The 72,089-nt window shown below is 44.3% G+C and overlaps 1 protein-coding gene and 1 pseudogene across 5 annotated transcripts; one reads left to right on the top strand and one right to left on the bottom strand.

Annotated features, from left to right (window-relative positions):
• The first annotated feature begins 13,572 nt into the window (after positions 1-13,572).
• On the top strand, positions 13,573-59,247 carry GLT6D1 (glycosyltransferase 6 domain containing 1). Of its 4 annotated transcripts, none has more exons than XM_081847741.1 (8): positions 13,573-13,717; positions 36,941-37,030; positions 38,206-38,292; positions 42,237-42,269; positions 44,095-44,166; positions 46,128-46,187; positions 55,743-55,880; positions 56,982-59,247. In XM_081847741.1, exons 3-8 carry the CDS (start codon positions 38,207-38,209, stop codon positions 57,673-57,675), a joined length of 1,083 nt encoding a protein of 360 aa, XP_081703867.1. In that variant the 5' UTR covers positions 13,573-13,717; positions 36,941-37,030; position 38,206; the 3' UTR covers positions 57,676-59,247. The 4 variants fall into 4 exon arrangements, with proteins under 4 accessions (XP_081703867.1, XP_081703866.1, XP_081703865.1 ...); XM_081847740.1 differs by lacking the exon at positions 13,573-13,717 and adding an exon at positions 15,053-15,205; XM_081847739.1 differs by lacking the exon at positions 13,573-13,717 and adding an exon at positions 21,957-22,309.
• Positions 39,242-39,600, bottom strand: LOC309333847 (ubiquitin-conjugating enzyme E2 variant 2 pseudogene; annotated as a pseudogene). Its single transcript has one exon. The product of its transcript is annotated as a ubiquitin-conjugating enzyme E2 variant 2 pseudogene (transcript).
• Positions 59,248-72,089: the final 12,842 nt, after the last annotated feature.

Raw genomic sequence — 72,089 nt, 5'->3', positions numbered from 1 at the left:
CCCTTTCTCACTTCAACAAGGCTTCTCCCTTCTCTGGAGATTGTGCAGACATCATCCTGGAAACAAACCTGAAACCCCTTTTTTAACAAATAAGGCACAGATAACAAACAGTGATGCACCCCTGGGACGACGCAAAACTCCATCTGTTCCTGCAAAACAGAAATATAGGCATTAGCAACATTGGTTATTTTTCCCTTTTGTCCATTTGCGAACTTAACAGTCTGTCCCTCTGGAACTGCCTTGCAATTCCACATCTCGACTGCAGGGGTCTCTGGAACCATGTTGCGGTTAGCTGCTGAGTCTATAACAAAGCAAAGCTCCGAGTTTTCCACACAGCTGTTTTCAAACAAAGCCATGCTAGCAGTTACTTGATAAGACTCTTCCTGTTGTTTACCACGTCCACCGGACTCAATCCCACGCCTGCCTTCCTTTGCAGGCTGGTTGCCATGGAAACCCGCCTGGTTCCCATGGGAAGTGACCTTGCCACCATCCTGCCTCGCCTGTGTGCTCCGGTGGGGGCAACTGCCACGCAGATGTTGAACTCCAGTGGAAAAACACTGCCTGGGGCTCCTTTCTGCCGGCCTGGCCTTCCGTCTTCCAGAACAGCTCCTCTTGCCAGCCTCGCCCCCTCTGAAGCTCCTCTCCGCTCCAGCACTCCCAGTGGAAAGTTTTTTAAACTTGCCTTTGGAATTCTCCGCCCCTCCGATCTGCTCACCAGCACTCCTTGAGGCTGGAACCGGGGCTGCTGCCTTCTTGGGGCTTTCCATCGCTTCTCCAGGGCCCTGGCCTCCTGCTGAAGTTTCACACAAACTTAACAGCACATCCCAGGCAGCCCTCGCTGACTTTATGCCCTCCAAGTAGGGTTTCAGCGATGCGTGTACGCATGCTTTCAGCATATCAAGCTCTCTTTGCATTCTCTGCTGGCCATCTGCAGGCAACGCAGCCTCACAGCCTGCAACGTCTGTCAGGGGTAGTGGCTCTTTCTGGCTTACATCCCAAAGCCCAGTAACCAAGAACCAACCTCTCACTCTTCTGCTCCAGGTTGCCCAACTTTTTAAAGTGAGCTTTTCAAGCAGTATGTCCTCAAGGACCTGGCTCTCTGCCATTCGCTTCCGTTCTCCCAAGGGGCCCCAAAGCTGTACTCACTCAGCACCAGCTCCTCCGGCTCTCCCTTCCGTGGAGAAACGATTTCCAGCTGCTGTTAGCTCTCAGCTCTCAGCAACTCTCTTGCCTCTTAGAAGCAGGCAAATCTTTACAGCACGCAGCCTCCGCGTCAGGCCCCCGCCTCCGGCCAGCTTCCCTGCCTCAGAACGCAGACTTCAAAGCATTCCGGCAGCTCCAGCGACAGCTTTACGAGCGGTTAATTGGTCTCCACCCATAACCTGTGCGAAAATTTATTGATTGGGGCGTGACCTTGCTGATATCTTTACGATCCCAATCAGCCACTTACAGCGGTCCGGTGCGCTTCCGCTGCGCAGTAACTCCTGCTGTCTCTTCAGTCACGCCTAGCAGAGTAGACACAGCGGTAAAGCTGTCACTTGCTCCAGACAAACATACACAGTACAGGTTTGTCTATTTACAGTTGTTTATTGCGACATTTCTCAGCAAAATAGTCCAGGGCTTCTTTCAGCCATTACAGCCGTTACAAGCTGCGTCCGTCTCCCTCAAAGACACAGAGGAAAGAGAAAGAACAGAGAACAAGCTCCTCCCAGCTTCGAATCGCTGACGTCAGAAAGTGACGCACACCTCAGAACACTTAACCAGTTAAGTTCTGAACTCTAACAAAGAAAACTCATTAGGCAACAGTCAAAAATGTTTTTTGCCATTATCTTAAGTGTGGTGGCTCCCACACTTCAGAATTCTCTGCTTATTGCCAGCAGGTACGGCAACCTTGCTGTACTCTTTCTGGCACCTGCTAAAAGCATGCTTTTTGGCAGGCCTGTCCAGTCATGTAAAATCTTTATGGGCGTTTGAATCCTGTTTTAGTTCATTGTTGATTTTAATTCACTTTTTTATTGTTTGAAGCTATTGTTTTTAACTGATAATTTTACATATCCACAAGGATATGTTTACCCCGGTGTGGCTCCCCTTTATCATATATATAGCACAACAAGATAATGACCTATCCTGCCCCCCACCCACAGCATACAAATTGTTAAGTTGTGGGTGAACATATCAGACGACACAGCGATTCTTCAAACAGCTCTTGTTTATTCACAGGCCAGGACAAAACTGAACTGAAGGGTTCAGTCAGCCTGCTTATATAGAGCTCCAGTACAACGTAACTGTAACAACTTTCTGTAACTATCCAATCACTGAACGTCACTTTCGATCCCTTATTTGCATATGTGGACCTGAATAAAAACTATCTACAGTATCCCCTGCTGGCCCAGGGTGAGAACTTCAGTACATAACACAAATCAATATGCTAAACTGACCCAACAACCCCCTGCCCCGACACATACAAACAAACTATTCTGCAACCAAGCAAATGCAACCAACCAACCCTCCAATCTCTTGCAATGCCAATAAAAATACATAATTATATAAAAAAGGACCTGCCCGTGAGATGCTGACACAAAATCCCTGCACAAACCCTATGCAATAGAACAAAAGATCATTATCTTCCCAGTCTCTCTCCCTCCCCCTCTTTCTCCCCAATGTCTATGACAATAGTGTATCATACCAAATGTAAACAAACTGTGAAAAATTAAATAGAAAGTTTAGTCGCCATATGTACTTTTCCTTGTTTATTTGTTTGTTTCTAAATTAAATTTTAATTAAAAATTCAGTAAAATGGCTACATGCAAATTCAATAAAACAGAGTAGACAGCACAAAGCAGTACATAGTGTAACAACAGCAGCTCCAAAAAACCAGCCACAATGTGTTGATTGAAACTTGAGAAAATAGAATAGTTTTTTAACCACCTGCCTACATTATATGATGCTGGTACAAGGCAAATATCATTTTACACAGTCTTAGAACATTGGCAGTCCATGCAGGTTCTCCACATACAGGATTGTGAGGCTGGTGGGAGAACATTACTTTCTTCTTCCTTTATGTATGAAAAAAGGGAGACCATAAATCACAAGATCTAAAACAGAGATACAAACACACACACACACACACACAAAAACCAACAACAGCAGCAACAACCCCCCTGCAAACAAAAACTCCCAAACAACACCCCGTCCCAGTCAGTTTGTTAGTCCTCATCCAAATCATGACTTGATCCAGGAACCAGTTAGGGACACACATGGCCTCTCCTGAATCAGATGTTATAAAGAAATCCTCTGAGGTCCTTCTTTGTGTGTCCCCTCCCATGAGTGGTCTGCAGAGCGACAACATGAGAATGGGCCCTTTCTGTAGTGGCTCCCCACTTGTAGGATGCTCTCCCCAGAGAGGCCTGCCTGGCACCTTCATTGCATATCTTTAGTTGCCAGGTGAAAACATTCCTATTATCCCATGCCTTTGGCTAATGAAACAATTTTTTGCCTTTTAAGCTTGTTGTTGTTTAGTCGTGTCCGACTCTTCGTGACCCCATGGACCAGAGCATGCCAGGCACTCCTGTCTTCCACTGCCTCCTGCAGTTTGGTCAAACTCATGCTGGTAGCTTCGAGAACACTGTCCAACCATTTCATCCTCTGTCGTCCCCTTCTCCTTGTGCCCAACATCAGGGTCTTTTCCAGGGAGTCTTCTCTTCTCGTGAGGTGGCCAAAGTAGGGGGTATTGTTTTTTCCTCCCCTTAAGCTTACTTAGGGGCGCGGGTGGCGCTGTGGGTTAAACCACAGAGCCTAGGACTTGCTGATCAGAAAGTTGACGGTTCGAATCCCCGTGACGGGGTGAGCTCCCGTTGCTCGGTCCCTGCTCCTGCCAACCTAGCAGTTCGAAAGCACGCCAAAGTGCAAGTAGATAAATAGGTACCACTCCAGCAGGAAGGTAAACAGCGTTTCCGTGCGCTGCTCTGGTTTGCCAGAAGCGGCTTAGTCAAGCTGGCCACATGACCCAGAAGCTGTACGCCGGCTCCCTCGGCCAGTAAAGTGAGATGAGTGCCGCAACCCCAGAGTCAGTCACGACTGGACGTAATGGTTAGGGGTCCCTTTACGTTTAACCATCCAGGGGTCCTTTACCTTTACCTTTAAGCTTACTTACTTATTAAATTTCTACACATTCTATACAAATTTCAGCTGTTCTTTATAAGGCTGGACTTCTATCCTTGTTACCCTTCTATGGACCAGCTCCCCCCCCCCCAAATAAAATAATATCTGGTGCCTCCAGATGTGAGTGGACATCCGTCAGCGCCAACAGCCAACACAGAGAAGGGTTCCAGGATTGTCTTTCAGGCATTGTTTTGGGAAAGCCAGTTCTTGACACACACTCTTGATTTGTTGATTCCCTTCTCTGCACCCCCCCCCCCATGTTTCTTTTTTAAAATTCAATTTTAAGAACAATGGACAAGTTACAGAAACAAGGAAATGTAAGAAGCAACAAATTTAAAAATGGCAGAGCTCTGACAACTGACAATAGGGAAACCTTGGATACATCCTTGGTGTGATTGACTGACAATAAATAATACATGCCAAGAGGAAAAGGATGGGAGGGCTGTGATTGCAAAGGGTTCCATTGCCTAAACCAAAACAATTACAAGCTTTTATAAAAAAAAAAAAAAGATAGAGAACTGCAGCCCACTTATCCATTGTCCAAACTTGGAAATACCTACAAGGCCTACATATTGGCCCCAAAACATTTGGAAACTGGCTATAGCCGAAAAGTCAACACAAAATATCCAGGGTGGCACCCAGAGAAAACCTGGGCACCTTTTTCACATCTTGGTATATGATTTCATACACGAATGGCAAGCACGATTATCATCAGTTGCACAGCAAACATGGTTCTCCTGTTTAAATATGAAGGCTGCATTATTCCTCTGCATCAGGACGGACATAAAAGACTGAAGTTGGGCTTCATTCATTCACTTCCAAGCTGCAAGGCAAAACAAAAACAAAAAAAACGAAAGAACTAGCAAATATAAAGATCTCCAACTGACTTATCCTTGATCTCCTTAGAGAGAAAAATGGTAGGAAATAAATGCAATAAATAAATAAAACTAAAATTGGGCTGCTTTAGGGTTGTTCTTTCCTCCTTACCGCGTAGGTCATTTCCTATCTCCTGTAGACTCTTTGTACTTACACAAGCCTTTATGTTTACATCCGCTTGCTGCTGATACCTCCATCTTGTGCTTGTGGTGGGGTGTTGCCCTGACTGCATTACATAGGATTTCAGAAAACAGATGGCAAACGAAAGCTACCCTGGTCTGACCAGCCATGAACGCAGATGACCATTAGCTTGATTTATTGCATTTATATCACACATTTTTCTCTAAGGAGTTCAAGGTGGAACACATGATTCTCCCCCTCCTCATTTAATCCCCACAAGAACCCTGGGAGGTAGGTTAGGCTGAGAGGAAGCGGTTGGCTCAAAGCCACCCAGTGAGCTTCATGGTCAAGTGGGAATTTGAACCCTGGTCTCCAAGGTCCTAGTCTGACACTCTAACCACAAATTGGTTTGTACCTCCTTCCTCTTCACGTGACATTTTGGGAACTGACAGGCAGGGGAAGCTGCTGCATAATATCAAAAACTGTCTAGGTCAACTAAAATACAGTGGTACCCTGGTCTACGAACTTAATCCGTTCCAGAAGTCTGTTCTTAAACCAAAACCATTCTTAAACTGAGGCGCACTTTCCCTAATGAGGCCTCCCGCCGCTGGTGCCCTTCCCCTGTTCGGATTCCGTTCTTAGACCAAGGTAAAGTTCTCAAACCAGGACACTATTTCCGGTTTTGCGGAGTTTGTAAACCAAATCGTTCTTAAGCTGGACTGTTCTTAAACCGAGGTACCACAGTACGAGGAAACCCAAGATGGTACAGTTAATTAGAAGGAAAATGTTATCTCTTTCATAAAAGATTTCTGGAGCGTTTTTGCAAAAGGAGTGTGAAAGGAGATCGCTGCAAAGGGGATGGTCTACGCTGTGTTGCCAAAGAATGTTCGGGAGAACCAATTGCAGATTCAGGGGTGATGCTTTCACTACTTTCAGTCCGGCTGCTTTTCGCTTCAGAGATATTTACAATGTGGCCTAGAAAAAATCAGTAAATTGTGGGAGCAAAACAACAAGAGCACAGCATTACAAAAGAGCAGCAATGCAAAAGAACAATAAAACCTCCTTCACACAACAAAGATGGAAGCAGGGTGGAGCAGGGAGAGAAAAACAGATGTTTTTTGTGGTGCAAAAACCATTAAGCACTCTGCGGAGCAGCTGAAGTGAAATCTGAGTCTTTCTGGAAGGCTCATTTAAGGCACAAGAATAACAGCACTGATACTTTCAGTATCAATCCATAATATGCCTTTAATTCAGTTTGTCTCTCATGACTGCAAAGGTGACTGGGGCAGGAAATGTGGGCAGAGGGAGCAGCCAAATCCAACACTATCTGGAGCAGCAGTCAGCAAACTTTAAACAGGGGGCCGGTCCACTATCCCTCAGACCTTGTGGGGGGCCGGACTTTTCTTTCTTTCTTTCTTTCTTTCTTTCTTTTTTTTGAGGGGGGGGGATGAACGAATTCCTATGCCCCACAAATAACCCAAAGTTGCATTTTAAATAAAAGGACACATTGTGTTTAGAATAATCTTGTGCGTAATATAAAAAATACAAAGTGAGACATTAAGGAAATCCAAAAGGAAAATATGAAGAACAGAGGATCTGATGAACGGATTATTAAAAACGTGTGACGCAGACGGTGGAAGTCTTTTATTATTATTTTTTATAAATATTTATTAGAGTTTTTAAATACAAATGCACCAATAATAAACAATCTTACTTCTATCACACCGTAGTTTCATCACTTCTTTGAACTCCCTCACGTCTCCCGCTCCCATTTACATCGTTAAAAGGTTTTTCCAAGCAAATTATCAACTTGTTTACGATCTTATATTCTCTCATTTAAGTATAATCTAGCAATTCTCCATAAAATTTATGTTTTCTTTAATCTCACTTATCATCAAATTCAAAATCTAATTTAGTGGTGGCCAATTTTTTATAATCTAGCATCCTTCTTAACATTCAACCAAATTACAATGTTTTTGTAAATACATCTTAAATTTCTTCCAGTCTTCCTCAATCCTCTCTTCTCCCAGGTCTCGGATTCTGCCAGTCATCTCGGCCAGTTGCATATAGTCCATCAGCTGCATCTGCTACTCTTCCAGTGTGGGTAGATCTTGAGTTTTCCAGTTTTTTGCGATGAGTATCCTTGCTGCCGTTGTTGCATACATAAAAAATGTTCGGTCCTTCTTTAGCACCTTCTGGCCGACAATACCCAAAAGGAAGGCCTCTGGTTTCTTAGTGAAGGTATACTTAAATACCTTTTTCAGCTCATTATATATCATTTCCCAGAAGGCCTTCACCTTAGGGCATGTCCACCAGAGGTGAAAGAATGTTCCTTCATTTTCTTTACATTTCCAACATTTATTATCAGACGAATGGTATATTTTGGCAAGTTTAACTGGGGTCATGTACCATCTATATATCATTTTCATTACATTTTCCTTCAGAGCATTACATGCAGTGAAGTTCAGCCCAGTGGTCCATAACCTTTCCCAATCCTCGAACATAATGTTATGCCCAATGTCCTGTGCCCACTTTATCATAGCCGATTTAACCATTTCGTCTTGTGTATTCCATTTTAACAGCAAGTTATACATTCTAGATAGTACCTTAGTCTTTGGTTCTAACAATTCTGTTTCTAACTTCGATTTCTCCACCTGGAACCCTAACTTTTTGTCATTTTTAAAAACTTCTTTAATCTGAGCATAATGTAACCAGTCTCGCACTTTGTCCTTCATTTTCTCCAAACTCTGCAATTTCCAATTGTCTCCATCTTTTTCTAATATTTCCCAATATTTTGGCCATTTGGCCTCCATATTGGGTCTTTTTCGGGCCTTAGCTTCCAGAGGTGAAAGCCACCTTGGAGTTTTATTTTCCAATAAGTCTTTGTATTTTGTCCAGACATTAAACACTGCTTTCCTGACAATATGGTTCTTAAAGGCCTTATTGATCTTAACCTTGTCATACCATAAGTATGCATGCCAACCAAAAGCATTGTTAAAACCTTCCAGGTCCAGTACGTCAGTGTCTTCGAGAAGTAGCCAGTCTTTTAGCCAGCAGAAAGCTGCGGCTTCATAGTACAACTTTAAGTCTGGCAGGGCAAAGCCCCCTCTTTCTTTCGCGTCTGTTAATATCTTAAACTTAATTCTGGGCTTTTTGCCCTGCCAGACAAATCTAGATATATCTTTCTGCCACTTCCGGAAGCACTCCCAGACGGTGGAAGTCTTTTAAAAACAACACTTTTTAAGGTAGATAAGGACAAGATGAAATTATACAACTGAATATAAATATGGATGAGAAAGGGCTATGTATAGTGAATACTTACCTACAGTACTTTTAAAATCTTTCACCTATGATCCTTTTCTTTTACTTCTTTATTTTTTATTTATTATTTTTTTATTTTTTCTGATATCTTATATTTCATTTCACTCCTTTATTGTGAATAGCTTTTTATAGAGGTATAAATAACTGTAAATATGAAAAGAGGCAAAGTATTCTCTATTTTTTTTTCCTTGGTTATATGTATTTTCTTTTTCCTTTGTACAGTATTTTCTTTTGTTTTCTAATTTGTCCTTAATAAAAATTATTTGTTAAATAAAAGAAAAGGCTTTTTTAAAAAGGACACATTCTACTCATGTAAAAACACGCTGATTCCTATGCTGATGTCCGCGGGCCGGATTTAGAAAGCGATTGGGCCGGATCCGGCCCCCGGGGCCTTAGTTTGCCCACCCATGATCTGGAGTGTATGGACTAAGTTTTGAATCAGCCTGTTTTCTTATTTGTTTCTGTACTGTTCCACTGCATCGCTACTTAAGAGTTGCAATTTTAAAGTGTTAGTCCCAACTTTATGAAAAAATAAAAATAAAAGGTTCCCCCCCCCCCCCACAACACACACACACACCTGAGTGTGACTTCCAGCTATTCTTGGCTACATAAACCATCATTGCAATGAGTGAGGCAGGTGCTTTGCAAACCGTGTATGACGGGTGGAAACCAGGAAGCGAAAAGGTTTTTAGAATTTTGACTGATGGCAGCTTGTGGCATCTCCAGGAACTGTGGCTAAACTGAGCACTGATCCATGGGAAAGACCAACCGTACAGGCTACTACTGGTGAGTCTATAGCTTTAAAGGGCAGCAATATTTATTTTCTAGGGTGCCTCGGGGATTCCATTCTTTTCCTACAACATGACTCAGGGCTTATCCACGCTTCCTTGTCATGTCTGACTGTTTTGCTGCAGGAGAAAACTGGTATTGAATGTGCAGTTGGAACAAAGGGCAATTTGGAGTTTTGCCCTGATTCACATTTCCTCTTATCTATCGCTAAAGCATAGGAGCCAACTCCTAGGGGCTGAGGTCCCTCCCCCGCCCAATAAAATATTTGAGGTTTGGCACACACACCCCAAGTTGATGGGCATTGCTATTCAAATGGTGTGAGCACGCTACATCAAGTGATCAATTAAGTGGGGCAGGGATTACCTAGGCCCCCCAATATTTTATTCAAGTTGGCACCCCTGTGCCGAAGAGCAGGTTTTCCCTTGGAAAGGACCAAGGCAAGGGGACCACACAAGCAGAAGTGTGGACGAGCCCAGAAATGTGGGGAAAGTTCAGCTGTATGTTAACGGGTCATGTGATCTCATACATTAATGATGTGCTGGGAAACAATTTAATGTATGGGATCACAGTGAGGACAAGTGGATTGTTCACTTGAACCATGAAGGGTGTGAGTCAACTTGAAGGTGCTACCCTCCTCTGATAAGGTAAAGGTAAAGGGACCCCTGACCATTAGGTCCAGTCATGGCCGACTCTGGGGTTGCGGCGCTCATCTCGCTTTATTGGCGGAGGGAGCCGGTGTATACCGGTACTTTCCAGGTCATGTGGCCAGGATGACTACGCCACTTCTGGCGAACCAGAGCAGTGCACGGAAACACCGTTTACCTTCCCGCCGGAACGGTAGCTATTTATCTACTTGCACTTTGACGTGCTTTCGAACTGCTAGGTTGGCAGGAGCAGGGACCAAGCAATGGGAGCTCAGCCCGTCATTGCAGGGATTCGAACCGCTGACCTTCTGATCAGCAAGTCCAAGGCTCTGTGGTTTAACCCACAGCGCCACCCGCGTCCCACACCCTCCTCTGATACTCATTCTCTAAAAGCCCTGCTGATTCTTTTGTGCGACTTTATGTTTTCTGAAAAGGCATAGCTTCTCTATAAATTACCAAAAGAGAACAAACATTGGGAATGTGGTCCAGAGCAAACAGGGTCATTTTTCAAAGACTGAAGCAGGGTTTAGCACATGGGTAGGCAAACTAATTGGGCCGGATCTGGCCCAATCGCCTTCTCAATCTGGCCCGCGGATGGTCCGGCAATCAGTGTATTTTTACATGAGTAGAATGTGTCCTTTTATTTAAAATGCATCTCTGGGTTGTTTGTGGGGCATAGGAATTCGTTCATTTATTATTTTTTTTCAAAATATAGTCCGGACCCCCCTCAAGGTCTGAGGGAAAGTGGATTGACCCCCTGCTCAAAAAGGTTTGCTGACCCCAGGTTTAGTGTCTGCCCCTGCTTTGGCACACCCAAACCTGAAACTTCTCTTTCATATTCACCAGCCTGCTCTTTTATAAGCATAAGTGCCATGCTGCTTCATGAGCAGACATGCTTCAAAGTGATTAATAGGTAAAGCATACATATGTACACTTGGAACATTAGGAAATTACAGTAGGAGGTTGAAAGGCAATAGAACAAACTTTGAAATAGGCCATCAAGAGGAAAATATAGGATGAACACGTCAGCAACCTCTGTATAGCACAATGGACTTCAGCCTTGGTAAGTGATAGAGGCAGCTTCATGGAAGCTGTTGGAGACCCACCTGGCCCCTTGCAAGAGGTAATACAATTGCAGCCTTTGGGGTGGGGTTTCTTTTACTTTTGAGAAAAGGCAAATAAGAAGCGACATGACTGAAGTTTATAAAATTTTGCATGGCATAGAGGAAGTGGAGATGGGGACGTTTGGGAGATTCAGGACATCCCTTGGTGGACCACTTAATGATTTTTCAGTTTTAGCTATTGTAATGTGCATTGCTAGATTCTGTATGAACTTTAATTGCACTTTAATTGCTTCTTTTATTTCACACACTGTATTTTATTGCCTCACAGTTTGCATTCCACAGAATTTAAACAGCAATACAATAAAATACAATCAAAGAATTAAATAAACAATTAAAATTCAATAGAAAGAGTGAATGTGGACAATGCCATGTACCTCCTGAATGAAGCTTGTAGACCAGTGGCGGTCCACAGAACAGAGTTTGTGAACTTGTGCTCTGTCCAGCGCCTGAATGAATAAACAATTTTTTCAGTCTCTTGGTTTGTAGGCCCAGTTTATATAACTTCTGATCAGACTAGGAACAGTGCCTTGGATAGTTCTTGGAGCACACACTAAGCTGGTCAGAAAGATGCAGTGAGTTGCCATTTTAAATTTCCCACATTGCCCCCCAGAGCATGTGACAAAGGAGGGATACCTAAGAGAGCTTCTGACACCCCCCTAAACTAACATTTACCCTGTTAGTTAGACACTTTCATGACTTAGCATGTAGCCAAGAACAATTCCTTTCTCTCTCTCTCTCTCTCTCTCTGTCAGCAAGCATCCAGAAAAACCACAAAACTGGTGCCACATTCATGACGCTAATTGGAATATTGATTTAATGCTCCAAATCTCACGCAAATCTCATTTATCTTTCGTCAGGTGCTTTTTTGCCCTGGGGACAGTTTCATAATAACTGAAACAAAACAAAACAAAAAAACACAACTGCAAATATGACAAATGAGCTCGAATGGAAAAATCAATCCAAAGCAAAAAGATACACACACTTCCCATACTACCAGTTAGGGTGTGTCCAGCCCTGCTTGTTGATTTCCCACTCAACCAGCTCAGGAGCTGAGCCAAAAAATGTAAATGTAAGATATGTACTGGACAGGTAGTTGGACACAGCAGCCTTCTTTATCCTTGAACATCTCGGTTATCTAAGGCCAAAAGAAGAGGCTTGCCAGAACCATCTAGTGTGAGTGCAAGAGCATTGTCCCTGCTGGTGATTCCCAGTGACTCAAATTCAAATAGCCAAACATTGGATGAGCATAATTATGGAAAAATCTGGGCTCCTATAGAACTGGTATCAACTTCTGCATATTTCAGGCAAAACATTCTCAAAGCAGTATATCAGTGGTTCGGAACCCCAGTGCACCTTGGAGGAATATCTCAGAACTGTTGGAGAAATTGTGGGAGCAGAGGAACCCGTGCGCACCTCTGATGGAAGTGCCCTATAGCAACTATTTCAGGAGCTCAAACGAACAGGTAGATCTCAACCATCAGTCACTTCTCTTGAATAAGTTTGAAGGCAGCAACGAAGGCATTCAATCCAAAGATTTGTTAATATTTATTATGGCAGTAAGGGATGCAGGTGGTGCTGTGGGTTAAACCACAGAGCCTAAGACTTGCTGATCAGAAGGTCACGGTTCGAATCCCTGTGATGGGGTGAGCTCCCATTGCTCGGTCACAGCTCCTGCTAACCTAGCAGTTCGAAAGCACGTCAAAGTGCAAGTAGATAAATAGGTACCGCTCCAGCAGGAAGGTAAACAGCATTTCCGTGTGCTGCTCTGGTTTGCCAGAAGCGGCTTAGTCCTGCTGGCCACATGACCCGGAAGCTGTACGCCGGCTCCCTCGGCCAATAAAGCGAGATGAGCACCGCAACCCCAGAGTCGGTCACGACTGGACCTAATGGTCAGGGGTCCCTTTACCTTTATGATGGCAGTAGCATGTCTGCCCATTGTGCTTCTGGACCTGGAACATAGCAGTGGGTAACAGACTGACCTCTCACCTACAGGGTCCTAAGAGTCAAGGTGTCAAAGGTGTTTCCCAACCCAAAGTGTGCACATGACAGATAGTTAAGTATTTATAGTCAAAGTTGACGTCTGAAGGACAGTGGACCGGCCCCCTGCTGAAAATATTTGCTGACCCCTGCCCTATGGCCTGTGCACATACACCTACATGGAAATACCCAGCCCTTCACTTGCCTGGCCTGCCTCCTCCTCCTCCTCTTCCAACCCATTCTGTGCTCCACCCTCCAGCTTTGGGAGGAAATTACAAGGGTTTATCAATTTATATTGGTCTGGTGATTAACTCTGGCAATATTTATTTTTTGTCATACGTGCTGATTAATCTTACTTGTACACTTACGCACTAATGTTTCTCTTATCTTGTGCTTCCCCACCCCTCTTTTAGATAATGAAATATTTTGAAAAGAAAATAAGAAAGGGAAAGGGAAAAGAGGGTGCCTTCTATAGGTCCACAGCATATCCCAGTTTGTAAGCTGCTGAGCTCCTGTCCCAAGGTGGCACGTGTTCTACTCAGTAAGGAAGTGGCCATCTGCTTAGCTACTATGCTCACCGCCACAGCAGGAAACCCCAGTTCTTCTTCCTTCCCTCTTATTTACAGTGTCAACTCCCACTGGACGCAGCTACTAGATGTCAAACACCTTTAGAAAATCCAGGAGGACTTCGCAAAAATCGAAAGGGTACGTGAGCTTCTGGGATGGGGTGTGTGTGTGTGCAGGGGAACATTATATTTTAAGGAAGTATAAAATCTATAGGTGTAAGTACCTCTCCTAAAATTAGTTCATAGTTACTTATTTGTTACTCTTTCACGGATAACAGCTCTTGTCATGCATTTTTGCGGAGAATGTAGGTTGTTAACAGATAGCTGTATGTGATTGTAGATTATAGCTTTCCTCATTTGTGGTGTGTAGATAACAGGCCCCCCGCCCTTACTTAGCTCCTGTAATTGCCATGCAGAAGTACACTGCCCCTGTCCACAAAAGTCCATCTATTTAGAAATTATGGGTAAAAGCCCAATCTTTGTCTGTCCACAACTCAATATTAAATTGTGGACAGCAAATTTTAGCCTGTGGTGCAGTGGTAAAGCATGTTGTGCAAAAGATTCAGTTCCCAGAATCTCCAGGTAGGGCTTGCAAGTGCCACATAATATTCTGAAGAATATTATGACATTCTGAAGATCCAATCCCAGTGTTGACAGTACTGAGCAAAATGAACCAAAGGTCTGACTTGGCACAAGACAACTTCCTAAGTCCTTAAGGAGTGTGTTCATCTGAAAAACAGATCGTGGTGCTCATATTCTCCACAGGAACTAGAGGCACTAGAGAATTCATCATTCTTCCCGTTTGCAACTTCGAAAAACTATTCAGACCTGAACTTATAGATTCAAATGACAAGGAGATTCTGACTAAATATGAGGATAAATTTTTGGGCAGTAAGAGCTGTTTTGACGGTCTCCCTCAGAAGATGTCCCTCTGTCATGGATGCTTTAGCTGAGATTCCTGCATTGCAGGGGGTTGGACTAGATGACCCTTGAGATCTTTTCCTGAATATTCTATGAATATTATGTGGCACTTGCAATAGTGCCAGTTCTGTAGACTGAAGCAGTCAAATGGGCATGTTTTGAGTCCCTTCCAGTTCTACCCCTCTATGATTCTATGATCCCACCACATTTGAGAATTTGTCCACTTTGCTGGCCGCACCTTTCCACAAGCCATGTGATAAAATCCAAGCACACACACACATGAACACAAATGAACCCAGCAGTCCAAATCAGCTCCACTAGCTGAAAACTCTGTATGTTACAAGAATGGCGGGGGGGGGGGGAATCTCCCTTTGCCCAATTCTCTCCATGTCGGAGAGTGCCCAGTCCAAAAAGATGCCAACCCAGAAGATGCCAGAGACAGGATGCTGATGATGATTGACAGGAGAGTGCTGTGCTGAGCCAAAAAGGCCCTTTCAAAAGGCTCAGGAAGAAGGGAGCACAGAAAGTCAGGCGGGCCCTCAGGACCTGGGCCAAAGCTGTGCAGCAGAGGCAAGAACAACACACCCCACCCTGAGGCACTGGGAGAGATCCCGCCGGCTGATCAGCACCACAATGCCTCCCAGGCTAAGGGCCATTTCCCGAGACCTGTGGTTGTAAGAAAGCGGCAGCGGGGCGTTTCAGCAAGGTTTGTCAGTGCTTCTACTTCCTCTGTTCGAGCTCCGAAGATCGACAGGCTGAAGATACCAGGCGTGACCCAGTGATATTTATGAGGTTTTTTGTTTCCTCTTCATACAGCGAGTGTCCCCGCCCCCCGCATGGCGTACGGCAAACTGCTTTCCAGACCCCCGCCCCAACAGATTTTGCCTCTTTTGATGAGCTGCTAGCTCGAGCTTGAGAAATATGTTCCCAAACACACACGCGCACGTGTCTCCAGGGCATAGAACTTGTTCATTGGATCCTCCGGGCGCTTTCTTTCTTTCTTTCTGCTGTCTTGTGGTGGTCTGCCCCAAAGCAGTTGATCTGCAGGAAATGGTATTAGGAAAAAAGGGTGGCGTGTGTTTTGGGGGAGGTGGGTGGGGAAAGCGTAGCTGTTGTTCTCTGTCTTTCTGGCAGCGATAAGCAGTTTCGCAAAGGGCTTTTACGCAGAGCAAAGATGATGTTGCAAAAAAGGAAAGCGGGCGGGAATCCATAAAACGCAGAAGTGTATGCTCAGAAATGCTTTTAGCGGAGGAGATTTTAACTGCTTGAGAAGACTTAGAAAGCGGCTGGGGGTGTGCGGAATTAATGCAATCGTTCTAATGCAGTATTTGCATATGAGGCCTTGAGGAAGAAGTGCTAGATTCGAAGCCCATATATTCTCAGAACTTGCCAGGCTTCCCTCACAGCCTTGTCCCCCCCCCCCCCGCCGCCGCCGCCTGCCGTATGGAATTGACAACCCTGGCCTGCATATATTTTAAAAAGATATAAATAAAATCAACGTTGACACATCAGAATTCAATTTTTGAGGCTTGGGCTTTCCCTGTTAGTGCAACAATGGAAATGTTGAAAGGTGATTTTGACGTTTGCTCTTTGTATGTGGGGGCAGAGGGAGAATGTTGAAACATTCAGCGAGACTGACACCTGCATAGAGAAGCTTTGAAACTCATATTTTGAATTTCTCATCTCTTAAAGACTGTAGCATGCTGCCGTTGTTGGCTAAGAGTGAGCCCCACTGAACATAATGTTGAGCGTGATGCAGGCAAACCTTGCATAGGATTGTGTAATTTTCTGTGGAAAAATACTAGTTGCTAATTACGTGTTGTTTTCCAAGGCTGCATGAACACCGTGACCACTTTAAATAGCCGTGGCTTTCCCCAAAGAATTATGGAAGCTGTAGCACGTTGAGGGCGCCCAGGGTGGGTAGGATGCCCCCCCCCCATTCCTCTCAGAGAACTACAGTTCCCGGAGTTCCCTGGGGAAAGCGACTGGCTGCTAATCAATCCTGGAAACGGCGGCACCGTGAGGGGAACAGGAATCTCCTGACAACTCTTGAGAACCCTTAACTAATTATAGCTCCCAGAAATCTTTGGGAGAAGCTATGACCTTTTAAAGTAGCATCATAGTGATTTACATTTATGGTGCAAATGGGGCCTGCGTTGGGAGCCTGCTGAGTCCTACCCATCAGAGAACTTGGATTGCTGTGCGACATCTGGGCAGATCAATTACCAGCTCTGCCACTGGGCAGCACGAGAAAACCACTCTGGGCAGCCAGTACTTGTGGAGGGGGATATGCAGGGGGCGGGTGTAGTGAAGTGGTGGAGAATTATTGGGGAATAGAACTGTCTGTCACACAACTAGCCCTGCAGGCCTCAAGAGACTGTAGCCCACAAAGACGCAATGCATTTGGTTGGTTGGTTGGTTGGTTGGTTGGTTGGTTTATTGCAGTGCTGTGTTTTACTTCAGCTGGTTGTGGTTGTTTAAAATATATATATATTCTGCTGTCTTTTCAATGCCATTTGTTTTGCTTTTCACCGTTTTAATAACTCACCACAATAATAATGCCAACCAGCAAGAAGAGTAAACAACCAGAGACAAGTCAGAGACAAGGGGGCTCCAAGGGTTGGGACCCCTTTTGCACCCTGAGAACTGCATCACCTCTTGCACAACATACTGAGGGCTGGACGCCCGTGGTGGGTGGGGCCAGAGGCAAAAGTGGGAGGGGCAGTTGCGCTCGCCCACCCCTCTCTGTCCACCACCCAGGCTAGAAGGAGGCTAGGGCAGTGGCCCTCCACGGGTGTGTGATGTACCACCCTGGGGTGGCAGGGGAGGAGAATGACAGGTATGGTGGGAAGATTCAAGGACAAATCAAATGTTTAAACATTTCAATGTGGCATACTACAGTGGTGCCCCGCAAGACGAATGCCTCGCAAGAGCCTTGCCTCGCAAGGGTTTTCCGTTTTTCGATGTGCTTCGCAGGACGAATTTCCCTATGGGCTTGCTTCGCAAGACGAAAAACCGCGGCACCACTGTATTGTATAGTATCAACATACATTTTATATATATATATATATATATATATATATATATATATCCAGCAACAGTATCCACATTGGTTAGTCTTCTACAGATCTCCACAACATAATGTAGCAAACATGGGTTTCCTAACAAATATGAAAGATCAGGAAAAAGAGAACCTTCTTTGTATTGATGAGGAGTAATAATAATAATAATAATAATTTATTATTTATACCCCACCCATCTGGCTGAGTTTCCCCAGCCACTCTGGGCAGCTCCCAATTGAATGTTAAAAACAATACAGCATTAAATATTAAAAACTTCCCTAAACAGGGCTGCCTTCAGATGTCTTTTAAAAATAGGATAGCTACTTATTTCCCTGACATCTGTTGGGAGGGCGTTCCACAGCGCAGGCGCCTCTACCAAGAAGGCCCTCTGCTTGGTTCCCTGTAACTTGGCTTCTTGCAGTGAAGGAACCGCCAGAAGGCCCTCTGCGCTGGACCTCACTGTCTGGGCTGAACGATGGGGGTGGAGACGCTTCTTCAGGCATACTGGACCGAGGCTGTTTAGGGCTTTAAAGGTCAGCACCAACACTTTGAATTGTGCTCGGAAATGTACTGGGAGCCAATGCAGATCTCTCATATGCTCTCGGTGGCTGCTCCCAGTCCCCAGTCTAGCTGCCGCATTCTGGATTAATTGCAGTTTCCAGGTCACCTTCAAAGGTAGCCCTACGTAGAGTGCATTGCAATCATCCAAGAGGGAGATAACCAGAGCATACACCACTCTGGCGAGATAGTCTACAGGCAGGTTGGGTCTCAGCCTGCGTAGACCTAATACAAATGAGATTAGCTGGGGAAAGCAAGCTCAACACCTCTCATTGAGTTTGTATACATAAGAGGCTGGTTAATAATTCTATTTTAGGAAGGATTTGTGTTCTTATGTAGCTGCATTGTTTTATACTTCCTGGGTGTCCCATATTACAAAGTAGCCGTGTTCTGTGTTATAAATCAAGCACTGCTAGGAGTTGTTTCTTTTTGTTCCCCAACATATTTCTTATCAGTAAAAATAAATGGTGTGAAGCAAGCAAATTTTTATTCTGAAAGTGTGGCCCAGAGAAAAAAGTTTGAGAAATGCTGGGCTAGATAGACATTTGTGGTGCAAACCAGGTCTAGTGAAGGGTGTGGGCCAGATAGAGATGTCTAGAGCACAGCGTTTGGCCCCAAGCCTGAATCTCCCCGCCCCTGCTTCAGCAAATGGAAGTCTTGTCCAAATTTATTTATTTTCATTAATGACATTTTATAGCCCACCTTTCCCCCCCAAGAAGCTCAAGGTGGTGTACATACGTCTCCTCCCCCATTTCATTCTCACGACAACCCTGTGAGGTAGGTTAGGCTGAGAGATGGTGACTGGCCCAAGAGGCCATACTCAGTGAGCTTCACAGCCAAGTGGCTCTCTCCCAGGTCCTAGGCCAGCGCTCTAACCTCTAAACCACTGCTGGCTCCTCACATGAGGAGAACAGAAATGAGCAGGAACTTTGGCAAAAAGAAATGCAAACAGAAAATAAGGTATGTGGGGAAAGAATTTGAGGAGCACACTACCCAAAACAGGAGTGGTGCATCAGTTTTACTGCTCACACATTTGCAGAATTAAGCAGGGTCTGGTTTCAAGTGTGGTGGGGATGGGTGTTGAGATTCCTGCATTGCAGGAGTTTGAACTAAGGTGGCCCTTCCAACTCCATAAAGACCCAACAACTGGGGGGGGGGGGAATGATCAATCCCTCTTGTCAAGAAACTCTGGGAATTGTAGCTCTGTGAGGGAAGTAGGGGTCCACTAACAGCACCCAGAACCCTTAGCAAACACCCAGAATTATTTGCTTAAAGGGGCATCCTGACACTTTACTGATGCTTATTTGGGAAGAAGGATGGGGAGGAAATTCAGTTCAGTTCTCATTTTAATGGCAGTCTGCCAAATTCACACCTCCTGGAACAACCACAGACCTGAATATGGCTACTCTTTGTAATTCTCCACTTCTCCAAATTTTGTGAATGAAGCTCTCAAACCAAAATATGTGTCCCTAAAAGGCATATATTCAGGGCCATCATCCATTAAAAGGTGTGCATTAGTGGTGGCGGGGGGGGATATTAAAATGCATTAGATTAGGGCGAACTGCTTGCAGAAATGTGTGTATGAGGAGAAATCATCACTAAAATAACAAGTTGTTTTCATGACAAATAAATAAAAACAAAAATAAACTGATTAGGAAAAGTGGCAAATTGAAGACTAGGGAAATAAGAAACTGAGATACATTCATCCTTCTGAAGACGCTGCTGCATTTTTCTAAAATAGTCCACAAAAACAATACACCACAATAAATTTGTTGGTCTTTAAAGTGGTGCAGGACCCTTTGTTGCTTTTGCTGGATGGTAGCTGTTGGGAGATGTAGTCTGGAGGAGTTCAGGTTGCCAAAGACTTTGTTAGGCTCACCCTCTAATCCCAAATGCTTTTGTGCAGGAGTGGGAAGGTGATCTAGCTGTGCCTGTATCATGAAGAGAAGTGGGCACTCTCTATATGATCAGAAACACTCTTTTTCTCATTTGATCCTTGTCCATTTCAAGTGCCAGGTGTTGATGGAATTCACCAAAGAAGGGGACAGGGTTTGATCCTGCTAATCAGTAAACAGAAAAATAACCCAGCCCTGAAAGAACACCCAGGCAAAAGTCCAACTGCCGGTAGAAGGGAATAAGATACAAAGTCTAGAAAAAAGCACATTCTGAACATGGGGAAAATGGCTTTGTGAGGTTCCAGTGATCCTCTTCAAAGTACATTTGTTTTCTTTGGAAAAGACAACATCATGCACTCTTTCTACTCGACCTTTTGGTTGTTTAAGTGCGTTCCAAGTTTTATAGGGTTTTCTGAAGGGAAAAGAATAACTGCTGAAGTGGGAGAGAGAGTCAAGACAAAGGAGTAAGCTCTAACCATTTCTGGCTGGGATCCTGTGTTTTGTTCTACATGAAGTTTCCTGCTTGGCAGGGGGTTGGACTCGATGGCCCTTGTGGTCTCTTCCAACTCTTCTATGATTCTATGATTCTAAGCCAGCCTGAACAAAGGAGCTACCCAAACCATTGTTGCAGTTTGTGGGTGTGATTATGATCTGAGAGGAGTGCCCTGAGAGACTTTGTCCCTGCTGAATCTGTAGAATGGCATGATCTTAGGGAATCTGGAAGGACTCTCTAAGGCCATCTAGATCAATCCCCTGATCACAACCAGATTCCTGACAGGCGGCAATTCAGCCTCTGCTTAAAACTCTCCATTCCAGTGCAGTGCTGGGTTCTTGTAACATCAGAGGGCCAAAGCAGCCTTCCCTCAACCTGGCTGGGGCTGATGGGAGTTGTAGTCAAAGCTATTTAAAGGGCACCATGTTGGGGGAAAGGTGGGCCAAAGGGTGAGATTAGAGCTCCCAAACCCAAACAGGTAAAAGAAAGTGCTTCTTCATGCAGCAAGGAGTTAAGTGATGTCCACCAACTTGCAAGGCTTTAAAAGAGGGTGAGACAAGTTCATGGAGGAGGATAAGTCAATAAATGGACATTAGACAGGATATCTATGCTCTGCCTCCACAGTTGGGAGCAGCAATGCTTCTGAACAGCAGCTTCTGGAAGCCACAGTGGCAGGGGAGAGTGTTGCTCTTGTGCTCAGGTCCAGCACAGCACCTGCGTTGCAAACAGTTCAATTCCCACTTGGCTTAGCCAGCCAGTCAAACCCATTTCCCAGGGCGTGGCTGCTGTTGCATGCTGGCAGCTTCTAGGAGTCACAGATGTGAGCAGAGTCCGTTAGGTATCATAACTGCCATCATTTATCTGATGAAAATAGGGACATCCTAAGGAAAAGCAGGACATTTCAGGATCAAATCAGAAACTTGCGGTGACTTCTGTTAATCTGAGACTGTCCCTGGAAAACAAGGACACTTGGGAGGATCTGAGATAGAACCTGCTCTTTGCCCCATTCTGTTCTTAATGATTTTATTGCTAGCTGCCTCTAGAGGCCCTGCTCTTAAAAGGCTGCCTGCCTCTTAAGAATCACTCACTATTGCTATTCCCCCCCCCCCCGCCATCCTGAAGGTTGAGCTCTGGTCACAGCCCTCCCCTGGAACAAGACTCCACTTAGGAATCTGCAGGCCTCGCCCGTCTGAAAAAGGCCAGAAGGCTGGACAATTTGAAAACAGGGAAACCGAACGGATTGCATTTCTCTTCCAAAATGCTCGCACATTCTGTTTCTTTTCCTTCCTACAAAAATAACATTGCCAAAGCCACACTATTCAAAACAGTACTTTTGGTCAGGAAGGAAAAGGCCCCGCCTTCAAACTATGTCCCCCCCCAACCATCGCAATTGCACCAATTAGAATGTGATTCACCAGCTTTTTGCAAGCAAAACAAGGAAACGTGGCAAGCAGCAGCACAGAAAGAGAGAGAGAGAGAGAGAGAGAGAGAGAGAGGGAACATAAGACGCACTTTGCCTGCAACTTGCCCTTCCACAACTACCCATGTTTTGACATCGAAAACTTCACTCTCTCTCCCCTATCCCCTGGGTTTCTGTCAAAATAGCTCAGGATGTGAGATCTAGAACAATCCCTCTTGGAAATAACAAAACAGGGCTTAATTTTGACAGAAAGTGCTGGGACAGTTTCCTTTTATGCAAGTCCTGCCTAGTTCAGCAGAATATAGACTGGGCAGGTTACAACTCCACACCCATCCCTACACAGGCTGTTCTCCAACTCAGAGAAGTCAGGTCCAGCCAAACGGTATGTATACACTCCGGCTACTAAAATGATTGGGTGGTGGTGGTGGGAATTATTTTATTTTAAAAGTTTTGGATTTGATTGTGATCTTGCAAATAGCTTCCTCCCAGTTTCGCTCCAAAGAAACTGAAATGTCATTTTGCCTTTTAGCCCACAGACCATCTGCTCAGGGTGAAATTCACATATATTTCCTCTCAGAACTTGCTGTGCTTGATCTTTTTCATCATTCCTCCCCACCCAGGCTTCTCAGGCACAAAAGAGAAGTTGGTTCTATTTCTCTCTTCTCTTTGTTTTCAAGTGCATCTGAATGTTCCCCAGCGGCGTGCAGTAAGTTAACAATGAGCCTTTGGCAAGGCAGCGGTTTCTGGGGGAAGTGAATTTGAGGACATGGGTGTGTTTTCTCAGGAACGATGTAGGGCGAAATGGAACAACAGGGTTAGGTGAGGCAAACCAGTAGATTTAAGGTGGCACAGAACAGGGACTTAACAGAACTCTTTTCCAGGGAAATGGATTTGCGACATCCAAATAAACACAGCTACAGTCCTAGACACGCTTGCTTGTGAGGGTGCGCACCACTGAGCTCAGCATGACTTCTGAGCATACATGTGTAGTGCTTGAGAGGTGCATGTTCATTTCTCAGTTTTTAACATTTCTTTATTATTATTATTTTTAAGCCATCTCCTTTCACCAGCTAATGACCTCCAAGAGGTGCAAAATGGCTCTTATCAGCACATGATTGCAGACAGAAAAGGGTAAACGGCAGCCGATATGTCAGGTGTGAGCTTCTGCACTCCACAGACCTGTGAAACCTTTACTGCAGATGGTGCAGAACTTTATTCTCAGGGAGCAAGGGTCCCTTTGAGAAAAACTGTATGCTGTTTGTCCCTGGACTACCCTCTCTGAAGAAGGGGCTCAGAGAAGCCCTCTGAGAATCAATAGTCTGCCTCCCACTTTCCTTCCAAAGGAGCTCTCAGGCAGTCCCCTGCAGCTTCACAACAACCTTGCAAGGGAAGTTAACTTGAGAGTTAGGGACTGCCCTACCCCCAGTGAGATTTGTGGACTAACTAGGGATCTGAACTTGCGTTTCTCCAATGTGAGCCACCAGCTTCCCTGTGAGAAAAGTGCTTCGGGTTCTCTTGATATGGGGCCAAATATTCAGATGCAATAAGCCACAGACATTGGGACACACTATCTAAAGCAGGGGTCAGCAAACTTTTTCAGCAAGGGGCTGGTCCACTGTCCCTCAGACCTTGTGGGGGGGCAGGACTATATATATATATTTGGGGGGTGGGATGAATGAATTCCTATGCCCCACAAATAACCCAGAGATGCATTTTAAATAAAAGGACACATTCTACTCATGTAAAATTACACGCTGATTCCTGGACCGCCCACAGGCCAGATTTAGAAGGCGATTGGGCTGGATCCAGCCCCTGGGCCTTAGGTTGCCTACCCATGATCTAAAGCTATGCAGAGGCATTGATATTGGTACAGAAAGCCCTTAACAACTTGGGGCTAGTTTACATGTGAGATCACCTTACCCCATATGGGCCCACTCAAACGCTTTGATCTGCAGAACTGGCACCATTGCAGGTGCCACATAATATTTGTTCCGCATTTGTAAGAACTCAATGTTTCAGTGTGGCACCACCCACCCTTTGGAACTTAGCTATGCTCTTTTTGGTGCCTGTTAAAAACATGTTGTTTGGCGAAGCCTACCTAGTGTTCAGAAAGTCCATGCACGTCTTAAGCTGCTTTAGCTTGTTGTTAATTTTAACTTTTTGAATGTCTTAAATTATTGTCGTTAATTCTTCTTATTGATAATATTATTGCTTTATTGTTAAACAGCTTTGCGGGTTTGGGTGCTTTTTTTACGATTAAGCAGTGTATAAATTTTATGAAATAAATAAATGAACAGTACCCCTGAAGATACTAACTACACCCACCAACCCACCTATTTTAAACAGCAAACGTGGAATCAATCTGGTTTCTCCCTGCGGTATTTTATCAGAGTTTATTTTTAAAAAAAATTATTAACAATTTCAACATAACAAATTATCAAAACAAATCATCTTCATTATTTCCCACACCCTTTCCCCCCCTCCCACCTCCCCAACAAACCCTCCCCCCCGAGACCTCCCTCAGCTCCTCTCTCTGATCTCTCAACTCATGTTATTCTCTGCATATTGTAAAATTGTATACATCCTTATCTGTCTACTATATTAACCCTCAATAAATTTGTGTATGTTTATTCAAAACCTGCCAAGGAGTCCAGTTCATTTTGTTGTCTTTTTAAATAATTTTTAAAAAGTTCCCATTCTTCTTTGAATTCACAATTGTCCTTATCTCGCAGTTTGTATGTCAATTTCGCCAGTTCTGCATAGTTCATCAATTTCTCTTGCCACTGTTCTTTTCTCGGGGTTTCCTCATTCTTCCATCCTTGTGCTATCAAGACTCTTGCCGCTGTTGTAGCGTACATAAATAAGTTCTTTATTTTCCTTGGCAGGTTTTGCCCTACAATCCCTGACAAAAATGATTCTGGTGTTTTTACAAATGTCATTTTAAACATTTTCTTCAACTCATTATATATAATTTCCCAATTTTTTTAAAATTTCTCTGCATTCCCACCACATATGGTAAAAGGTTCCTTCCTTTTCTTTACATTTCCAACATATGTTTGACCTGGTTTTATACATTTTTTTCTATCTGTACTGGTGTTATATACCATCTATACATCATTTTCGTGTAGTTTTCTTTCAAAAGAGAACAATCTGTAAATTTTAAATCTGTTTTCCACAATTTTTCCCAATCTCCAAATTGTATGTTATGTCCTATATCTTTTGTCCATTTGATCATGACCAATTTCACCTCTTCATCTTTTGTTTCCCATTCTAGCAGAATACTATATGTGCCTTTCAGCAACTTCACTTTCCTTTCTATGACTTCCTTTTTGAAATCTAGAAGTGGTGTAACTAAATCCTTTCTTATGGTCTTCTTTATACGTCTCATGTAATTGCCTATAATGTAACCAACTCTAAAATTTGTCTTTTGTTTCATCGTACTCTTTTAGTTTCCATTTTCCTTCTGGATCTTTTAGTAAATCACTGTACGTAAGTGACTCCCCTTTCTTGCCAAGTGGCTTGGGCAACAAGGCTTCAATTGGTGAGAGCCACCAAGGTGTCTTTTGTTCTGTTAAGTCTTTATCTCTCTCCCAAACCCTCATTAATGGTTTCCTAATTATATGATTATAGAATCCTTTATATTTTATCAAAGTTTCAAGTTAAACAGCCATGTGCCCATTGGCTTTTCCCAGTGCCGAGATAAAACATGCCAGCTGAGCTTTGAAAGGCACAGAGTGACGTTCTGCACCATTGTGTGCTCTTCAAGGACAGCGTGCGGAAGAGTGCAAATGTTTTCCTCTTCCTTTTAACAAGCAATGCATTCTTAATGACACACCTTCCCAGTCATTTGTTGCTGTCCCCTGCTCTCTCGTGTATGCACATGGCACATAACCATCAAACTCTGAAAAAACCCCACATTTTCCTGGAAACCCTGAATTTATTTACTTATTACAATGCTTACACCTGGCCTCTGTGACTTGTTGCAAGGATGATTGGGGAGCAGGAAGGGAAGAAGACAATTGTTACTAGCCTTTAGCTGCTAATAAATTTACAAAACCAACTCACCTCCTAACCAATTAGTTTGATAGCTCCATTCAAGTTAAGTGTATGAACCATTAAAAGCCTAATGCAGGATATTGCTAAATACTTAAAAGATTCAAGATTAGGGGTAAAAGGACCTGTCAATGTCATTCTCAGTTCCCCATTTTTCCAGACACTGATTCAGTTCTCTAAATTTTTACCACAATTTGCATTAAAAAAAAATTGGGGTGAATTTCTCCTGATAAGCATATTTTTGTGCTCAGTTGTGCTTACCATACATGTTTTTGCAAACAACATTTCCTAATATAATGCATCTTTGTATGTTAATTTCAACAACACATTTATTTTTATGCATATTTCACCCGATATACACAGTTCGATAAAGTTTAGTTGCACATTGCAAAATTCAGGTAAGTACAAATTTTGAAGGTAGGCTGTGACTTTAGATGGCTTTGCCATTAGAGGATAATTGATTTGAATCTCTCCATCATCCCTACTCAGGATACAGAGTTGCATCCAACATTAGACCTACAAACAGCAGACCAATGGAAATTAACGAACCCGAGCTCATCATGGCCATTAATTGCCACAGGACAGGCCTACTCTGTGTAGGTTGGATGCAATCTGTGAACCCATAAAATCTGCAGGCAACCTTGCATAAAATCTGCAGGCGATAATTTATATGAATGAATGAACATCCAACTTTCAGAACAAAATTAAGATGAGGCTGGGATCTCACAGGCTCTTTGCATACCCTCCAACATTTCTCCAATGAAAATAGGAGTGTCCCATTCCATAATGATAATTTTACTATTTTAACCCCATACATCTTACTGGGTTGTCCCAACCACTCTGGGCAGCTTCCAACATATATAAAAACATAATATAACATTAAACATTTTTTTAAAAAACCAACTTCCCTATACAGGGTTGCCTTCAGAGGGTTTAGGGGCCGGATAACTCCATACCCTCCAACATTTCTCCAATTAAAATAGTGCCATCCTAAGGGATAGCGGGACATTCTGGGATCAAATCAGACACTGGGATAGCTTCTCTAAATCAGGAGAGGTCTTGTCTTCACAATATGTATAGCACCTAAGTACAGTGGTGCCCCGCAAGACGAATGCCTCGCAAGACGAAAAACTCGCTAGACGAAAGAGTTTTCCGTTTTTTGAGACGTTCCGCAAGACGAATTTCCCTATGGGCTTGCTTCGCAAGACGAAACGTCTTGCAAGTTCTTGCGATTTTTTTTCCTTTTTCTTAAAGCCGCTAAGCCGTTAATAGCCGCTAAGCCGCTAATAGCCGTGCTTCGCAAGACGAAAAAACCGCTAGACGAAGAGACTCGCGGAACGGATTAATTTCGTCTTGCGAGGCACCACTGTAAACATTTTATTTTTAAGGTAAGTTTTTTAAAAGAGCGGGGAAGAGGCAGGAAATCCAGGGCTTGTATGCAAAAGTTTAAGGCTTAACAATACCCCTGCTTTGTGGGCTAGAGGCCAACACTATCTTAAGACTCACTTTCGCCCACATGAGCCTGACTCATCCTTAAAGCATCTCTCTCTAAGCTTTGAGACATTAACTCAGATCCTTGCCTTATTGCCCTGCGAGTGGGCAGAATGGACAGGGCCTAGATGGGAGACTGCCTAGGAACCACACACAGGCTGCCTTGGGTTTCATGACAGAAGCAAAGCAGGAAACTACCCAAATAAGCACATCAAAATGGAAAGATTAAGCAGAGCAGAATTTGCACAGCTGAGGAGCATCACAGAACTTTTCCTTGTAGTTTATCTAATGAGGAACGTGAGCTCATTTGAAGAGCCTGCTAGATCAGACCAGTGGCCCACTGTTCTCTGTTTTCACAGTGACCAACCTGGGGAAATCTGTAAGCCTTTCTCCTCCATGAATTTTAAAGCTGTCTAGGTTGGTGACTCTTCCTGCCCGCTGTGGAACCGAGTTCCACAGCTTAACTATGAGCTGAATGTACTTTCTTTATTCAATATATTTATATACCACCTTTCTTCTAAGTCCTACAACATTCATTGTATACAGCATTGTTATAAAATATAAAGCAATAAAAACTAGTTTAAAAATTACATTTAAAACCAGCAATTAAACTCCACTTTGCCCTAGTGGCAATCACCGTCTGCGTCTTCGTTTCCAGATACCTGGCTGGATAGGGTGGTATTAGCCTGCCAGCAGAAGCATAACAAGGAGGGAGCCAGTCTAGTTTCTCATGGGAGAGAATTTCACAGTCTGGGGGCAGCCACAGGAAAGGTTATTGCCAGCTGCCAGAGGGTGGTGGTGGGAGCAGCAGGAGTCTTTTTCCAACAGAAAGTTTTTGCAGGCATAATTTTTGCTGCTATCTCTCACTGCTGTGTTTTTGCTTTAAAAAAAAAAATTATTAAGAATTTCAACATAACAAATTATCAAAACATATCATCTTCATTTCCCCTCCCCCATTTTTCCCTCCCTCCTCCCCATGAAAAACCCTCCCCCCTTCCCCCCCTGCCGACTTCCCTCAGCTCCTCTCTCTGATTTTTCAACACATGTTATTCTCTGCATATTGTAAAATTATAAAAACCCTTAAATTATCTGTACATTATGTTAACAATAAATTTGTGTATGTTTATTCAAAACCTGCCAAGGAGTCCAATTCATTTTGGGGTTTTTTTTAAAAGTATTTTGTAGAAAGTTCCCATTCTTCTTTAAAGTCACAGTTGCCCTGGTCTCGCAGCTTGTATGTCAATTTCGCCAGTTCCGCATAATCCATCAATTTTTCTTGCCACGGTTCTTTGGTCGGGACTCTCACTGCTGTTTTTATTCCGTGTTAGGTTTGAGGTTCTGCTTCTGTATTACGGTGTATGTGTGTGTCATCCCCCTGCCCCCCCATCTTTTATTATTACATTTATATCTCATCCCTAGGGGGGATGCACACTTCTCCCCCTCTCCGGTTTACCCTCACAGCAACCCTGCAAGGTAGCTTAGTCTGAGATATTGCAACCGGCCCAAGGTCATTGTAACCTTGGAGAACTCCAGTTATTGGGTGGTACAGAAGTAGGGTGAGGTAGTGGTAGTTATTTATTTAAAAAAAAATTAATATACTACTCATAAAATTAGGAACGCGGGTGGCGCTGTGGGTTAAACCACAGAGCCTAGGACTTGCCGATCAGAAGGTCAGCGATTCGAATCCCCGCAATGACGGGGTGAGCTCCCGTTGCTCGGTCCCAGCTCCTGCCAACCTAGCAGTTTGAAAGCACGTCAAAGTGCAAGTAGATAAATAGGTGCCGCTCTGGCGGGAAGGTAAACGGTGTTTCCGTGCGCTGCTCTGGTTCATCAGAAGCGGCTTAGTCATGCTGGCCACATGACCCGAAAGCCGTACGCTGGCTCCCTCGGCCAATAAAGCGAGATGAGCGCCGCAACCCCAGAGTCGGCCACGACTGGACCTAATGGTCAGGAGTCCCTTTACCTTTACTCATAAATTTTTTAAAAAAATCAGTAGACCATGAAACCCTTTATCTCAGCATTGTGGTATCAAGCCCCACATTAGGCAAAAGATTCCTGCATTGCAGAGGGTTAGACTAGATAATTCTCAAGATTTCAGCTGCCATTTAAAAAGTTGAGGCAGAAGGTGCCTGTTGAATCTCTAATGGCAGAGCTTTCCACAGGACTTACGTTTGTCAAATGAGCCTCACCGACTTGGGGGATGACCAGCGATGCTCCTGCAGATGATCTCAGCGATTGATCTGGGATCTAAGGGCCCAGGCATTCCCTGAAACAATAACATTAATAGTCTTACCATTGGCCTGCCTGAATGTTGGGAAGTGTTGTGGTGGAGGTGAGGAATAATTTGCATCTTAACTTGCTAGAGATGGGGGAGAAATGAGAGCCAGTGTGCAGCTCAGCTGCAGTGTTTAGGTGTTTCACACAGATGTTCCCCAGGGGAAAGTATAACTTCTGGTTTGCTAGTAAAAGTAGATCACTGTGTCGCGAAATGATGCATGTCAAAAAACAAAGCTAATTTTTTCTTATACGCGACGTCTGCAGCAAGAATGCTGGTGGCTAAGTATTGGAAAGGGAATCAGTTACCCACTAGGGGAGAGTGGTTATGTAAGCTTTCAGAATATTTAGAATTAGCCAAATTGACGGATATAATAAGACAAAAACCAAAAAGTGAAGTGAAAAAGGAATGGGAGTGTCTAAATGAATACCTTAAAAGCCAAGGTTCGAGGGCAGAAATCTGGCTGAGTATGGAATAACCTTGTGAAGTGAAAGGATAAGAAAGAGGGATTTATATCTAGATGCTAGGATAGAGATGATCAGGAAAACAGGAAGACACAATGAGAGATAAAGGAGGCGCTGTGGGATTGGTGGAAGTCAATGTTTGTTTTTCTTTTTAGTGTTTATATTGTAAGATGTGGATTTTTTTTTAATGTTGGTTTTTGTGTTTTGTGTATTGTTATTTTTCGATATTTTTCGGGTTGTTGTTGTGTGGAAAATACTAATAAATTTTATAATAAATCATGTCAAAAAAGTGTGTCACCAACAGGAAAAGTTTGGAAAACTCTGGGTTAGAGTGTTGGAATAGGGCATGGGAGACCAGGATTTGAATCGCCCACTCAGTCTTGAAGCTCACTTCAACCTATGGGTGTGGCCTCAGGAGCCAGTCACAGTCCCTCAGCCTAGCTTACCTCACAGGGTTGTTGTGAGGATAAAATGGGATGGAAGAGAACCATATATGCTACCTAGAGGGAAAGGTGGTATATATACTAAGTAACTAAATTCAGTAGCTTTTGCGTTGAAAGTTCAGCCTACCAAATTCACGATTCCTGAAAGAACACGTGAACTGAAATATTGTACTCCTTTGACACTCACTCTCCTCCAGTTTTTATGGTGCGACCAAGTATGTGTGTTAATAAGTAAGGAGGAAATGAGCATTAAAATATGCAAATTAGTCAAAATGCATGATATTAGAAAAAATTGCTTGCAAAAATGTGTCTGTTAGTCAAAGTGCATGCAAAATTGTCTATGTTTTAAATGGCATAGAGTTTAGTTTCTGGCATATGTTACAATCTTATGTATGTTATATGTTTGTAACATATATTGTAAACCACTCAAGAGTTTTGTTTTGTTGGAAACTTCTTTTGAATTGCCGAAATAAATAGATAAACAAATATTATGAGCAATGTGTGCCAAAATGCTGAGAAATTTTCATGAGGACGAAACAAAACAAAACAACCAGAAACTGATAGAGAACTGAATTTAAAATTAGGGGGGAAAGTGAGAAATGGAGAGAAATTAACATGGTGTAGGGATGTGTACATCTGGATCTCTTCCAACTCCACATTTCTATGATCCTATGATTGTGTGACTGGCCCAAGGTCCTAGTCCAACATGCTAACCATAGCACAACACCTGCTCTCTTCGCACCTGGCAGAATCCTAAGGGAAGGGTCATAGCTCAGTGCTGGAACATCTGCCGTGCATGCTGAAGGTTCCAATTTATATCACTGGCAGCTCCAGCTAGGAGACTTCTGCCTGAAACCCTGGGAGTGCCCATACTGCAAATCAGTGTAGACAGTACTGAGAAAGGTAAACCAATGTTCTGAGTCAGCATAAAGGCAGCCTGATATGCTCCTGTATTCCTAATCAAATTTAATTCTCCCCAGCATGTGGCTTTCAAGTCCAGCATGAAAAATTAAAAGAAGAACTAAAATAAATAAATAAATAAATAAAAATCGCACTATTTTGTGGCATCTTAGTTGATTCTATTAGAAGGTACTTTGGGTTTCTTTTCCCTCGGGTGCTTGGAAGAGGTTAAATTGGCAAAGCCAGTCAGTTCCACTTTGACCGGGGTTGCTCTTCTCTCATTGCCAAAATTCGAACAAGCTTTGGCTTTTAATAGTGACAATTGGCTTAGCATTGTGTGGAAGTTGACATCACCTGGTCTGAACAAAACAAATTCCTTCCAGTAGCACCTTAAAGACCAACTAAGTCAGTTCTTGGTATGAGCTTTCGTGTGCATGCACACTTCTTCAGATATCACCTGGTCTGGAAATTCTCACTGGGCTGACATTTAGGGGGTTGTTTTCATGGCGTTATGGCCATTGCTGTCTATATGCATGCAGATTTTCTTATAAGACTCAAAGCAGTTTGCAAACAAGGGACTATTTTAAGACATTTGCACGATGTGAGAGCCATTAGAGCAGTGGTTCCCAATTAGCTAAGTGTTGTGGACCTCCTGTTTTTAAAAAGCCAAGCCATGGACCCTAATTTTGAAAATGTTGATATCTCATTGGAGGTTTTTGTTATGTGAATTGCGCCACCATACCCTCCGGTCTGTCCCAGTGCAAAGCTGGGCTGTGCATCTTCCAGGTTGCACGCCCTCATGGCTTATATGACCTGTCCAAGAGCACAGTGCTCCAAAACTTGTATTTTGGAGCACTGTGATCTTGCTCATGTTGGGGGCACCATGCTCTCATGACCCCCTAAAATGGGATGTCCTGGACAGTTGATGTACCATGGACCCCCTGTGTGGGTTACGTGGACCTCCTGGGTCCACCATTTAGGAAACACTACATTAGAGGGTGGAAATCAAAGGTGTAGGTCCTTGATGTCTCAGATAATTGGCGATTTGGATACAGAAATGCTGTGTTTGCTTTGGTTTTCTTTTCATATTTGGTGGCATTATCCAAATTTCTACAAAAGCAAAAAATAGTGAAATTTAATACTGGGTTGTCAGCTTTTCAGCCAACCACCATTCTGCTCTCTAAAAGTAGGTTGCCCTTCATACATATGGAAGAAGTCAGTGTTGCAAAGAACTTCATTTGCATAATTTCTACAGATCAAGCTGCTGTTAAAGGCAAAAAAGCAAGCTAAGGATTGCTCCCCTCTCATCAGTTGGCAACTTTCACTGGATATAAACAAGTGAACATGCAAATAAAATTAAATATATATTGGATTTATGGTCAAAAGCTAAAGAGTGGAAAAATGAGGCACAAATGTTTACAATGTGGTAAAATAAAATAAATAAAAGTAGCACAAAATAAACTAAGATAAACAGCAACATGATAAAAGTTATGATCATGTCACAAACACCGAAGGGGAAAATGATTAAAGGTCAGTTCCTGGGGAGTTTTGCTTGCTACAGCACAGAATTTGGCCACTCTGAAAGCAATAGATGCATTTTGATCTGAAATGAGTAAAATCTTAGAATTGTAGAGATGGAAGGGACCACGAGGGTCTGACCTAAGAGTCTCATGCTCTACAGACTGTTCTGCTCTAGCAGTCTGATTGTCCTGGCAGATTTAATAAGAGGGGTTTGATAAAGATTTTGAATAGATCTTGGCAAGAGGACATGCGCTGCCAATTTGACCTCTCCAGAGTGCCAGGGGCACCTGCATTCATGGCAAGGGATTTATGTCTTTCCTCCAGAACTGCTGAGGAAAGGATATTTAGGCATGTAAAGGAAAGGATATTTAGGCATGTATATCAATTCCCCAAAAGACTTTGTTATCTTACATGACCACCACATATGATAAAAGGTACCCTCCTTTTTTTTACACTTCCAACAAATATTGCAGCTTGTTCTATACATTTTGTATAACTTAGTAGGAGTCAGATCATTTTAATAGAATTTTCTTTCAGCGTACAACACGCAGTGAATTTCAGTTCTGTTCTCCTTAGCCTCTCCCAATCTGCCATTTGTATGTTATGTCCTAAGTCCTTTGTCCAGTTTATCATAGTCGATTTAACCTGTTTATCCTTTGTACACCATTCTAGGAGCAAGATATTTTTTTTGGACAGAGTTTTGATATTATTTTCTAGGAGTTATTTTTGGACTCTTGATATCTCATAACTAAAACCTCTCTTTTTATCTATCTTGAAGATATCATTCAACTGAAAATACTGTAACCAATCTGTTACTAGTTCCTTTATCTCTTCAAAATCTTTTAATTTTAACTGATTTTCCAGTTTGGTTAGCAGCTCTCTATAAGTCGGCCATTTACTACTTATATTCACTTTTCTCAAAGATACTGCTTCCAAAGGGTGTTTTTTGCTCAAATAATTTTTTATACTTTCCCCATACCCTAAAGATTGATTTTCTTATTATATGGTTCTGAAATGCTTTATGGACCTTTGTTTTTTCATACCATAGGTATGCATGCCATCCAAATCTATTATCATAACCTTCTAAATCTAGAATGTCTGCACTTTCCAGCATAATCCAGTCCCGGATCCAGCAGATACAGGATGCTTCATAATAAAGTTTCAAATCCTGCAAGGCAAAACCACCTCTCTCTTTTGCATCTGTTAATAATTTATATTTTATCCTTGGTTTCTTCCCCTGCCAGATAAACCTAGATATGTCTTTTTGCCATTGCTCAAAGCATCCGGCACTGCCTATTACCGGGGCTGATTGAAATAAAAATAACATTTTTGGCAGTACATTCATTTTTATCACTGATATTCTAATCCACACAACAACCCTGTGAAGTAGGTTAGGCTGAGAGGCAGTGCCGGCCCCCAAGGTCACATGCAGTGAGTGTCATGGCCAAGTGGGGATTTGAACCCTGGTCTCTCAGGTCCTCTAAGTGATATTTCACACTGTGAGAACTGATTTATTTTGGGGGCTCTCCAACCCATGCACAGAAGGTTACACACTTTTCCAATCCACATATAGTGTGCTGATCTCAGACAATTCTTTTGGCGCCCTGAATAGGGTGGGAGGGGACAGAAAAATTGTGGAATATGTGTGTTTGATTGGTCTTTGTCCTTAGATTTGCATTTTAAAAGAAGCAGCATGAAAGAGGAGGGAAGGAAAGCAAACTCAGGCTCCGGTTTCTTAAGGTTACAGAGTTCTTATAACGACCAGTTGGGATAAATACTGTATTTTTCGCTCTATAGAACGCACTGGACCATAGGAGGGAGAGAACAGAGGGAAAAAATTCGCCCCCTCTCTGCTCAGCGTCCCTTCAGCGAAGCGGCAGGAGAAACAGAGCCCTTTCCATTTCTCCTCCCGCTTTGCTGAAGGGGCGCTGCGCAGAGAGGGAAAACTGTGCAGCGCCTCTCCAGTGAAGCGAAGCCTGGAGAGCAAGAGGGATCGGTGTGCACCGAACCCTCTCGCTCTCCAGGCTTCAGGTGGCTATCTGCAAGCCTTTGGAGCACAGCGGGAACTCCTGCTGTGCTCCGAAGGCTTGTGAATAGCTGCCTGAATCCCCGGAACGCAGCGGGAGTTCCCTGCGCTCCGGGGGCTTCAGCGAAAGCAACGCGAAGCCTCCGGAGCACGGGGGGGGCTTCGCATTGCTATCGCTGAAGCCAAGGAGCCTGCATTCACTCCATAGACACACACACATTTCCCCTTCATTTTTAGAGGGGGGAAAGTGCGTCCTATAGAGCAAAAAATACGATAGAAACCATTCAGTGAGGTGGGTGGAGGAGTTAGAGGGAACTGGTGTCTCAGTTAGTAGAATGTTCCTGCTTTGGGGGGGGAGTTGTCCTCTGGACTACAGCAGGGTGGGGGGAAGGTTGAAGTGCCCCTATACACCTGGTGCAACCCCATACCTGTGGGGATTTGAACCCCCGTTGATGCTGCTTGTAGTGCAGACACAGTCTCTGATTGCTTGGAAAGAACCCTGGTGACCAGTTCCAGTCAGGCTGGCAGCAGTCCTGAACACTCTTCAGAAACTGGATTTTGCCCCTCAAGACCTTCTAGGTTTGGGCTTGGGCCAAGCAAAAGCAATGGTTAGGCAAAGAATTATAGGCACCAAGAGACAACAGGACTGCTTAAGGTGCCCCAACTACAAAATTGTAGAAATTGAGAGAGATATATAGCTGCACCAGCAGCATATCTCTTTTTTCTTGTATCCAAAAATGCAAGAAGGGCTTTTACACTTGCCAGAAGCTCAGCTCTGGCCTCGCTGGTCTTGGAAGGATCCTTTAAAAAAGTCCCATATGACCAGAGAATTTGCGCCTGTCCATTGGGAACATAGGAAGCCCTGAACACATATTTTTTAGATGTCCCTTTTGAGGCACGTACAGAAACCATTGACCCCCTGCTGGTGAGGATTGCGTCCCTCCCAGTAAAGCAAAAATTCGATCTCCTCCTGTTAGGCAAAGACTACAAAACGACCCGGATTGTCGCCAGATTCTGCGCACAGATCTGTAGGCACAGACTATCCCCCAATTCAATCTAGTTTGTTAAGAAAATTCCCAAACTCGGATCCACGGGCGACTCTGAGTCATTTTTCTAAGGTAGTCTATCTTAAAGTTTTTATGTGATTATATGTCTATCACGTGGGACGCTGGTGGCACTGTGGGTAAAACGTCAGCACCTAGGACTTGCCGATCGCATGGTCGGCAGTTTGAATCCCCGCGGCAGGGTGAGCTCCCGTCGTTCGGTCCCAGCTCCTGCCCACCTAGCAGTTCGAAAGCACCCTTAAGTGCAAGTAGATAAATAGGTACTGCTTATAGCGGGAAGGTAAACGGCGTTTCCGTGAGCTGCTCTGGTGCCGGTTCACCAGAGCAGCTTCGTCACGCTGGCCACGTGACCCGGAAGTGTCTGCGGACAGCGCTGGCTCCCGGCTTATAGAGTGAGATGAGCGCACAACCCTAGAGTCGGACACGACTGGCCCGTACAGGCAGGGGTACCTTTACCTTTTACCTTATGTCTATCACACTTTTAAACTTAAAATCCATTGTTCTATATTGTTTTAAATGTTTGTTTTGCTATTGGGATTGTAGTCCCATTTGTGTTTCTCAAGGTGGTCTCTGACCGTAATAAATTTTATGTATGTATGTAAACCCTGGCAAGGAGGGGACTTAGGCAGCAGGCTGGCACTATGGAGAGCTGGATCCAACAACATCTATACGGGCTGGACCTTTGGTCCATGGGGCTTCCCTTGAAGTGAGAACCTAGAAGAGGTTTTGTAACAGGTTTTATTCCTGTTGTAAAAGGTTTTATTCCTTCTTTTTAGAACCAGAAGCTAAGCATTGCTACTTGCACCTAAAGACCACAAGATTGATGCTGACCTCTCAGGTGATAAAATCCACACAACAAAACCAAAGTAAGTGCCTGCCCCAAATCCTCATATTTAGATCTGCATTTGCTGCTGATTTGCTACTGGGCCAGATTCAATGGAGCCCTTAAAATCTTTGGGACCAGTTTACGTGCAGGATGGTCTTATCCTATATACTCCCACTTGACTGCCTTGATCTATGTAGCTGACACTGTTAACAGTGGCTACAGAATACCATTCTGCGTTTGTAAGGATCTGGTCTTTTAGCATGGCAGGACATACCCTTTGGAACTCCCTTCAGATTGACATCAGGCAGTTGTCTTCACCGTACTCCTTTTCAGTGCCTGCTCAAAAGGCTTTTTGTTTAGACAAGTCTACCCAGATATGTAGTCTGCTGGCGTGTTTAAATCAATTTTTGGCCCATTTTAATTATTTTTCCAATCTTTCAGTAGCTGTTTTCCCTGAAATTTCTAGTTCCTTCATTTTGTAGAATGCTTGTTCTACAGAAGCAGTACTATATGTATATATATATTTAACAAGCAAGCAGAGCTGGATATAGTTCTACAAAAAATGGTATGCTCAGTGACAAACTTTTTTTAAAAAGACTGCACAACATTTTGCATGCTCCTAGGGAATAAACTGCAGTTTGAAATCAGTGGGGATTTATTCTGCAAGCATGCAGAGCTCTGCACTGTGAGTCAGAGGGGAGGGTGCTTAAAGGCTTAGGTCACCTTGACAGTCACACCTTTCTCTTCCTGGGAAACTCTGCCTGAGATGGGTTTGCATTTGAAGCTGAAGCTACCATATTCACACTTCCTGAAGCATTACTAAACCTGAAACAGAGCATCTCAAATCTGTACTCATGCAATTTTTGTCCCGCAGTTCTCCAACCAGAAAATGTTCACATAAATCCATGTGCTAAGGTAGAGCTTGCATTAAAATACATATATGTTGCTGCAGAAATGTGGAGAACTGAATTTAAGACTGGAAAAATGAAAAAAAAACGAGATAACTGAAATTGGCAGAACTTTCTATCCCTACTCACAGAATAGCCTCCGTGTGAGTGCTGTGACCCTTCCAGGGTTTCTGTCTGGCAATGATAACCAACTCGGGGCGTAGGGTGGTGTGAGGGTGGGTGACATTTCAGGCCAGAAACATTTTCAGGCTCTCCCTGAGCTCAGCGAAGATATTCACAAACATCTCCTCTTTTTCTTTCTGATAAGGATGACACTTTCCAGAGGGAAGACAGCTCTGCTATCGATTTCCTTCTTGGCAATATTATCATTGGCAATTTTTGCTTACCTGGACAGGTAAGTAGGAAAAGGGATCCTGGCATCCTGGAAATCAGTTAGAATGTACTGTTCTTACAAGAAGCAAGTGTTTAGGACAGGGGTCAGCAAACTTTTCAGCAGGGGGCTGGTCCACTGTCCCTCAGACCTTGTTGAGGGGCCGGACTATATTTTGAAAGGAAAAAATGAACGAATTACTATACCCCACAAACAGCCCAGAGATGCATTTTAAATAAAAGGACACATTCTATTCATGTAAAAACACGCTGATTCCCAGACCATCCACAGGCTGGATTGAGAAGGCGATTGGACCAGATCCGGCCCCCGGGCCTTAGTTTGCCTACCCATGGTTTAGGATCAAAGACACCCAACATCTTGTTTCACATTATAGACGGAGAAGAATTAGGCTTGGTCAGCTTTTAACAATTTAACAATTTTATCTGCAGCTCTTTGACTAAAGCAAGATGTATAAAGCATGCCATTTGTACTTTTTCTTCTTTAGAAAAAGTTTTCTGAAATATTATTCCACAGCAACCTGACCTTGCCATGCTTTTGTCTAATAACAATAACAATAATAACAATAATTTTATTATTTATACCCCGCCCATCTGGCTGGGTTTTTCCAGCCACTCTGGGTGGCTTACAACATATCTAAAAACAACAAAAAATCATCAATCCTTAAAACTTCCCTAAATAGGGCTGCTTTCATCAGAAAACACCGGAGCTCCAATTCTGGGCTACTTCAAGTCTATGCTTAAAATTATAGTGCCTTGGTAAAGAGGAAAAATAATTGTGCTGCCTTTTCTCTCTCTGATTGTGCCTGAAAACATATGGGTCTTGCATATTACATATATTCATTCTTTCAGGTATCCAGAGCAGAAAGTCTTAATGCATTGGTGGTTTGCACTGCGAATCAAGACATTAAACATAAGTAGAAGTTGTTTAAGACAAGTTTGGGATTCAGCTAAAATTAATTGTTATAAATTTGTTCTTCTGGAGGTTGTAGAAGATTCATATTTATTTATTTTTTTGGACATCATTAGATACCTTAGCTCTGGAAGCACAACTTTAATGCTACAAGAATTTTGCCATTTTGCTAACTCTGGCAGGCTTCGTGCACCCACCATTCCATTGGAATTATTTATTCCATTCATATTAATTTTAGTTATGAATCTTAACTGTTGGAGGGTGCTTCTGGATATTTAGGTCCACACTCTGCTTTCAAGCTGTGTATTCTGTTTTCATAATTTGTCCTTGGTGGCCCAATAAATAGGTCTGTCCACCTTGTGAGTGTCATGTCTTCGTCATCTTCGAGGCCCCAGCTTACTGTGCTATATAATAATAATAATAATAATAATAATAATAATAATAATAATACATTTATTTATACCCCGCCCTCCCTGGCCAAAACCGGACTCAGAGTGGCTAACATCAAATGTATAATACACTAACATAAAATCAGGCAATCAATTAAAATACATCCTAAAATCAGATCAGGATCAGAATAAAATCCAATTAGATGGCAACCTGCAAATTTGGGATGGGGACCTTAAATGCCCACCATGCCTAACTGTCTATACTGATCTTATATGAGTCTGTGAGAAAAGTTGTGGGGCCACTTTCATACAAGTTCTTATGGGGGAAAGCGAAGTCAGACTGAACCCCGACCAAAGGCCTGGTTAAGTCAGGTTAAGAACTTTGCTTCAGGATGACAACAGAAATCGTGCGGCGGTGGCAGCGGGAGGCCCCATTAGCTAAAGTGGTGCTTCAGGTTAAAAACAGTTTCAGGTTAAGAATGGACCTCCGGAACGAATTAAGTACTTAACCCGAGGTACCAGTCCCTTTCAATTTCACATTTCTCTGAATTTTGCAGTGCAGTTTTCAGCTCAAAAATAAAACAAAATATATTTAAATTGAATCAAATCTTAGAAATGTGTAAATTGAGATGAAATACATATTTAAATACATTTTGTCATAAAACTTTTTTTATAAAAACTCTTCAGATTATAATGCAGAAATGAGATGGAATGAATTTTACATGAATTTACATGTAAATATGATGAGGATTGGACATAGACAGAGCTGTCCAGCCTGACTTTTCACAGGAAGTATCAGTCTGACATGATGTATCTAAAGCACTTTGTCAATCCCATTCCCCCAAGTCCTATAGAAATGGTTGACACTACCATGCAGAGAGCAGCCTGCAACCACAAGTGCTGTTGTTTTGTTTTGTTTTGTTTTGAGCATTTGTACTCTGTTCTTCAGCTGAAAAGGCTCCCAGGATGGCTTTCGTGCTATCAGTTAAAACAGTGGCTCTCGCTCTCTCTCTGGGCGACAGTTTCAGAATAAAGGTTTGCTTGCCACACTGAATTTTTTATTGGTAAGAAATGCATTGGAAAACACAAAGAAACAACTCCTAGCGGTGCTTGATTTATAACATAAAACACAACTAATTTATAATATGGTAATGGGACATTCAGAAAGTATAAATCAATGCGGCTACATAAGAAAATTCCCAGTAATATGGATTGTCCTTGAATCTTCCTGCCACACTTACCATCCTCTCCTGCCACACAGTGTGACACATGACACGCCCTTTCAGAGTCACTGAATTAAAACAAGGCAGCCTCTTCCCTGAAGGCTTACAGTCTTAAGAAACATGCCCTGCAAGGGGAAAGGGGCAGGGGAGGGGAGAGGAAAAAGTAAAATGGGTACCAGTTGTTAAACAATTTTACCTAGTGGAGGTGGGCTTTGAGCAAAGCTAATGGGATGAACCCTGTGGCTTCCCATCCTCCCTAGTGAGACAGTTTGATGGAATGGCTGCCCCCAGGTGACATTTGAAGGAGAGGAGGCCCAGGCCTGATTACTTTTGTTTCAGTTGTGGGGTGGGTTTGGTATGAATTTTCATTAGTTGCCACAGATTGCACGCCATCACATTTCCTCTCTTGAGAGTGGAAATCTAAGTTTGGTTAAATGCTATGCCAGGTTGTCAAATTGTTAAAAATCTAGGTGTGAGGCTGCTCAGTCACCCAGCTCGTCGGGCAGAGCCCGCGGGTCCCTGCGGAATAAAGAAAGAGTCCAGCCACCAACTGGAGCTGGAGCTGTAGACCAAAGTTTATTGTGCAACAGGTTCAAATAGGAAATTTGAACCCCGAGGATGGGGTGACAAGGACTTTTAAAAGTTTCCCATCCTATCCCAGAATACAGTTTGTACAGCATCATTGCTACATCATTGCTACATAGCTTTGGAATGCAGGAAGCTGGCAAAGGAGTTGATTTTATATTATTTTTAAAGCTAGGTAACTTCCCTAAGCTGTCAAGTTAAAAGGATACATTCAGGCATAATATTTGTAAATTTAACTTTAAAGACGCCCCCCCCCCCATAATTTCCGTAACACAAATATAAAACTATCAAATTGTTGAAATATGGGAATAAAATATCATTATTAAAACATTAATGAATATTCAACAAATAGCCCGACACACGAAGAATGTATCCAAGATGTGATCCTTAGCAGGGCAGAACTTGAGAACAGATTCTGTTCATAGGAGAACAGAAGAAGTGCTTTTTACTGTGTGCAGCCAGTTGATCCATCTAGTTTAGTATTGTCCACACTGACTGGCAACGGCTCTCCAGGGTTTCCAACAGAGAAGAATATTTCCCTGTCTCAGGTCAGTTCTACTTGGAGATGGCAGGTGTTGAACCCAGGACCCTCTACATGCAAAGGAGATGCTGTACCACTGAGCCCTTCTAATTAAGAGGTGGCTTGCTGGTCTGGGTGAAGGGCATGAGGACAGTCCGCAGGGCTTGATCCTGCACACACATGTGTGGATTTGCTCAACATAGGATCGTGTTAACCACAACAGGGGATTTATTCTCAAGAGGGCTATACTGCCCTTCCAGCTTTGTGATATAACAAGAAGTCTGCAAGGAAATACATAACATTTTATTCCTGTTTTTGCAGTGACGGAACATTAACATGGATGTACAAGAACAGGTAAGCAACTGATCTTTACTTTGCTAGCTCCTTCTGCTGACAACAAGCAGAGGGGTCTCTGTCTTGCTCATAGGTCTGTCTTGCTCATGGTTGCCAGGGTTCTTGGGCAAAAGGGGGGTCTTTTAACAATTCTTTTAAAGCTACCCTACTCATTAGCCAAACAGGATCTTGGAGCAGTGTTCCAAAAATCTTTATGAAGACAGTCCTTGTCCTAAAAGACATGGCACACGAGGAAGGGGAGATGAGAAGGGCAAAGGGGGGAAGCAAGCTCATAGACCTGTGCAAAAGGATAATATTTTGTTGTACAGTTTTGTCAACATATATTTTGGCTGTCTTGAAGAGCAACCCCTACCCAGGAGATCTGCTCCTTCCTTCCTTCCTCACCCCACCACCCCCAAGTTCAGATCTTGGAGCAAATCCAGGTGCCAATGTCTGGGCCAGGAGTTCAAGGCCAGGAGTCCTGCCACACAGCTCTTCCCTCGGGCTGGAGGCGTGGACAGCTTCCGCTTGTGCCCTACTGCAACATCAAACTGTTTCTGGTGATGCTGTGTCCCGAATGCACAAAACCACCTGCTGCTTCTCAGCTGTGTACAAAATCCAATAGCCTGGGTGGTCCCCATTCTGTGTCATGTCCCAGGAAGGAGGCATGGCAACAAATTAGCCACAACACAGATTTTTGTCTGCCTCTTTTTCCAGAAGTCCATTTTAAATAAAAAGCCACCATGGCAGGTTCAATTTAAGGGGGAGGGGGCCGCTTTACCTTTTCTTCTCTTGCCCTTTACCCACTAACACACACCCAGTATGCTTCTCCATTCACAGGCAAACACCCCCAATATTATTCCCCCCTCCAGAAAAGCTGCTGGTGGATAGCAGGAGGGGATAGAAGGAGCAATTCCTCCATAAACACAGCCTTCTGACGCTGCTTTTTATTCCTATTTAGTTTGGGGAAGGGATGTGGTTGGTGCTGTGGGTTAAACCACACAGCCTAGGTCTTGCTGCTCAGAAGGTCGGCGGTTCGAATCCCCGCGACGGGGTGAGCTCCCGTTGCTCGGTCCTTGCTCCTGCCAACCTAGCAGTTTGAAAGCACATCAAAGTGCAAGTAGATAAATAGGTACCGCTCCGGCGGGAAGGTAAACGGTGTTTCCGTGCGCTGCTGTGGTTCGCCAGAAGCGGCTTAGTCATGCTGGCCACATGACCTGGAAGCTGTACACCGGCTCCCTCGGCCAATAAAGCGAGATGAGCGCCACAACCCCAGAGTTGTCCAGAGTTGGACCTAACAGTCAGGGGTCCCTTTACCTTTACTTAGTTTGGGGAAAGTAGCCCAGGTGTCAGATTTTGCCCACAGCTGTCTGTGCAGAATGAGATGTCTGGAGGTGCAGGCCGCTTGCTTGCTTGGGACATTGCCGAGCCGTGTCAGCTGAGCTATGGCACTCTGCCAAGGATAGAAATATGCTCCGCCAGGAAGCACAATTTGTGTGTCTCCATCCCTCTGCTGACAACCTTACGGGCCCATCTGCACCAGCTACCTTGTATCAAGTCAGGCAGTTCGCTCCATCTACCCTGGCATTGCCTAGAACCAGTATTTGCAATCCTGGGGCCTCCAGATGTTTTGGGTGACAGCTCCAAACATCTGGAGGGCAAAGCCTGGTCTCCTCTGACTGGCAGTTGCCCCCTGGGTGCTACCCAGGTACTGGAGATCTCCTAAGTTTCACCTGGAGCCTTCTGCATGCAGAAAACAGGCTGTTGCCACTAGGTCTAGCCTCCTCAACACATCCTTCCGGGTTCATCTTCCAAGTATCTTTTGGTTTTCTCCTTACATATACAGGAGCCTAAAGATTTCCCAGTTGAAAAACCAGACAGAGCAGTGGCTGGCCATAAGCAACTGGTTTAACTCAAGGTAAGAGGACCATATATTTATATGAGCCAAAACTGAAATCAGCAAGCCCTTTCCATACTGGCCAAAGCTGGCCAGCCATCCAGGAAATCTAACTGCAACTGGGACTTTTAACGTATTAGCATGTTGAGCTAATGTGCCAATCCAGAGACTGCATTCGGTTGTTGGCTTTTGGGCCGGCCCTCTGCATAAGCTCAGAGGTACTTCCCTTGCTTTATATATTCCAGCACTCAGCCCTGATACTGAAGACTGGTTCAGGAACAGGAGACTGGGACCCTTTAGACCTTTTCCAACTACATTTCCCCAAGGTGGTTTGCCTGCCACCCTCGTTATACACCTTTAGGTGCCAGGCGAAAACATTCCTTTCCAGCCAGGCCTTTGGCTGATAAACACCCCTTTTATTTAAATGTGTTTGTGGGAGGCAGTACAGGGGAGGTGGAGTTGTTGATTTGTGTGTTGTTTGTTTTTATCATATATTATGTGCTCATATTGTATTTTTATATTGTGAACTGCCCTGAGTTCTGCAAATGACGGGTGGTATACAAATTTAATAAGTAAGTATGTCTATGGCAGGTTTCCTCAACCTCAGCCCTCCAGATGTGTTTGGCCTACAACTCCCATGATCCCTAGCTAGCAGGACCAATGGTCAAGGATGATGGGAATTGTAGTCTCGAAACATCTGGAGGGCCAAGGTTGAGGAAGCCTGGTCTATGGTTCTATAAAGGCTGTTTTGAGGCCCTTATGATTTATGCAGATGCAGCCCCGGCTTGTTCAGTGTAGACTGGCAAGGTTCTAGTGATGCTTTGGTGCCCACAGCCCATATAATTAGTTGTTACCTTTGGTCCCTGCCTTTTGTTTTCAAGAGGCTAGTTACTTGCTTCGGAGAAATCTGAGGGCTCCCTTGGACAAAAAACAAGGACACCAGCCAGGAATACCAGAGCAAAACAGCAGCCAGTAGGCTTGGTCTTTATTGAAGACTGTCGCAACAGGACTCCCACCTGCCACAAGGTGGAACAAGATGGAAGCCCGGAACAAAAGAGAACCCAAACTTTTATTAGCTGCTCATCCCCATGTTACACCCCCCCAAACTACATCACTAATACATCCCGGTTACATCATGAAAGGGGAGGTCTTGTGGCAATAATCTGAACATCCTGGACCCTGCCCCATGGTTCCCCTTGCCCTTCACCAAACACCCATCAAGTGTAACAAAAGAGATATTTACATTTCCCTGTTTCCCAGCCAAGTTAATCACACCCTTTTGTCTTCATCTGGGTTTGTTATTTCTGGAACGGCTACCTGTCTGCTGAGTAGCTAAGGTCACGTGTCTATATGAATTTCTGAAGTTTTCCCAGTGAGCCAGTACATAGATACATTTATCAGTGAATTGTTACATTTGGTATTGTGCAGCAGAGGCCCTTTGAACAGATAGGAAGAAACTATGATGAAGTGTTTTGTGGGGACAAATCACAAAAGTCACAAAAGTGATTGTGCTGATTTTGGTAGTGGGCTGCATGTGCATGATATCTGCTGGAGGGGCGACCCCCCCCCCAACCTATATATAAATTCCTGCAACACTGTGTACAGTACTCTTGGTCAGTCCTGCTGTTCCTAAGGGAGACCTTTAGTCCTGTCCTCTTCATCTTATTCATTTACCACAGATAGATAGATTAGATAACAAAACAGCTGCTGTTCTGGCTGCAAAAAGGGAGGCTATGGCTTGATTGAGAAGCCGGAAGCTACTAATCAAAGGTACAGTTACATGGAGTAGTAGAATATTTGTTGAATGGGACTGTGGAGGATCTTGGCATGGGGAAAGATAATTTGCCAAATAATACAGCTCTTTCCTAAGTGCCATGTAGGGCTGGCTATTTAATTCTGCTTCCGGTCAGCTGTAGAATAGCAGTGGCTTCAGAAAATCTCAAGCTTCCAGGGCTTCTCAGTTTCTCTTTATCTACTTACAGATACGAATTTGCGAATAAAGAACCAAAGGGGTTGTCATTGGACAGCTGGTTTGATTCACGGTAAGGAGAGAAAACCTTTTTTTTTGTGGGGGGGGGGCAGGGAGGCTAAGGGAAGTGGTGGAATGAGAGGAGAAAGGTCTTGGTGCAATCAAAGCCTTTTACCCACAACGGCATTGGCTTGCAACACAGGACTTACGCTATTACTGTGAAATCTGGAGAATGAGCTATTCACATTCCTCACCACACCCCTGAAATTCATCCTTTGTCTTTTGTCAAGGCATAATTCCTGTAGCGCTTTGTCCACTCACCCCTGCATCTGCAGAATAGGGATAATAACACAGGTCACCCTTGCAGAGTTATTGTAAGGGTTGCTGGAATCATGCAATTAAATAAATTTGGAAGAGTATTGTTAATGATTGCATGCAGCTTCTGAGGGGCAGAAGGGAGCCTGCACAATATATGGATTCAGGCAGGCAGCAGCTGGAACGAGGGTAGACTGCCTCTGTGTTCTGGAGGATCCATTCCCAGGACCAGCATTATCCAAAATAGTTGTTGATTCACTGTGGATTTATGTTGCCACCTGTGGCCAATACCACTGCAGCTGCCTGAGACATAGAATTCCAGAGGCTGATGTAGAGAATTCTGAACTCATTGTCTATCCTGGTTACTAGCCCCTAAGTGTGAGGATGTTGGGGGTAGTTAGAGCCCTTTTATTTGGCACTGTGGGTTAAACCACAGAGCCTAGGACTTGCTGATCGGAAGTTCGAAAGCACCTCAAAGTGCAAGTAGATAAATAGGTACCGCTCCGGCGGGAAGGTAAACAGCGTTTCCGTGCGCTGCTCTGGTTCACCAGAAGCGGCTTAGTCATGCTGGCCACGTGACCCAGAAGCTGTACGCCGGCTCCCTCGGCCAATAAAGCGAGATGAGCGCCGCAACCCCAGAGTCCCTCATGACTGGACCTAATGGTCAGGGGTCCCTTTACCTTTACCTTTACTTTCTACTAGTTGAGGGGTAGGAGTCTTTGGGCTCAAAAGCATAATGCTTTTATTAAACAACCACCACCACAGCAATCTACTTCTATTATGTGCCCTAAACCTCAATATGTGTTGATTAGAGAGTAAGCAGAACTATGTGATTCCTGCATTGCAGAGGGTTGGAGTAGATGACCCCTGGGGTTCCCTTCCAACTCTACAATTCTATGATTCGGGGCTTACTATAGTTTGGGCTGTCTCTAATAAAGTTTGAGGCAATCCAGCAACTATTCCTGGACCTCCTCACCTCCCCATGTATGAAGTCTTCTCTACCTCCAGTTTCTTCCGGCTTGCAGATAACTATTGGGAGGGATCTTTCCTGTTCAGCTTAATTTTGCACTTGGCAAACCAGTATGTGAAGTAAGGGCTCATACACAGTTTCTCTTGACCCGTATTTTGATGGGCTTGTGTACCAAATATTTGCCCCCAGGCAAAGCTGAGAGCTTTTCTTGTTCTGCAGCTCCGCCTGGCAAAAATCCCATCTTACCTGCTGAATGGGATTTTATCTTATGTTATCTTTTCTTCCTCATTGATTTCAGACATTCACCTTCACTGTATGCTTTTCAGCACCTGCTAAAAACAATTTTGTTTAGGCAGGCCTACTCACATGTTAAGGAAGTTGATGTGAGTTTTAGTCTGTTTTTAGTCTATTGTTATTTTAACTTTTCAAAAGTTTTTAGTTAATTCTGTTCATCTTTCTTATTGGTAATGTTAATGCTTCATGCTTTTCGTAAACCTTTGAGGGGTTTTGTTTTGTTTGCACTCAGATGGAGTATACATTTTACAAAATAAATAATAAATCAGTGAAGTTATCAGATGTGCAGAAAATGAGAAGGGAGATTTTTGCTTAAGCAAATTTCATTTCTCTAGTGGGCAAGATCTGGTTTTCACAAGGCACAGCCACAGAACAATGGAGAAAGCTCTTGTGTGTACTCGAAACAAAACAAAACAAAATCCTTCCAGTAGCACCTTAGAGACCAACTAAATATGTTATTGGTATGAGCTTTCATGTGCATGAACGCTTCTGAAAGCTCATACCAATAACAAACTTAGTTAGTCTCTAAGGTGCTACTGGAAGGAATTTTTAAATTTTGTTTCTACCACGGCAGACCAGCACGGCTACCTACCTGTAACTTGTGTGTACTGTTCAGCAGTATACAGTTATCCCTTGAAATTCACACTTCTCTGAATTTTTGGATGCAGTTCTCGAGCCAAATAATGTGTGCAAAATTGCTTGTGTTGGTGGACAGTAATATAAACAAGGCATAATATTAGGAGGTGCTTGCTCTCCAAAAAGTGCATATTAGGAAAAATGTTGCTGTAAGCTACTGACAAATTTCCATGAGTGAAACTAATATAACCTAAAGCTAATGTAGAATTGTAGAGAAATGAAGCTGGCAACTATCAGAAAGTGGGCAAAATTGAAATAGAGAAACACGTCTCCCCCAGTTACAGTTTAAGGAAGTTCAAAAAGGGCACTGGGACACACAAAAAAGTCACCACCATGCGCACCTAACTAAGACTCACGCCACAATCTCTTACAACTCAAAAAAATGAAGGGAACCCCGCCCAAGAACAGTCATCTGCTTGAGCCTGTGACTTCAATTGTCCTTGCTCAAGTTCTTGCATTAGAAGCTCGTCTCAGGAAATGGTTCAGACGGTGGGGAAATAGTGTTGTTTAGCCAAGAGGAAGTTCAGGTTATTACACACACAAAATGCTTTTGATTTGGCTTTTCCTTTATAATATTAAAACCATAGAATGGTAGAATGGTAGAGTTGGAAATGACCCTGAGTGCCATTTTGCTCAACCCCCTGCAATGCTGGAATCTCAACTAAAGAATCCATGACAGATGGCCATCCAACCTCTGCTTTAAAAGTTCCAGTGAAGGAGAGTCTGATCCACTGTCAAATACAAAGTTCTTCCTGATGTTTAGTCAGAACCTCCATTTTTGTAGCTTGAAGCCATTGCTTTGGGTCCTACCCTCTGGAGCAGGAGAAAACAATCTTGTTCCATCTTCCATGTGACAGCCCTTTAGATATTTGAAGCCGGCGATTGTATCTCCTTTCAATCTCCTTTTTACCTGGCTAAACATCCCCAATTCCCTCAACCATTCCTCTTAAGGCTTGGTTTCGAGACCCTTGATCATCTTTGTCATCCTCCTCAGCACACATTCCAGCTTGAAAGTGACCCCAAGGGTCATCTAGTCAAATCAAATGCCTTTATTGGCATCACAGTATAAAACATTTCAGGTCACTGGGATAATTAAAAGGGGCAAGGGTGAAGCTGCGAGGATCATAAAGTCACATTGTGATTGTGTGCACTTAGGTTTTCTGCTTCACCCTCTCTGTTTCCCAAAAGGATGGTTTGTTGGGAACCCTTTCAGGTAAAATTGAGGCTAAAAAGGAAGCTACTAAAACAGTAATACCTTTGTCCCGATCTGCCAGGAGAGACCTCAATTTACTTCTTTTCAGAGTTTTAGGCTAGAGGCCTGTTAAGTTGTGGGTGAACATATCAGACGACACAGCGATTCTTCAAACAGCTCTTGTTTATTCAGAGGCCAGAACAGAACTGAGCTGAAGGGCTCAGTCAGCCTGCTTATATAGAGCTCCAGTACAACGTTACTGTAGCAACTTTCTAAAACTATCCAATCACTGAACCTCACTTTCGATCCTTCATTTGCATAACTATCTACAGTATCCCCCTGCTGGCCCAGGGTGAGAACTTCAGTACATAACAAGGCCCAACATTTTGCTCAGCATCAGTTGGTGAGGTTTACTGTGTAAAGAGCAATCCAAGAGATTGAATCAGGTTCTCCTTGGTTGCAGGCACACATATGGGCTTGAGGTGGAATATGTGAGAATCTACCTGTGGTCACTGCAGAGGGGAAGGCATTTAGTCTCGCAAGCATAAAGACTCTTCGGTGGGAAGGGAGATATTTGGCATAGGTTCCATAGTGTGTTGTGATCCCTAAGGCCTGCAGAGAACAGGATCTCAGAGTATGAGGTAACAAATGCTGTCTTTCGTGGTCGTAGAGCCGCTGTTTGATTGTGTGAAATATGTAATTTTTATCACATGCTTCAAAGCTCTCAAGAGCAATGCCCAAACTACAGATTTTATCTTGAATTGCTCTATACCATCCAGATGCAATACGGTTTTCAAGCGTAGAGATTAAAAAGGAATTAGTTGTTGTTCTAAAGTGGACTTTCAGCCAGGCCTTGATTGTAGTAAGCCATGCATTGGTTTCCATCAGATGTTGACCAGTTTCAACACAAGGATCTTACGAAGAAAAGTCACTTGAATTTGTTCAACTTCTCTGTTAAATGCTTGTATCCAAATTGGAATACCATACAATAACCTTGGCATTAAAATTTTTTATAGCAGCAGAGACCATATGGTTGCCTCTGAGGAAGAAAAAGTGAAGAATCGCAGATGTGGTGCATTTTGCTTGGATGATCATTTGGCGTCTGTGTGTTGTCCAGTTTAAATTTGGCTGATAGGATATCCCTAGTTATTTACAGGATTTTACCTGGTCAATGGGTGATTATCTAGCCTCCATTCGACAGTTTGACGATTTTAGATTTTTCGTAATTAATTCCCAGGGAGTTGATCTGGCAGAAGGAAGAAACGAATTTAGAAGTCTTCTAAGACCGACCTGGGTCTGAGAAAGTATTGTAGTATCATCTGCATATAGAAGCAGTTTTATTTTGTGTTGGCCTAGTGTCGGTGGATGTCCATTTACATCCTCAAAGTGATGAGCTAGGTCATTTAAAAAAAGATTGAATAAGTGGGACGACAAGACGCATCCTTGCTTTACTCCTTTGGTTATATTTATACTTTTTGTCAACTCGCCTTGGGGGTTACATTTGATGTGACAGAATGTAGCGGTATGTAATTTTTGAATTAGAAACAGCAGGCGTTGGTCAATTACCATTTTATATAATTTGCACCAAAGCAGATCACAGGGGACTGTGTCAAAAGCTCCTTTTAACTCTAGGAAGGCCACGTAAAGTTCCTTCCTTCCATTTTCCATGTATTTTTCCATGAGATGTGAAAGGACTATGCAATGATCAGTGGTGGATTTGCCATGGCAGAAGGCTATTTGTTCAGGCCTGAGGATCTTATTAGATGTCATCCAGTCCTTAAATTTCTTTTCCAAATGTCAGGCATACATCTTACCAAGGATTGTTAGAAGACTTAAAAGGTAAAGGTAAAGGACCCCTGACAGTTAAGTCCAGTCGCAGACGACTCTGGGGTTGCAGCGCTCATCTCGCTCTATAGGCCAAGGGAGCTGGCAATTGTCCGCAGACAGTTTTTCCGAGTCATGTGGCCAGCATGACAAAGCCACTTCTGGCGAACCAGAGCAGTGCACGGAAACGCTGTTTACCTTCCCGCCGGAGCGGTACCTATTTATCTACTTGCACTTTGACGTGCTTTCGAACTGCTAGGTTGGCAGATATCAGACAGTAATTCTCAGGCAGCTTCGGGTTACCTTTTTTGAATATAGGAGTGATTATGAAGTTTAGCCAAACATCTAGTAGTACCCCAAATTTGTCAATTAAAGTGAATAAATTGGCTAATAGAAGGGCCCACCAATCTGGATTGTGCCTTAAAAGTTCACCAGGGATCCCGTCTGGTCCTGGCGATTTATTTGGTGGGTCACCTAGTCTAACCCCATGCCATGCAGGAATCTCAGCTAAAACATCAACAACAGATGGCTGCTTCAAAGCTTCCAATGAAAGAGAGTCTGCAACCTCCCAAGGGAGACTGTTCCAATGTTGTTCTTAAATTTTGGTGTCCACAACTGGACACAGGACTTGGTGGTCAGACCAAGGCAGAAAAGAGTGTTACTGTTACCGCACTTTCCCTGATTGGAACACTAGACCTCTGCTGATGTAGTCTTGAATTGCATTAGCTTGCTCTTGTCTCTTCTTTTGATTCTGCTGCTGCTGCTGCATCACACTGGCTTAGTCAGTCAGTTAAGAGTAGCAGAGAGCCTTATTGGACTAGATCAAAGGCTTGGCTGTGGTTGGCCAAATTACCTCCGAGATGGCTGCAACACTCCCTAAGGAACCATGCTCTTCCGTTGTTGGCACCTGGTGCTCTTCCGTTGTTGGCACCTGGTGTTGGCACCTGGTGCATGGTGGTTGCACTTAGTTATCACAGCTGATGGCAGGCAGGACATTTCTCCTTCACAGATAGTAGGCTGTATCCTGTGCCAGTAACACTCAGAGGAGACCCATTGAAATCAGTGTGCATGACTGACTTGTGGCTCCTTATTCCCCTCCATCTAACACAGCAGCAAACCCATTCTCCAAGTGAGAAGTTTGCAGGTAGCCAAAACAGCATCATCCACGCACAAGAGGAAACTCGAATGTTTGCAGAAATAATAATAATTTATAATAATAATTTATTATTTGTACCCCGCCCATCTGGCTGGGTTTCCCCAGCCACTCTGGGCGGCTTCCATAGAAACAAAAAATACAGTAAAATATCACAGATTAAAAACTAATAATAATAATAATAATTTATTATTAAATAAAAAAATATTTAAAGTGGAGAACATAAGGAAGGGAGGACCCCTGCCCTGCCCCATGAAGCCCAATGCAGACTGAGCACATATCAATGGGCATTGAACATTGGCTGGGTATTGGTGAGGAGCGTCCTGGAAGGGGGCATGATTGGCTAGCACTCTAAACAGGAACAGCTGCGTCCTGCAACATATCATTGCAGCTACCCTTGTCCTCCCCCCCACCCCACCCCAAAAAGCCAACTGCTGGTGGCTGTGAAGTCCTCTTCCTGCAGACCAGGAGCTTCACTTGATGCATCGTTGTAAACTCTGAGTTCTACCTTTAATGTGCAACTTTAAAATACAGCCTCAGTTCATTAATAAGGTGGGTTACAAGTGAAGAGAGCTAGGAACACCTATCTATGCCAATAGCTTAGTTGTGATATGCTAATGATCCAGTAAAACATGGCAGATAAAATACAACTAAAGCCAGTGGAGCCACAGATTCAAAAGCAGCCATTTTCCATCTTTGGTCAATTGCCAAAGAACCTCTGGAATATGTGGGAGGAGTGTTCCTGTCTAAGCGTCAGCAAAGAGATGCCAGCACAGATCACACCCTGCCTTCAGCCATGGCAAGAAGGGCACAGAACTGGGCCTCTGCCCATTTGCATCTGCCCTGGGATAAATTAAATTTCACAGTAAGGATGCCAGTAGAAAGCATTCAGCAGAGAAAGAATGAAATGCCAAAGCACTGAGTTATTGCTACGTTTTTCTCAAGCTTTGGACACCTCCTAGCTCTTCGGGTGGGATCAAAATAAGTGGGATAGTAAGTGTATTAGTTAATAAACAAAATAAAAAAATTCCTTCCAGTAGCACCTTAAAGACCAACTAAGTTAGTTCTTGGTATGAGCTTTCGTGTGCATGCACACTTCTTCAGATACTTATCTGAAGAAGTGTGCATGCACACGAAAGCTCATACCAAGAACTAACTTAGTTGGTCTTTAAGGTGCTACTGGAAGGAATTTTTTTATTTTGTTTTGACTATGGCAGACCAACACGGCTACCTACCTGTAACTAGTTAATAAACAGACACCATGTACAAAAAGCCACTGGCACCATTTTATTCTAGGCACAGGTGTTCCAGAAATGTGCTCTCTTGTTCATAGAACCAGCATGAACTCAGGAAAGCTGGCTCTGATTCCAGCTTTAAAGCATTTTTGTTTAGAGCTGTCTGTCTGTCTGTCTCTCTCTCTCTCTCTCTCTGTGTGTGTGTGTGTGTGTGTGCGCGCGCGCTTGTATGCTTCCATGGGGAAAATAAGCAAGGATGGAAATAGCCTGCTAAAATTAAATTTAGGCAAGTGTAGCTGGGAAACAGCTTTTTTTTAATATAAAATAATAATAATAATCCAAAATATTTGCACAACATCTGGTTCCATTTAGCATGCTTCCAAGCAAACAGAAAATGCTCCACAAGCACTTCAGTTCCTACTTAGCCAACTGAAATTCTACTAGCCATGATGGCCTCATCCTGTACCTCCAGTGTTGGAGGCAGGGTGCCTTCGAATGCTAATTGCTGGTAATCCAAAGCAAGGAAAACATGACTGCCCTCAAGGTTTGTTTGCAGGCTTCCCATTGGCGGACCTGGTTGGCCACTGGGAGGACAGGATGTAGGTCTAGGTGTCTGGATGGCTAAGCTGACTAACTTTAGCAAACCCAGGCACTTTCCATCATGTGGTTGCCTATTAATTTACAGTGTTTTGTATTGTTCTTGTTCCAGCTGAGCTCCAAGCCTGTGAACAGGGATGGAGCAGGAGAAAGAAATCTGTTCAGCATATGTTTCAATGTATATGTATTTTAAGGCATGCTACAGATGTCAGCTTCATGAACCAAGAAACAAATAAAAATGCAGCTATCCTTTGAAATTTGTAGTTCTGCTCCCCCCAGTGCAGTTCTCCAGCCAAAAAGGTGTACAAAAGGCATCTATTAAGAACCACGTGCACAGATGTGTATATTAGTGAGAATCATGTACAAAAACATCTTACAGAGAATTGTTTGCAAAAAAATTTGCATAGAGATATCTGCAAAGTTTCATGTACTTTTTACTTATATTTTTTAATGTGAATTGATGTGGAAATGAGGTGAGCTGAATTTAAGACTGAGGGCATAAGTAAAAATGGAAAAATGAGAAATTGAGTCTAAGAGATGCATCCATTCCTACCAGTCTGTCACACAGCAAAGAGAACCTTGAGGTCTAGCGCGTTTATTACAGCAAAAGCTTTGCACAGACTATTATTATTTGTTACGTTTGTTAATCACATTATACCCAAAGGGGGGGGGGGAAGGGTCTCAAAGCAACTTGCATTGAGATAGAATGCAAACGGACAAAATCAATTAAAAACCAGAAAATTGAAAACAATGCACAATCTATAAGGGAGCTATCGTGTGGCTGGCAAAAATGCTTTTTTTCTTCAGGGTCTTTGGGGATTCTGGAGCTATGACGCCTCCTGGCTAGATGGACCTGCCTGTCAACTGGTAACCAGGTCAGGGCCCTAGAATCAAAATACCTTCCAATTCAGAGGCTGGCCCTGCCTAGTGATGCCCTCTCTTGAACCCATGACCTTCTGCATGCAACGCAGGTGCTCTGTCACTGAATTACGGCCTTTCCCTGAAATACTCTCCCCGGACTGGTTTTCCTGATGCTTCTGCTGCTGCTGCCACCCTCCTTGTTGCCAGGCAAACATGCTATTGTACTCCTGCTTCAACCTTTTAAAAAGCACTGTAAAACAAACAAAAGCATCTTGGCTTGCTCTGCCACTGACTCTTAGCTGCATTTTTTTATTTGTTACTCCTTGCAAATTCAAGCTTAAATGGCTTGCCTTGCATACTGTGCATTAGCTGTTTTGATTGCATTTGTGCTCAAGATACCAGGATACAACCTCAACTCTGTTAATGATGATGGCATCAGGGCGCTCAGGTGGCAGTGGTGTGGGGGTGAACCCCCCCCCACCTAATATATATACTTCCAATTAGATTTCCACCATTTTGGGCATCCATGCTTTTTTCTCATTTCTTCGCAGCGCACGAACGGACATGCCCACCCTGACCCCTTGGTTGGCGCCCATCATCTGGGATGGAACAGTCGGGAGACCGGTCTTGGACAACTACTATAGGCAGCAGAAAGTCACCATTGGCTTGACGGTTTTCGCTATTGGGAAGTAAGTTCACTTGCAGCCCAGTCTGATGCACGTTACTCTTGAGTAGGTCTCCTTGTGTTCAGTGACACTAGCTCACAGGTAAAATATGGATCAGGATGGGGCCTGCTGCTTGCTTGCCAAACTTTTCCTGGCTGGGTTTGCAAAGCAACATCCATTGTCCAGCCACGTATTTTATTTATTACCCGTCCTTTGCCTTAAGGACCCAGGGCAGGTTTCAACAATTACAACACAAAAGCAGTGCAAAATAACTTAGGATTGCAGCTGTAAGGCAGGTTCTAAAAACTGCACACCCTTGAAATGTGCATCTTCAGCATTTATCAGAAGCTGGGCAATGAAGGTGTCAGGCACACCTCTCTGGGGAGAGGTTTCCACAGGGTAGGGGCTGCTCCAGAGAAGACCCATTCCCAGCCTGCAACTCACACACACCGAGCTTCTGAGGGTTGTGGAGCAACCAATAGGGCCCTGTCTGCCAATCGTAGCACCAGAGAGGGTCTGTCAGAAAGGAGGCAGTCTTTCAGGTATTTGTCACATTCTTAGTCACAATGACCCTTGGTCACCTCGGTTGCCCTTCCTCTGGGCAAACCCGCCATAAGAACACCAGAAGAGTCTATTGGATCAGGCCAATGTTTTTAAAAGAAGATCAGACAAATTCATGGAGGAGAAGGCTATCAAAAGCTACTAGCCACAATGACTATTCTCTGCCTCTAAGGTCAGAGGTGGTAAATTCTTCTTACTGATTCCTTTCTGGGGGTTGAAGAGAGAATGCTCTTGTGTTTGGATCAAGCATGTGGGTTTCTCATTGAGTCATCTAGTTGGCCACTGTGAACAGAATGCTGGCCTAGATGGGCCATTGGCCTCATCCAGCAGATGTTTCTGATGCTCTTATGGTGGGTTTGCCCAACGGAAGGGCAACGGAGGTGACCAAGGGTTCTTCTTCTGTTCTTAATTGGGTGCTGATTCACATCTGAAAAACAATGTTGGTCTCAGTCCAGAGTTGAGCACTGGAGCCCTCACCCTGCTTTAAAGTCAGCTTCTGGGACCCTGGGTTAGGAGATCTGCCCAGAACCCACCTGTCTCCATTTGTCCCTCTCCATTCCCCAGGTACCTAGACAAATACTTGAAGAACTTCTTGACTTCTGCAAATGCTTTCTTCATGACTGGGCACAATGTGATCTTCTACATCATGGTGGACGACCTCACCAAAGTGCCTCTTATTGAGCTGGGCCCCCTGCGGGTGCTGAAAGTCTTCCAGGTGAAAAGGGAGAGCCGGTGGCAAGACATCAGCATGATGCGGATGAAGGTGATTGGGGACCTAATCGAGAGCCACATCCGCCACGAGGTGGACTTCCTCTTCTGCATGGATGTTGACCAGGTCTTCCAGAGTGACTATGGGGTGGAGACCCTTGATGAGTCCGTGGCGCAGCTCCATGCTTGGTTTTACAATGCAGACAAGACTGTGTTCACTTATGAGAGGCGTCCTGAGTCGGCTGCATACATCCCCTATGGGGAGGGGGACTACTATTACCATGGGGCCATATTTGGGGGGACCCCACTGCGTGTTCTGAACCTCACCCGTCAGTGCTATCAAGGCATCAAGGAGGACAAGGAACAAAACTTTGAGGCGGTGTGGCATGACGAAAGCCATCTGAACAAATATTACCTCCTCAACAAACCAACCAAGGTGTTATCCCCTGAGTACTGCTGGGATTATAAAATTGGCATCCCCAGCGCCATAAGAAATGTCAAGTTATCCTGGATGCCCAAAGAATATGGTGAAGTTAGAAGTAACTTATGACTCCGCGGCCCTCCTCAAATCACACCGGCAGGGGTTGACGAACTGTTTCGGTCGCAGAACCGTTTGAGCATTTCAACTCTCGTCCTCTGCAGGAAGGAGAGAAAACTTTGCCAAAATATTTTAGTTCACTAAACTGTGACGCTCTCTCAACTCTTCTCTATAGATTCCTTGGAAGGCTTGTAGGAACCAGATGTCGGAAGAGCCTTTTGTGAACAGGTTGTTGATTTGGTTGCTGATCTTTTGCTCTCAGGAAATGCTGTTGGTGTTGGGAACATTTGTGGAAGCAGCACACAGCTATGTGCCAAGCTAGGATCCCTCCACAGTGGCACGGTGACATCAGAGAGGTTGGCAAGATGGTTGTTGTATTCCTTGGATGTGCAAAGAAGGGAGAGTTGGAACCGCTAAGGGGTCTGGAGGGTAGCAGTAAATGGGGGAGGGCTGGCGTCATCGAGGCCATGAGGTTGCGGGAAAGCTTGTGCAAACACAGAAGTGTCCCTGAGAATGTCAGAACGTGTTTTTAAACAAAGATTTTTGAATGACAGTCTAAATCTTGCCTTCCTAACTGTTTTGTTTTGTTTCCCCCCCAAATGAGGATCACTGTACAGACAACATAAACCTCAGTGGGGGCAATATGAGGGGGGGTATCACTTTATTAATACCAATTTGGGGGTTTTTTTGCTACCAAAGAACAGGTTCATGTCGTCGTTTGTTTTTAAAAACAAAGAAACATGTTTCCTTAGCTGCCGTCCAGTGGTTGAAAGCTCCCTCATTTTGCTACATTTGTTCTCTTCTTCACGTATATCATTTTCCCACCTTAAATCTTGTTTTTGCTGCTGCCCATGGTGGTTCCAATTGCTACATCTTTCCCTCGCCGGCGGGTGCTGTCTTACGAGGTTCCAGACAGGGAGTTGTTCTGGGGCATTGTGGAAGGCCGTAAAGGTGGCATCTCCCACGGCCCACCACTTTTTGCAGCAGTTGCTATGTCATGTCCCCGCACACAACCTCGTGGAATGATGCCCTGTTGGTGCACTGTGGATAAGTAACATGGCAACCACAGGGGCAATTGCTGAGAAGATCTGTGTTAGAAGAAGAGGAGGAGTTTGGATTTGATATCCCGCTTTATCACTACCCAAAGGAGTCTCAAAGCAGCTTACAATCTCCTTTCCCATCCTCCCCCACAACAAACACTTTGTGAGGTGAGTGGGGCTGAGAGACTTCAGAGAAGTGTGACTGGCCCAAGGTCACCCACCAGCGGCATGTGGAGGAGCGGGGAAGCGAACCCGGTTCACCAGACTATGAGTCCACCGCTCTTAACCACTACACCACACTGGCTCACAGTTAGTACCACTGCTGTCTGAGAGGTAAACTCTCCCACTCCCCACAACCATCATTGCGGTGCTCCCCAACACAGCCTGATTGTGATTCCCATTTGTATCCTGTTTCTTCCTTTGTGTATTTCTTTTTGCTGCGAAAATGGAAGCCCTTCCACACAGCCAAAGGTGATTGTTTTGTTAATTTATTTGGTTGCAAATGATCCTGAGATAATAAATGCAAATCCTTATTTTATCAAAATCTTATGTGTTTCTGCTGGGAGTTGCATCCTGGAGGAAGATGTCTGTATAATGTGCCACAGGGATATTAGTTGGGCTGGGTTTTTGCCTGGGGGTGGGGAAATTGTTTTTATTGTTGCTGCTGCTATTGCTGAGCACTACCCCACTTTCCAAGCAATGCAAGATTCCAGGCATGATTCCAGGCAGGGTCCAGTTTCCTTGGAATGAGGGACAACTATTATGTGCCTTTAGGATATATGGTTCATTTACACATATACACATAAATGAACACATGTTCATTTACACCGCCTTCTGGCGGTTCCCTCCCTGCGAGAAGCCAAGTTACAGGGAACCAGGCAGAGGGCCTTCTCGGTAGTGGCGCCCGCCCTGTGGAACGCCCTCCCATCAGATGTCAAAGATAAAAACAACTACCAGACATTTAGAAGACATCTGAAGGCAGCCCTGTTTAGGGAAGCTTTTAATGTTTAACAGACTACTGTATTTTAATACTTTGTTGGAAGCTGCCCAGAGTGGCTGGGGAAACCCAGGGTATAAATAATAATTTTGTTGTTGTTGTTGTTGTTGTTGCTGTTATACATCCTGAGCCTGAGATGGAGGGGCTCACATCATCAACACCTGAGAAGCTCTTGCTCCTCCCATAGTCATGGCCTTGGATTCCATTGGAAATCCTGCATTGCTGTCACTCTCTGGCTTCTTCCTGCTTCTAGCACACACACACACACAAACACACACACAGGCTGTTGCCCTTCTCACTAGCAGCCAAGGGAGGGAGGAGGCTCACCCATTTGCCCTTTGGAACAAAACCAATTCTACTAAAAACAGTACTTAAGAAGGAACTACAGCCACTAGCTCACAGAGAGACTTGCATGGAATGCATAGCTTGGCTATGGAATCCTCCATTAGATTTTAACCCTTGCTGGATCCATGACCCCGGGGATTAGAAGGGACTCTATGCTGATTAACCCTCTGCTGCCGCCACCATGCAAACTCACATTATGATTAGAATGAATTAGCTCCCTTTCACCCTAAGGTCCTAGGGCGGTTTGCATTATTAGAGCACAATATTAAAAATGGTTTAAAACAACTCACAATCACAGATATCCTAAAAATATCTCAAGTTTCAAAAGGCCAGGGTAATGAGGTTCATCTTCAGCATTCACCGGAAGCTCTACAATGAAGGGGCCAGGCAGAGCTCTCTGAGACAGGTGTTCCATAATTTCACAGCCACAGAGAGAACCTTCTCCCCAAGCTTCTGAAGGTGAAGGAACAACCCAGAGGGCTCCTTGTGCTGGTCTTAGTACCTGAGGGCAGCAGGCAGCCTTCCAGATATCTGCGGTCTGAGTCATTCAGTACTTTAAATGCTAAGTGAGCAGCTTGAATTGGCCCTGGAAACAAAATGGTGACCAGTGCAGCTGTTCCAAACAGATCTAGAGATCTAAGCAGAACCCCAGCCAATAATCTGGCCGCTGCATTTTAGACCAACTGAAGTTTCCAATTCATCTTCAAGGGCACCCCACAGAAAGTGCATTGCAGTAATCTAACCTGAAAGTTACCAGAGCATGCAGTACAGTTGCCAAGTCAGCTCTGTCCAAATGGGGCCAGATCAGGATTATGCATTTAAAATTAAAAAAAAAAAACAACCTACACACCCCATTCTGGTGCTAATCCAGCACACAGAAAATCTAGCATTGAAGGATGAGTCTTCAGGGATATGGCAAACAGATTTCCTTTTTTTAGCAGAATGTAATAAAGCATTATGGGGGAGGGATGAGGTTAACAGCATGGAAAACTAATAAAATGCTATCATTAGAAATCTAAAACATTGATTCTTGATGCACAGCTGAGAAACCCTAATTATATTGTAATAACGTGGATCAACTACGCTAAACCTGAGCAGCAGCAGCAGCAAGTGATTTGGGCTTCGAGAACGAAAGGGCGAGAGATGCTCAAATAAATGGATACTCAATTATATAGAGCACCTCACCTCCAGCTAGTCCTGGGCTTGGACCCATCCACTCAGCCTCCTTCTAGGACAGCGTGGGCCTCTGCCATCACGGAAGCTTAGCCCCCATTCCACGGGAACAGAGGAACCCCACTGTGCAGACTGGGAGCCCTGTCCCTATGCTATCAGCCGCGAACAAGGAAATGCTTCTGGCCCTCCAGCAGGTAGAGCCCCAAACCACCCTGGGACCTACTCCAGCCACTGGGTGCTTTCCAACCTTACAAGGTCTGTGCTCATCTTTGTAAAGGAATCATTCGCTTTTCCATGGGTCAGGGGATTAGCCTAGCCTCAGTAGCTATCAAGCCTAGTACCATTTCCACATGGCTCTGCATTGTGGGTGTGCATTGGGTATCTCCTTATGGGACGGTGTGAGTTCCAGTATCTCGATGCTGCCCTCCCAGTTAATGATGCAGCCACATTTGGCACACTGCAGAGTGCACAGTCCTGGCCTCTCTACCTCAAAACAGGTCTTTGAGAGCCGGTGTCAGGGTGCTGTCAGTGGCTCCCAGCCCATGAAATGATAAAGACAAGGAAAAGTTACTTTACACAGAGATGCTATAGATCCCATCCTCTTGAATAATGGCGTTGTCCTGTGTGAATGTGCCCCCCCCACTTCCTCATTCATCATCCAATAGCTAGGAAAAGTCTTAGATATCTGGTGGTATAAATTACCCCGAAGTTGAACAAGTTGTATCAGTTTAATTATAGTACGGTTTGGAAAGCTCTAAATATGGATATAATATGTTGGAATAAATGAAGACTCTCCATTATGGACAAACTAGCTGCATTGAAAACAATGGCTGTACCTCCAATCTTTATTTTCTTCCAGACTTGGGTGAATGCCTGAGATGGAGGAAGAGCCTGGAACCTATCCCTAAAGGAATCCAGCAAAGCCCCCCACCCGTGGGAAGCAAGATAGGGGAGACCTGGCCATAAAGGGGATAGGCATACTTAACCCCCAAAAAGAGAACCCCCTAAGAAAAAAATACAAAAGCCCCAAAAGGAAGCCCCAAAAGTAGAGAAAGGGGGCATCTGAGGCATCCAATGGAACAAAATAACCCTGGAGGAAAGGCCTAAAAAACACTCCAAAAGCTTCTTTTGGCTGGTGCCCCCTCCCCAGCCCCCTCCCTGCCGAAGCCAGCAGCCCAATTTGGGCAGAGGCTGGCACCCCTCTCCCTGCTCACCCATGTGGATTACCCCAAGCCGTTAACATCTGACTCGCATCCACATGGGTGGGGCCCCTCTCTCACCTTTCCCTCCCCACCCACTGGAGACCCCTGCCCAGCATTGGTGGCAGGGGTCCCACCCTGCCTGACCCACCACCTTTGCCCTCCATATTGCCAGTCACCCAGCCCTCTGAAGTAACACCTCCAGGAAACCTCTCAGCTTTGACACAGAGGGAAGGATGTCTCTAAAAGGTCCCAATATTTCCATATAAGGGAGTTACTCTGAACCCTTGATAATTTTGGTGGTTCCTTTCTCAACCTTTCCAGGTGTCAGGGGTGGCCACAGGAGCAGGAATGGTGGAGGCCGCCTCCCCCTCCTGACCCTTCCAGGGAAGGGGAAGAGGTACACAGTATAGATACAACAGTGGCTTGTGGGAGGTCCTCCTGCTATTGGATCCCATGGGGAAGAATCTTTCCCCCATCTTCTCCCTCTCCTTGTCTCTTCCATGGATGAATAGCCCTGCCCTGCTGCTGTTGCCATAACAGATTCTGTCTGTCAAGATGCTCTGCTATTCCCCTTCTTTTCATGGTAAACATGAGGGTGATTCCCACCCCCCACCCTGTGGTCCTCAAACGCACCCACGCTCAGTGTTAATTCGGGTCAGAATCCCATCCTGGGAGCCCCTGGAACTGGCGTCATATGAGCCTGTTTCCTGCTGTCCCCACAGTGATCTCCAAGATTCAAACTGGCCAGAGAATGTTATGATGCAAAAGGCAGTTGGCCAGAACTGAAGGCGCCAGGATAGAAAAAACGTCCGTTGGGGAAGAGTAACTGACATTATGACAAGTTTGAGTGGCAACAAGCTCTACCATACGCTCTTCCCCTGGTTGGCATCCCCCAAATTTGACTGGGTTAATCTGGACACCTAGCAAACTCGCAGGCCCTGACTAAACCTGACACCTGTTAAACTCACCTGTTTCTATAATTTCGTGAGATAGGGATTACAACAGCAACAGAGATCATTATTCCTCTAAAGAACAATTGCTATTTCAGGCTCTCAAACAAGAGCAGAATCTAACCAAACAGCTTTTGGTTCTGGATCAATGTGGCTCCTTTATGGATATTTACTTATTTATCTACTGTTTTCCCTCCCAAGCTGATGTTTTGTGTTGTTGTTCCCTGGAAATTCTTGGTTCGTAAGCTGCTTTAGACAAGTGCAATGTAGTACCAAAAATAAATATGCGATCTTGAAAGAGCCTCAGACTTTATCTGAGGCACATCTAGTGAAAGATACATTCAAGACTAAGTCCCACTGAAGGCCATTGAAATGGCCTTAGTCATGGCTTATTTAAACCCCATGGGGGGTACTGGGACCTTGACTAATGGGTGGAGGGTGCCCGGTGGCTTTTGAAAGGAATCTGCTTTTCTCCTTAAGTTATCCAAAGATTTCATCCATTCCCCAGCTATAAATCCTTACCTTCTCAGCTGGCTTCTCTGCTGCAATGAAGCAGAGAATGAAGCAGAACAGGTGAACATCTAGATGACACAATTTCCCAACTGCCATGTTGATAAGAATGCTGACAGAAAACACACAAATATCTAAGCTAAGAGCACCCCTCAAGCTTCTTACTGACCAAGCATCCGGTAAGAAATGAGCAACGGAATAGTGATGGTGCGATGTTGTTTCCTGCTGTCTCTATGGTAACCCTGTGGAATGTGAGGAAGGGGCGAGGAGAATATTAGAATGTCATCATGGAAGGTGGAAGAGCAGCCCAGGGATGAGAAAAGGGTGATCAGTTCACCCTTCCTGGTTGACCATTCATCTTCACAGGCTCCCTACACATTTTTAAACATGGTCATCTGAATTGTCCTTTGGAGATTGTTACTACCTTCCATGGAGATGATGTTGGAGAAAGAGAATTGCACTCTGGAGATGGCCAGCTGAGAGGAAGTTGTAGGAAGTACTCAAACCATACGGTTCCTGCCTTTGTAACTTATCCCCACAATATCAAAATAAGCTCCAATAGACAAGAGGGGAAGACTCAAGAGCAGCAGGTGCAGACTTAGATCACTCCAAGCAGGCTTGGGAAGGCACAGCGCATCAAATGATTCCTGCCCTCCCCAGAGGAGGAGGAGACGAGTGGTGGTGATAGGTGTCTCCCAACTGAGGGGAACAGAGGCAGCAGTGTGTGGAGGAAACAGGATGTCCCGGGAGGTGTGCTGTCTTGCAGGTGCAAAGATTGACGATGTGGTGTGGAAGTTGCCAAGTGTTATCAAGCCCACTGACCACTCCCGCTTCCTTCAGACTCATGTGGGTACAAATGATACTGCCACACACAGCCTTTAACATATAGCAAGGGACTATGAAACTCTGCACATGGAGCTGAAGAGCTTTGGGGCACAGGTGGTCTTTTCATCACTCCTTCCTGTTGAAGGTCGTGGCCCAGGAAGAGAGAGGGAAATACTGAAGGTAAACCACTGGCTGCACAGGTAGTGTTGTCAGGAAGCATTTCATTTCTTCGATCATGGCCCCCGCTTCCTTGAGGAAGGACTTTTGGCAAGAGATGGGCTGCACCTCACAGCGGTTGGCAAGAATGTGTTTGCTAAGAGTCTCGTGAAGGTGGTCAGGAGAGCTTTAAATTAGAACTTTAGGGGGAAGGAGACAACATTACAGATGACAGAAGAACACATGGAACTGGGGATAATAGCTACATTGATGCTCAGCAAACTGAGGTGATGTTCCAGAAACCTGCTAAAGGGCAAAAAAGTACAAGAAGGAAGCAGCTGGAGGGAAGGACTTGTGGTTTCAGTTGTCTCTACACAAATGCACAGAGTATGGGAACCAAGCCAGACCAACTGCAGCTTTTAATTCAGGGTGGCAAATATGACCTGGTAGCAGTGGCGAAGCTGCATGCTCCAGCACCGGGGGCGGAGAGCAGGCAGGGGCGTGGCTGGTGCGCGTCCTGGGGGCGTGGCATGTCGCCTGCAGGGGTTTGGTGTGCGTCCTGGGGGCGTGGCATGCAGCCCATGGGAGCGTGGTGTGCATCCTAGGGGCGTGGCGCGCTACCCCTGGGGGCGTGACGCCTGGCGTGGGAGGGTGCACGACACGTATCCGGGGGGGGTGGCCGTGATGGTACCCCGTCCCCAATGGTGATGGGGGAGGTGCGCTCCCCCCACCCCCTGTTCCTTTGCCTGTGCCTGGTAGGCATTACTGAAATATTGTGGGATGAGACCCATGACTGGAATGTAGGAATTGAGGGGTATGACCTGTTCAAGAGAAAAAGGCCAAACAGGAAGGGAGAAGGAGTAGCATTATATGTAAAAGATGTGTTTCCTGTTGCCCCACTGATTTGCGTCCCCCCCCCGTTTCCTGTTGCATCAATGATTTGCGTCCCCTGTTTCCTGTTGTGCTGCCCCGCTGCTGGGCAACTGAAGCAGCATCTTGTTTCTCTCTGCCAGTGTCTGCACTCACACTGAGGCCCTCGGGGCCCTGCCCTGCCCTGGCTTTCTAGTTTGCCACTTTCCAGTTTGCAGACTGTCCCACCGCCACTGTCCTGGGTCTAAATCAGGGGTAGGCAACCTAAGGCCCGGGGACCGGATGTGGCCCAATCGCCTTCTAAATCTGGCCCGTGAACGGTCCAGGAATCAGTGTGTTTTTACATGAGTAGAATGTGTCCTTTTATTTAAAATGCATCTCTGGGTTATTTGTGGGGCCTGCCTGGTGTTTTTACATGAGTAGAATGTGTGCTTTTATCTAAAATGCAGCTCTGGGTTATTTGTGGGGCATAGGAATTCATTCAAACAATATAGTCCAGCCCACCATAGGGTCTGAGCGACAGTGGACCAGCCCATGGCTGAAAAAGGATGCTGAGCCCTGGTCTAAATCTTCTTCCTCTGTGTTATCCCAAGTTCTTGGGCTGGCGTCTCCCACCACTCTTTGCCATCCAGCCAGCACCTGACGGAGGAACAGGTGCACGTTACATTTTATTCCTGTCAGATTGAAATGCATCTATTGTTTTCAGTGTGGCCAAGTACTGCCCTGCAGCAAGCACTGATCCCTCTGACATTTTGTGATTTTTCCTCTTTAGGTTTGTAACATGACTATAACTTTTAAAACATTGGTGCCCATTTTACCTCACTCCGCGCTACTTCTATTTGCTTCATTTTGTTCTTTTTTTACCCTGCTAAACATATCAGCATAGTGAAATATTTGGGAATATGGTTAACTCCAAAAAATATTGATCGGTTCCAAAACAACTACGTCCCGGTGTGGAATGGAATTAAGAAGGACCTGGAGGTATGGAGAAGACTAAAACTATCCCTCTGGGGTAGAATTTAAATGATCAAGATGTCAGTGCTACCAAAGATGTTATTTCTATTCCAGATGATACCAATATTAAAAGGAGCGGCGATCTTTAAAGAATGGCAAAGGATGATCTCAAGATATGTCTGGCAGGGCAAAAAGCCGAGAATTAAATATAAATTATTAACAGATGCAAAAGAAAGAGGAGGCTTTGCCCTGCCAGATTTGAAGTTATATTATGAAGCATCATGTCTTTGCTGGTTAAAAGAATGGATTAAACTTAAAAATACAAAGCTCCTGGATTTGGAAGGATTTGACAACAGATTTGGATGGCACGCGCACCTTTGGAAAGAAAAGAAAAAGGGTTATAAATCATTTGAAAATCATATCTTCCGGAGATCGTTATTGGAAGTTTGGGACAGATACAAAAATATATTAGAAATGGGGGTCCCACATTGGTTATTCCCATTAGAGGTTATAGGTGTCAAAAAAATTAATATGAGAAGTGACTGGATTACCTATGGAGATTTGGTGGTGAAGGAAGGGGGGAAGTGGAGATTAAAACCATACGAACAAGTAAAAGAACATGTTTATGATTGGTTGCACTACTATCAAATAAGTGAAATGTTTAAAAAGGATGTGAAAGAAAAAGGGTACAAAGAAAAAGACTCAAAATTTCAAACAGAAATTGTCAATAATGATTGTAAGATAATTTCCAAAATGTATAAAATTCTGTTGGAATGGCATACAATGGATGAGGAAGTAAAAGTGTTTATGATTCAATGGGCCAAAGACTTAGGATATAACATAGAAATGGATGATTGGCAAAAAATATGGAATGAAAACCTGAAGTTTACAGCATGTATCACATTGAAAGAAAATGTTATGAAGATGGTATATAGGTGGTATATGACACCAGTAAAATTAGCAAAAATGTACAAAACTTGTAACAAATGTTGGAGATGTAAGGAGAAAGAAGGTACAATTATGCATATGTGGTGGGACTGTAAGAAAGTAAGGGGGTTCTGGGAGATGATATATAATGAACTAAAGAAAATGCTAAAATATAGCTTTGTTAAGAAACCAGAAACCTTTCTGCTGGGAATAACAAGAATGGACATAAATAGGAGAGACTGTAAACTTTTTCAGTATGCAATCACTGCAGCAAGAACATTGTTGGCCCAAAAATGGAAACAAGAAGAAGTACCGACTTTGGAAGAATGGAGGACAAAATTAACAGACTATGCAGAACTGGATAAATTAACTGGGAAAATCAGATTTCAAAAGGATCACAGGTTTTTTGAGGACTGGGGAAAATTTACGGAGTATTTGAAAACTATGTGAGGACTGTACAACGCTAGTGTGCTTTAAAGAAGCTTTGTGAAAATACAAGGAATATTGTTAGAAAGCAAATAAGGACAGAAATATAGTATTTAATGGCAATATTAAAATTAAGGAATGTGAAGGTAGGATTTTAACTACGAATGATTGTCAGAGAAGTTGAGGGAGGTCCAATAAGCTAAAATATGTGATGTGTAAATTGATATGATTGGAGTTTTCTCATGGAAAAAATTTTAATAAAAAAATTATTTTAAAAAAAAACATATCAGCATAGTGTGTTTCATGTCCCTCTCATTTTGTTTCCTTAATTCTGATAATTGTATAACAATAAATGTTTGATCTGATCTGATCTGAATGAAACTCGTGCAACTGAAACAGCTGCATGTGACTTTCTTATTCACCCCATCTGCCCCTTGCCCACTCCTTTTCCAGTTTTTTCCAGTGTCTAATTTTAGACTGTAAGCTCTTTCAGGCAGAGATCTTCCCTCTTATGCTCTGTAAAGCACCATACACACTGAGGACATTAGGCAGCTCCTGGCTGGAACAAAGATCATCCTCTACCAAACGATCTTCGGGATTTACTCCGGGTAGATAATGGCAAGAGTTTCTGAGTCTCAATTGCTTAACAACAGCAGTAAAAGGGAATAACTTTCCCTGCCTAAACCTGGAGGTGTGGACTTGCATGTGAAAGGCCTGATCGAGCTCCCTTCAGTTCTGGCACTGAAAGGAAATCAGAAGCAGTTCAATAGCCATTAAGGCTAGTAGCTATTGATAACCTTGCTTTCTTTTTCTTTTCTTTTCTTTTTGTAACATTAGCCTTATTTTCCATGAATTTGCCCAGTCCTCTTTTAAAGCCATGCAAGGTGACAGTCATCACTATCTCCTGTGGGAGGGAGTTCCAAAGGTTAACTATTAGCTGTGTGAAGGGCTTTCTCATATCTGCCCTGAATCTTCCAATATTCCGCTCCACTGGATAACTCAAAATTTCTAGGATTATGAAGAGGTGTTTGGATTTGATATCCCACTTTATCACTACTCGAAGGAGTCTCAAAGCAGCTAACATTCTCCTTTCCCTTCCTTCCCCCCAACAAACACTCTGTGAGGTGAGTGGGGCTGAGCAACTTCAGAGAAGTGTGACTGGCCCAAGGTCACCCAGCAGCTGCATGTGGAGGAGCGGGGAAGCGAACCCAGTTCACCAGATTACAAGTCTATTGCTCTTAACCACTACACCACACTGGCGTCTGGAAGTCCATTCTTAACCTGAAACCATTCTTAACCTGAGGTACCACTTTGAATGGGGCTGAGAGACTTCAGAGAAGTGTGACTGGCCCAAGGTCACCCAGCAGCTGCAGGTGGAGGAGCGGGGAAGCGAACCTGGTTCCCCAGATTACGAGACTACCGCTCTGAACCACTACACCACACTGGCTCCCACATTTTATAAACCCCTATCATGTCTCTTCTTACTCACCTTTTTCCTAAATTAAAAAGTCTCAAATGAGGCAACCTTTCCTCTTGGGGAGTCACTACACCCCCTTGACCATTTTGACTGCCCTTTTCTGAACCTTTCCCAACTTTACAATATCCTTTTTGAGGCGAGGTGACCAGAACTGTACTATTTGGATCCCTTCCTACTCCACCCTCCACCCTGGCACTTGAGAATCTTCGGCTGGCAATTTAACATGTGCGCAGAGCGCATTGTTGCTACAAATGCCCACAAGAGGGAGCTGCCTGAATGCAGCTTAGCCAGTGGAACAACCCAGATTTTGAACAGAAATCTGGCAAGGCAGGTGCTCCCATGGGCAGGGCACAGGCCCTCACACACACACACCCGCCCCACTCCAAGGCCAGTGTGGCAAAGGAGGAGAACTTGTTTGGCATACGGTTTGCTTGTTGCGCTGCCTCTGCTTTGTTTCTGCATTGCACAATTGTGCAGGCATGTGTGTAACTAGGGTGCACTTACTGGCTTTGCAAAAGAACACGGGGATGTAAATGCAGCAATAATTTGGTCGAATCTTTTGCAGCCTTCTAAGGTGGTGGCCATAGCTGCACAACAAGGTTATAAGCTGCTTGAACATTGATTGCATTGGGGAACCCACCCACCCCTAGAATGAGGAGAGAGGGAGACACTATCATACTGTGACTCGTTTTATACACCAGGAAGTATAAATGACTCCAGGGCACAGCCTCACGACACAGATTTGTCTCTGGGTAAATTAAGATGTTGGGTGCCTGGGATTTGCAACATCCTCAGTTACCCAGTTAAATTGAAAATGAAATATGCTCTAAAGACGTAGGGGGTGGGGACTTCCGGCGCTCACCACCATGGTGAAAAGCAGCTCCCTCGCTCTCATGGAGATTATGGAGGAAGCTGCATTTGGAAATGGCAAGCTGAAGAATCTTCACATTGGATTGCACCAAAGGGTCCATTTAAGCCCAGTATCCTATTTCCAAGAGACATCAAGGCAACTCAAAAGCAGAGCATAACAGCAAATTTCCTCCACTGTGGTACTCACAGAAGTAGACTGCTCTGAACTAGGTGGCTCCATTTAGCAAGCAGGGCTTATAGTAAAAGGTAAAAGGTAAAGGACCCCTGGACGGTAAAGTCCAGTCAAAGGCGACTATGGGGTTGTAGCGCTCATCTCACTTTCAGGCCGAGGGAGCCAGTGTTTGCCCACAGACAGCTTTCTGGGTCATGTGGCCAGCAGGACTAAGCCGCTTCTGGTGCACCGGAAACACCGTGACAAAAACCAGAGCGCATGGAAAGGCCGTTTACCTTCCTGCCACAGCGGTACCTATTTATCTACTTGCACTGGCGTGCTTTCGAACTGCTAGGTTGGCAGGAGCTGGCACAGAGCAACGGGAGCTTACTCTGTTGCGGGGATTCGAACCGCTGACCTTCCAATTAGCAAGCCCAAGGGACTGAGTGATTTAGACCACAGATCTGTCTAATCGATCAAGCTGCCATCGTGTCCTGAGCTACTCAGTTTTGCAGGTTAATTCATGGGTGGAGCAATCTTCTACTCAAAGGACAGCTGTAACTACAACCCTGAAGACCGGCACCCCAGGAATGGCAGTGGAACAACTCTTGGGAGCTTCCAGCAGGCATTTTAACACCACCAAACTGAATTCTACAATGTTGGAAAAGTTCCAGCAGTGAGCAGGGACTGGGGTTGGGGTTGGGGCAACCTGGTATACCCGAGGCCTTTCTCAACTGTGCAAGAAGGAATCTTTTCTCTTTTTTTCTATTCCTTTGAAAAATGTGAACATAGAAAGCTGCCTTCCACCAAGTCAGACCACTGGTCCATCTAGCTCAGCATTGTCTATGCTGACTGGTAGCAGCTCTCCAGGTTTCAGATGGGGGCATTTCCTCAGCTCTACCTAGAGGTATGGGACACGGGTGGCTCTGTGGGTTAAACCACAGAGCCTAGGACTTGCTGATCAGAAGGTCAGCGGTTCGTATCCCCGCGGCGGGGTGAGCTCCCATTGCTCGGTCCCTGCTCCTGCCCACCTAGCAGTTCGAAAGCACGTCAAAGGGCAAGTAGATAAATAGGTACCACTCTGGCGGGAAGGTAAATGGCGTTTCTGTGCGCTGCTCTGGTTCGCCAGAAGCGGCTTAGTCATGCTGGCCACATGACCCGAAAGCCGTACGCTGGCTCCCTCGGCCAATAAAGCGAGATGAGCGCCGCAACCCCAGAGTCGACCACGACTGGACCTAATGGTCAGGGGTCCCTTTACCTTTACCTGGAGGTATTCCACCAGTGAGGTAGCGAGGGTTCTTTCCAGTAAGATCCTGTCTTCATGGCTCTGAACAAAGGGCTGAGTTAAAATAGAAATGTAGAGAGATGTCTTAACCTTGATCAGAGCACCAGTCCATATGGCCCAGGATTGTCTACACTGACCAGCAGAGGCTCTTGAATATTTCAGACAAGGATTCTTTCCCAGCTCTACCAGGAGACCAAGAATTGAACCCATGACCTTTTGCACAAGCAGCATGCATTCTACCATTGAAAATCTAGGGAGGAGAGGGCCT

The sequence above is a fragment of the Podarcis erhardii genome (genome assembly GCF_964252035.2).
Source record: "Podarcis erhardii genome assembly, chromosome: Z".
Taxonomy (NCBI): domain Eukaryota; kingdom Metazoa; phylum Chordata; class Lepidosauria; order Squamata; family Lacertidae; genus Podarcis; species Podarcis erhardii.
This window is presented reverse-complemented; position numbering and strand designations above follow the sequence as displayed.

Excerpts from the sequence above, each read along its gene's own strand:
- GLT6D1 (XM_081847741.1), top strand. The coding sequence starts at position 38,207 with ATGACACTTTCCAGAGGGAAGACAGCTCTGCTATCGATTTCCTTCTTG. Across the intron at positions 38,293-42,236 it reads ATTTTTGCTTACCTGGACAG|TGACGGAACATTAACATGGA; the intron begins GTAAGTAGGAAA and ends CTGTTTTTGCAG. Across the intron at positions 42,270-44,094 it reads ACATGGATGTACAAGAACAG|GAGCCTAAAGATTTCCCAGT; the intron begins GTAAGCAACTGA and ends TTACATATACAG.